Source organism: Marmota monax, unplaced genomic scaffold (assembly GCF_021218885.2).
Source record: "Marmota monax isolate L192 unplaced genomic scaffold, Marmota_monax_Labrador192_F-V1.1 WCK01_AAM20220418_F8-fsc00031, whole genome shotgun sequence".
Taxonomy (NCBI): Eukaryota; Metazoa; Chordata; class Mammalia; order Rodentia; family Sciuridae; genus Marmota; species Marmota monax.
The window spans coordinates 800,380-872,468 of NW_026695197.1; the positions used below are offsets into that span (position 1 = coordinate 800,380).

Genomic DNA, 72,089 nt, shown 5'->3' on the forward strand with positions numbered 1-72,089 from the left:
GATATCCACAAGAAAACTACTCAAAATGAAATTGATAATTTAAACATAGCACCTGAAGTCATATAATAAAGCATAAAGGAAAGCTTCCTTGATATTGACTTTAGTAGGCTTTTTTTTTCTAATACTCCTAAAGTTTAGGCAACAAAAGCAAAAACAGAGAAGTAGGACTACATCAAACCAAAAAGCTTTTGCACAGAAAAAAAATCAAAGAATGAAAGGCAGTCTATGTATGAATTGGTAGGAGACATGTGCAAACTATGTATTCAATAAGGCATTAATATACAAAATTATAAGAGAAATATACAATAATTTAAGAGCAAAAAAGTAAGTAACCCAGTTAAAAACCTTGCACAGGACCTTCATAAGCTCTTTGTCAAAGGAGACATACAAATGGCCAAAATGTATACAAAAAGATGCTCAATATTATAAATCATCAAGGGAAGGCAAATCAGCACCAAAATAAGCTACCACCTCAGATCTCTTTAGATGGCCATTACTCAAAAAATAAGCTAATAAGTATTGGTGAGGGCATAGAGAAAAGGAATCCTTGTATACTGTTGGTGAAAGTGTAAATTGGCTCAGATACTATGGAAAACAGTACAGTGGTTCTTCTAATAATTCACAATGGAACCATTAAATGATCCAGATTATATAATCCCATTTCTGGATACACACCTAGCAGAAATAAAAATGGTATGTCATAGATATATGTGAGCTCCCATGTCAATTGTAGCCTCATTCAAGTAACTGAGATGTGGAAGTATCCTAAGTTGGTGGATAATTTTTTAAAGAAATTGTGGTAATATTTAAATGGAATATTATTTCTCCCTAAAAAGAAAGCAAAGCTACAGTTTATGGCAAAATAGATGAACTTATAGGACATTATGGTAACTGAAATAAACCAAAGGGAGGGGAAGCATTACATGATCTCACTTATATGTGGAAAAACAAAAAAAGAAATTAAATATATAGAAATAGACAGTAGAACAATCATTACAGAAGAGGGAGGAAATGGGGGAGAAGTAGGTCAAAGGGTACAAACTTGTGGTTGTGCAGGATGAAGTCTAGAGAGCTATTGTATGGGCTGGAGCTAATAACATATTATAGTATACTGAAAATTTGCTGAGAGAGTAGAATTTAAGTGTTCTTACCACACACAAAATTAGATAAACATAGAATGTATAGATAGGCTTATTTCTTTAGCTTAGTATTAATTCACTAAGTATATGTATTTCAAAACAGCAGGTTGTACAGCCTTAAATAAATAAATTTGTAAAAGAAAGTTAAAGTCAAGCCAGATTATGGAAAATACTCTTTATAAATGCAGTTATCACACTTGTGTCAAGAATAGAAAAAGAAATCATTGGCCTAAAAGAGAAATAATAAAATAATCCCATTTAAAATGAGTGTAGTCTTGAAAATAAATTCTGTATAAGAAAATATACAAGTGACCAAGAAGTACATTGAAACACTCTTTAAATCATTAGTCATCAAGCAAATTCAAATTAAAGCTACAATGAGACATGACTACATGGAAAACACTAGATGATGATGGCCATGTGAAGCAACTCATAATTTTCTATAGAGGTTTACAATGGTAGAGTCACTTCTGAAAATGACTTGAGAACTAATATTAAACGTAGACATGCACCTTCCCCTATACTTCAGAAATTCCATTTCTTTCAATACTGAAACTCCTGAGATGAATTAAAAAAATTAAAAAAGAAAAACTTATAATGGTATTTTCACAGCATTTGAAAACAGCTCTAATGTGTAGCAACAAAACAATGAATGATTGAATATGATATGTCATAAAGCAGAATGCTACATAGGAATGGTGAAGGCTAAAGCTAGATTCATTGGGTTGAGAAATGAACGGGAGCACATGCAAACATTGTGTAAATTTTATCTTTCACAAAATTCAGTGTCAGTGGGACATTGTTGTTTCCTAGGGGGCATTTTGGAAGTATTTCTGCATGGGTGATTTTACAATAGTTGTAAGTACTTCTGATATTTAGTAGAGAAGTGAGTAAGGGAAGCTAGATCTGAGGACAGTACTCCATAACAAAGATGTGTTCCTATATCATGGCCACCTTCTGAAATATCCACTGGATAATCATATATTTTTTTTAAAAAAATTGAAAAGTAGGTCTAGGAGTGCTTTTTTTGTTGTTGTTGGGTTTGTTTTGGTCTCACACCAACACCATCAATGTATAATAAAAATCTCTTTACATGGTTTTATATATATATATATATATATATCACTATAATTTGGGGGAAAGCAAACTTTATGAAAATCAACAGAAGATTTACTTTGTTTACCAAGAGGTATTTGCTATTTCAGAAAACTACACCAATAGAAAAACTGGTGTTAGGACCACCAATGCAGCACATGTGTATCAGCTTGCTTTTATAGCTAGTTCATGAAAGAGTCTTCTCCATACAATCATAAGTACCTTATCATTTCTTTGTGTTTTCTATGTAGTTCCACCCAAGCATTTTCAAACTGAAATGTCTATTATTTAATTAAATTTCTTATTTATATTACATTTAGGGCTTTCTGTTGATTTTTAAAGATATATTTTAGGTAGTTTATTGTCTATGCTTTTCACATTTCATTTCCAGAGAGAAATTCGAGTGTTAAAATACTTGTAATAAAAGGAAGGTGTGAAGTCTGCTCCTTTCTGCTATCACTGTTTTAGAAACTTGTGAAAAAGAAAGTGATAGTAATTAAAGGTAAATTTTTAAATAATCTTAATTTAATGTTCAAACTGGAAAGTTGAGACAATCTCAAATATATTTCTAGAGATAGGAAAAGGTAGCCATAGAAAAGATGGAAAGGTACATATGGACAATGTGAGCGGCTCTAACACCATGGGATTAAACCAGATGTTAGAAATATGGTTAATCCTTCATATCTATCAGATATGCCTAATAATACATCAGAGCCTTAGCATATATTTCTGAGCAATTTGCTGCCAATTTATATTACAACTTTTTCCCCATTTGAATCTAATCTCCCTAAAGAAACATGGGCTTTAATCACATACCTTGCCAATCACTCTTTACGTTGTTGACACCTGTTATATGCTTTTATATTTTACTATCTCTTTGAATATAGAGACTTATAGGTGATGAATACAGAATGGTGTTGAGACAGAGAAAGGCCTGAAGGGGATAGAAATCACAGCAACCTTCCTGTCCATGCAGCTGTCTTCTCTTTATTTCTATCCCTGACTTTGAAACTTCAGACCATGAGACAATGGATGAGAGTGAGAACCCAGCAGAACATAATGGATGACTTGACTTTAAACTTTGAGAAAACGTCAGGCGTTAAAGAACAGTTGTACCTTGTGGGATAAATTGCTTTGGCAGTAGAGGGCAAGTACTTCATGTGCCTGATCAGCTAGTTACTACGCCTTGTGATACAGTCTTAGCATGCCTTGATTCTTCTGTAAACCAAGGCTTTAGAGCTCATCACACTTGTATCCTAATGGTAACAGCAGGAAGCTCTTCTTATCTCTGGTTTGCAGGTGAGGAAACCAAGTGGGAAGTTATGTGACTTGGGTCAGATCAGTCCATAAATCAACAGGTAGAAAACAAACATTGGATCACCGAAGTTTTAATCGTACAGCCCAAAAGACACATCACCAAATCATGCAGAAATATAATAATTGAAGAGAAATATCCCTGAATTTATTCTTCTAGATGTGTTCAATTGAAGTCAGGTTAAATGAATAGCAGACACTATAGAAACTTATATCTTGAATATTTATATCATAATATTAAAGAAATGGAATGCAATATTTCGGAAGCACCTTCTCAATTTTGTGCAAGTTATTCTTGATGTACTACTGAAATTTTTAAGAAAATGTGAATTCCATTTCTAAATCTAACACTAAATCATCTGATGTCACTTTAATCATTTTAATTATTTAGCTTTCATCGGTGAATGGATATATGTAGAGAGATACAGTGAATATATATATACACATACATATATGTGCCGATGCATTTTAAACATTGTTTAGAGTGTATTTTACAAGAATTACTCATGAGTAGTTATGTATCACCTATTATCACCATGATTTTTAAAGGTAGAACAAAAGACAAGGCAGTTAAACATTCCCAGGAAAATAAACCACAACTTTCTATGACAAGATGATGTTCAGTATTTTACTGAGTCTATTAGATATCCATTCATATTGTAAGACTTAAAAGTTTTAAACTATGGAAATTGTCATTAACTCCATTCATTGTTAGGTTGGCACATGCCTGTAACCCCAGCAGGCAAAGGTAGGAGGGTTGCAAGGTCCAAGCCAGCCTCAGTAACTTAACAAGACCCTAGGCATCTTAGTGAGACCCTGTCTCAAAATAAAAAATAGAAGGGATTTAGGATGTGGCATATTGGTAAAGCATTCCAGGGTTCAATCCTCAGTACCAAAAAAAAAGTTGTCATCCTTCTCATCAGCAATATTATTATTATTATTATTATTATTATTATTATTCTTTATTGGTTTTATTTTTAAAATACACGACAGCAGAATGCATCACAATTCTTATCACACATGTAGAACAATTTTTCATATCTCTGTATATAAAGTATGTTCACACCAATTCATGTCTTCATACATGTACTTTGGATAATGATGTCCATCACATTCTTCCATCATTGCTAACCCCCAACAATATTATTATTATTGTTCCCTGGCATTTTTTTACATTTCTTTCTGTTTTTAAGGGAATATCGTGCTCCCAACATTCTTTATTTGTTCTTTTATGGGTGCTGAGGATCGAACCCAATGCCTCACACATGCTAGGCAAACACTCTACCACTGAGCTACATTGCCAGCACTTTTCTTTCTTTCTTTTTATTTTTTTACCTATAGTTCAGGTCTCAGTCTAATCTTTGTATTCTAGAATTGCAAGCTCCATGAAAAAAGATTTTTTTCCTTTACTTTTTTCCCTTTTGTGTTCCCCCAAAAGTGGTCTGCACATAGTGTGTACTTAATAACTATTGAATGTATAAAAATAATATAAGAAATTATGAGAAAGAGATTAGTTTAATGAAGACTTTTCTGGGCTCATATATTCGAGAGAAGTTATAAGCCAACTATGTATTGAGATGCTTATTGAATATTTACACTGGCCTTAGAAACTATTTCTGCCAAATCAGTCACTGAAAAAGATATGGTGTGATATTCACTCTGTTCTCAAGGAGATACAATTCTGTATACAAAACAAATAAACCATTGAAGCAGTCTGATTGTCAAAATTTGTCAGCCAGACAGTAAGCATACTGGTTGAGGAATGAATGGGTCTTTTATTGGAGTAAGAATCAACTTCCAAGGAATAGAAAAAAAGAAGAATAGAAGAAAACAAGGAAAAATTCTGCCATGTAAAGTTTTGGAGCTAATCTATTTAGACCTTTATCCTAATTTAGTGTTTTAACAACTAGCTATTGATAAATACAATTTTGTATAGGCACAATCTATCCAATACAGAAAATATCATTTAAAATAATTCTAGCAAGTATTGAACCGAAATGGCAATACATTTTTTAATAAATTCTATTAAGCAATTTCCCCCCAAAATCCAAGATAAGGTTATCAGTCCTAGAATTGAATGCAGTTCCTCTCTTGTGTTCTTAGGACCATATCCTGTGTAGAAGCACAGCATATTATTATTAGGTGTACAATAAGTCCTTCCTACATAAATGAATTAGAAGAACCAAAAAAAAAAAAAAGTTAGGGATTTTCCCCCAGTTACTATACACAAATGCCATTATATTATTGTATTTAGCTTTAACTGCTAAAATATTTGCATTATTTCAATCCATATGTTTGTTGTAATTATAAGCATCAATTACACTCAATATATTACCTAAAAAAATTAAACCCTGACATTCATCTATTTAGCCAATGTATGAGTAACTATGGCTACATGACATTACCTCTGCCTTCAAAAAGCTTTTAGAGAAAAATAGCACTTTAATATAGGCAATTATTTCTCGTATAACAAGATAAATAAAGATGCTGTAGATACTCAACCACTTCTTTGGGAGTTAGAGTATGATTCAACATAGACGCTACTTAAGCTATACATAAAACAACCTCCAAATCCCAAGGCTTACCTATAACATTATGTTTCTCATGCAAGGTGCCCTGTAGTTTTTTGTAGGTGCTTTGTTCCATATGGTCATTCAGACATTCAGATATCCATTCTGTGAGGTACTGACCACCTGCTGTTCTACATAGGGAAAAGACAGAGGCTGGAGAATTAACTCAAGTTCTTTTACTACCTCAGTTTCCATGTTTCATATATCATGCACTTCACATTCCACTGTCAAGAAATATACAGATGCTGAGAAGTATATTTTCTCATATACTCATGAAAGAAAAAAGAGAGTTGGATGACTTTCAACATAGTAAACTTTCCTGGTTAAGACATGTCAGAGGTGAGAGCTGAAAATTGAGCTATTAGTTCAAGTCAATTATGGTCAATCCATTCCAGGTAGTTATCTCTGTTCTTTCCCAATGTGTTAACACAGATTTCAATATAGGAATCTATATTTCTATATTGCCCGAAACAGGCACTCTATGAATGTTGTGATTCCCCAGAATTTATAAATTGAAACATGATCACCAGTGTAATACTATTAGGAGATAGAATATTTGAGAGGTGAATAGGTCATGATCATGGAACTCTCCCTAATGGGATTAGTTCTTTACAAAAGAGGTTCCAGAGAGCTGTGTAGCTCCTTCCCCCAACTTAAGATACTTAAAAAATACCATCCTTGAATCAGAGAAAGAGTCCTCTCCAGATATAAAATGGCAGATACATTGTTCTTGGTCTTCTTAGTCCCCAGAACTATCATAAGTAAATTTCTGTTGCTTATAAATTTCCCATTTTATGGTATTTTGTTTAAGCAGCCCAAACAGGCTAAGATAGGCATTAATCCTTGGAGTAAAAATGTTGACATTTGAGTTGACTAAATACCTTAGCCATATGTTGAAAGTTAACTAATGAGTGTTAATGGATTAGCTCACCAAAGAAAGCTAAGACTAAGCCAGCAGGCCAGAAACCATTAGGAAGCAAATTGGTCTCCCTGGAAGAATCTGAAAAAGCCTCAAGAATTTTGACTTTGAATCCATATTCTGCTGCATAAATCAAGAATTAGGAATATGGAGGACTTCTAAATTCAAGTTATTAAGTAAATCTGTAAACAGGTTTGGTGGAAAGACTTTATAATGGATTATTTAGAAAGGCCAGACTTTTCTTCACCTACTTAGCCATGAAATTTTATTCCTAGGAGTAGTTGAAACAAAGTGTCTCTGAACACTAGGTCACCAGAGCCAGAAGGTGTACTGAAAAATGGAAACTAAGTATAAATTCATGTAAGGAATCCTGAATGCTCCCTTTTTTTCATAGCCTCCTTTTTTGTGTGTCTTAGAATCCTGGTATTCCGTTTCAGCCAGGAGATTTGGAAAATTCTCTTTGGGAAAGAAAAATTTATATTCATCACATTTTGAAGTTTCTCAATGAAATTTTAGAGTAGGATTATGTCAACGCAAAATATTACAGTGGCCTGATAATACATATGAACTAACATTTAAGGGTCATTATATATCATAGGATAATATCCAAATGAAAGAAAAATACCAATAAAATAATAAATGTCCTTTGTAAGAAGCAGGAAAAAGAGTTGATACAGAGACAAGTTAATCCACTATTATAAGAGGAAGAAAGGAAGAGAGGAAGGAAAAGGGAGAACAGTTAGATAATTTCTTTGGAATGAAAAACACTAGAGCTGATTGGAGGGATTTCCAATACTGGTTAAGATGCAGAAATAAAGAAAAGATTAATCCTCCTGCTTTGAACTACCAAAACAAGGGCAAAATATATGGAAAAAAATAGATGACAATACAATGTACATCAGGCAATGAAAGACAATGATCCCCAAATTGCCAAATGAGAGGAACCCCATCATAAACCTGGCTACTGCCTTGAGGGGATTCTGTGGCAGATGGAAAAGGAACTGAGGTAGACCCCAGAAGACTCCCTGAGTGGGAGAAAGGAACTGAGGGTCTGGGGAGAACAATCCAGTGAGATTCAAGGGGAGGGTATCTACAAGGGTGCACCTCAAGTGTTCATCTAAGTACTGCTTGACACATAGGCCTTCAGTAGCAATCTGAAACTAGGAAAGAATCACCTGAAAAAGTTAGATGTAACAGTACTGGGCATGGTGCCTGTTCCCACCATAGGGAAAAGTTCAAGTTTGGTCATGGACTCAGGACTCAGAAGCGTCTTGCAGTAGTGAGTGGTAGTTAGTCCCCATACTTAGTTCTGGTCTAATTAACAACTGCTTAAAAACAAGAAACAGAATGATTAATTAAACTAGAGAGGGTTTGGGAGTATAGCTCAGTGCTTGGTTAGGATGATCAAGGCCCTGAATTTGGTCCCTGATATCTCAAAATAAGTAAATAAACACATAAATAGTAACTAAACCACATCCCAGAACAAAGACTAAGACTACTTACAGCAATGAAAACAACCAGCATCCTACCAGGTAACAGTCACACGGGATGCAACCAATAAAAAATTAACAGACATGAAAAGAAAGAGGAAAGAAAGACTTATAATGCAAAGAAAAATAAACCAAAATGGACCCAAAACTAACTTGCACATTAGAACTAACAGGCAAGAGTGTTAAGGTTTTTATTATAAATGTATTCCACATGTTTGAAAAGTTAAGGACACACAGATAGATACAGAAAAGTTCCAGAACAAATCCCCCAAAATGAAAACTAAAATATTTGAGATGAAAAATACACTTGAAATTAATAGATTATACATGGCAGAAGCAGAGATCAGAAAATCCAAAATCTGAAGATAGACCAATAGAAACTATCTAAAATTAAGCACAGAAGAAAAAATGAAAAAAAATATTGTATAAGGAATAAGAGGCAGGACAACTTATAGTGACTCAAAACTCATCTAATTAGAATTTCTGAAAGGAGCAAGGAAGAACACAACACATTTGAAGAAATAGTAGATGAACATTTTCCAAGTTTTGTACATACTAAAAACTCACAAATCCACAAATCTCAATAAATCCTAAGCCATAGACATATTTTTTTTTTAAATAAGTATCCCATCCAAATCAAACATCTCAAAAGCAATGATAATTTTTTTTTAAAAAGTGACCTGGGCCAGGTATGGTGGCACAGGCTTGTACTCCCATGTTGAGGGCCACAGCCTAGTCGGGATGATGCATGGCATTTTTGCCAGAAGTAGTGGTTGAGAGGTGACGCCAGCGAGCCATTAAGATGATGACTTTTGAGTTCTCACGGAGTTCCCGTTGAGTTCTGGTTGAGCTCTAGTGGGGATTCCTGAAGAGTTCGCATTGGTTGGTGAAGTTCTGGTGGTGAGATTTCCGGTTGGTGGTGTTCCTGGAAGGGACATGGCATTCAGGGGAGTTCGGATAATAAAGGAGTTCCTGTTTTGAACCTACAAGTGCCTCGTGGCGGCTCGGTTATTTTGTGCCCAGCCAGACTGTGGCACTCCCAGTGGTTTGGAAGGCTGAAGCAAAAGGATTTTGAGTTCAAAGCCAGCCTCAACAATTTAAAAAGGCCCCAAGCAACTCAGTGTGTGTGTGTGTGTGTGTGTGTGTATGTATACACATATTTATTGTTGAATGTAATGCAGGCAAGAAGATATTAGAGGAACATCTTTAAAATACTGAAAAACAAAAATCCTGTGATACTAATTGTTTTCGGAGAGAAATTAATTTATCATATATTAACACCTGGTATGAAGCAAGGCTTGTATTTCTGACTTTAACATCTGAAGTTATAAGGCATGAAATTTTGTTCTCAATGTCCAGACAGAAATTATTTCTACTTAAATCCTTTAACCCTAATTACCCATCACTTTGGGGAGTTAGAGAAAAGGTATTTTCAGCCAGGCAAGGTCTCAGGATATTGACCATCTATGCTTCTATTCTGGAGAACTTACTGGTGTCTTCATTGTACTATAATTCAAATATATAATTTCCCCTCAAAACGTAGGTAGGGAAGGTACCCAGGAAACAAATGATTTAATGTGGAGGAAGAAGAGAATTCCAATGTTAGTAGGAAGTTTAGAGATATGTAGAACAAATCTAGAAAACTATAAATTGAGAGCCCAAATAGGGGAAAAAAAAAAAAAAATATATATATATATATATATATATATATATATATATATATACTGATTAACTTCTAAGTTAAGAAAAATTATATTGTAGATTTGAGAGTTAAGAGAAAAAATCAAGCAAAAAAGGTAGTTAATAACTCCAGTGAAAACAGCTATAAAAGCATGGTTATTATTATATGCCTAATATAGTACCTTGCTTAGCTGTAAGATTTAGAGTCATGATCTGGAGACTAATTATTAATTTATGGAAATTATTATATAATTATACTGGAAATATGTAAGTGATTATGTATGTGCATTCATTATTGTCATTGTGTGATATAAAATGAATGTTAAGATTCATGCTAAAGATTTGAATTTTAGGGCTGGGGATATGGCTCAAGTGGTAGCGTGCTCGCCAGGCATACGTGAGGCACTGGGCTCGATCCTCAACACCACATAAAAATAAATAAGTGAAATAAAGGTATTATATTCAACTACAACTAAAAAAAATATTTAAAAAAGATTTAAATTTTAATTTTTCTAGACATAAATAGCATTAAATTACAAATAAAATAACACCAGAAGAAGGCGGGGAGAAAAGAAAAACCTTTCATATTTTAATACCAATAACAACATTTTTCCTGCTCGTTTTTTTTCCTGTTTTTTTTTTTTTTTTGAAAATGGGTACCATATTTTCATTTTGCACTTTGCTCAGAGGATCAAGATTTGAGGGGACCTAGGAGTTATGAAAAGCGGAAATTTTTGTTTCTAACACAATCCCATTTGAATTGTAGAATGAGAAATACATGTTGTTTTGCTAGAAACAAAGTATTTATATTACAATAATTGCATTAAAATGTCCATTAGTCAGAAGAAGGAAGAGCTTCCTTAGTAAAAGAGTCATGGGTGAAAATGATGTGAGGTGATGGATATGGTGAATTTTGAAGAATAAATAGGGAAAAGTAGATAATATATCTTGAAGATTCTTGAACTTGGGCTTTATTCCTCAAGCAATGGGGAGATATTGAAGAGTGGTCAAACAGATCAGATTTTACCTAGAGCAGATTTAATTAGACAGGATGACCAACACATTACAGGACAGGTACACTTTTTGATATTAGGCCTTAAGTCAAATTTTGATTCATGACAATGACTAAAAAATGAGAGCACAATGAATTTTACCACAATGAAAATATTGTGGATCATAACAGAACATTATTTCTTTGAAAATAAATGCTTAAAGGAATGCATTTTTAAAGGTGATTATTTTTATTTTCCCCACATAACATATTATTTTATTCTAGGCACAGAAAAGCATTCAGATCATTCTCCTATGTCATACCAGGATGTATTTTAAGTTCACCTACAGAAAAGGATTTTATTTCAAGAGTGTCAGTGTATTAGGATCTTAAACAGGTCCTCGCCTAAATGTCATATCTTTGCTTGTGGGAGTGTGGTGGGGGGAACTGAGCAGAGAGTTATTTAACTATATTGAGTTAGTCATCCAGAATTAGATACCAAATTTCTAGAGCTGATTAATAGCTATATGGGCAAAGAAAAATCTGAATTTCCTTTAGGGGAACAGGAGCTGATGGTGAAAATTATCAACAAGCTGCTAAATAACAGAAGAAAAAAACTTCAAATGTCCCTAATGCTCTATCAATAATGTGCTAAAAAATGTACTTAAAATGTTAAACCATTGTTACAATTTGAAAGCATGAAAATTGTATAAGCTGCAAACAGAAAATGGAAGAGATAACATAGAATCACAAATTTGTGGATTCTCCCTCTTTTAATAACTGACAAAAACTCTTTGATCAAGTGGATTCTGTTGACAGAGACTTTTTTTGGAGCAGATGGAAGCTCTTATCTGCAAGCTATGAAACAGAAAAACTGTTCATAAAGATTGCTTTGAATGTTAGTTTCCCTGTATTATGCAAGTTTAGGGATTTGAAACCCACAAAACTATGTGAGATAAAAGATACAATGCAATATGCACACTAGCACATGGCGATTTATTACCATTATTACCATTAAATAGCACATTCTTGTAAAACATTGCTCCCTGTTCAGAAGTGAAGCCAACTGGTTTGATGCTTTTCTTTTTCCTAATAACAATTATTTTGTACAACATGAATTTCTCTTAAAACAACACATATAACTAGTTTAACCTGGGACTTTTCCCTGTTAATTCAGCCAGAGTTCTTGAAACACACATACATACATACATTCGTTTTAATACCAGTAGACTGGCTAAAAAAAAAAAAAAAATAGAAAAAAAACACCTTTATGGTTAAAAAAAAAAAAAGATGACCAAATGCAAAACTGTCAGTAGCTTGTTAAAATTCATGCATGTTTAGGAAAACCTAATTATACCAGATTTTAACCATGTTTTGAAGGGGGAGTTCTTTCTTTGCATTCATTAACTTAATGGGCACAGCAAAAAGTTTATGTGGTCTTTTACTTTTGGACTTTTAATAATAGTAAAATAATGTAATAGAATTTCAAAATTTCCAAGTTCTTTTAGAAAGAAAATGCAGATTATTTGTGTAAAAGGTGCTGAGAGCCACGGCCGAGTCTGTATGGCCCCTGGCATTTTGCCAACAGTATTGATTGACAGGCGAGGCATTACTATCCGCCTCTGCCGCAACTTTTGAGTTCTCGCACTATTTTGGAGTTCTCATGGGGATTTCCGGGGATTCCCCGAGAGTTCCCATTGGTTGGGGAAGTGCAGGAGGAGGGATTTCCGGGAGAGATATTTCCGGCTGGGGGTTCCTGGACAAGCCTCCTGGCGCGTTCGGGAGGATTCCCCGGGAGCTGTGTGAAGTGTTTTCCTGCAGTTTAAAAATAAAGTTTGTTCCTGCTTCAGTGGCTCTGATTTGTGCCCAGCCAGACTGCGGCATTTGGCGGCCCGTTCGGGGAACGTCTGAAGCTTCGGGGTAAGTGAAATTGCTTGCCCCTAAGGGAAGGCGAGAGAATGGGCGACCATTTTAAAAAACAATGTGTTCTTGTTTTGATTTGTTTTGTGTTTGTTTCAAGCTGCCTATCCCTAGAATTTTCTCAGGCAGATTGGGAAAAATGGTTGGCTCAAGGTTTGAAGTTGTTCGCCCCTGAGGAAGAGACAGAAATAGACCACAAATGCACATGTCAAGAAAATAGGAAAATTGATACAACGATTTTTTGTTCCGTTTTTGTTTCATTCTGTTTCGGTTTTGTTTTGTGTTATCTTACTGGGTTGCGTTATCTTTATAACAGATTAGAAATTAGTGAAAAACAAACTGAAAGAGTGTTAAGTAAATTGTTAGAGGTTCAGACCATGGAGAAAGACATTTTAGATCAAGCAAAAGAGAAGGTCTCTCAAGCTAGTCAGACAGAGGAAGAAAATTTAAAGGAAGAAAGCTTAGAGGAGAAACAGCTATTAGGGAAAAAGCTACAACAGGAGGCTGCTACTAACACCGTTCTATCACCAGAGGGCGTAATTCAACCAACAGCTCCCCCTATGGAGATAGCTGAGTGGCCCTCAAACCCCGTAGTTGATAGATGGGATCCTGAGACAGGACCTCAAAGATTAGCATGCCCTGTACTTGAGCAGGCAGGAGGGCAGCGAATTCACCGTGCTTTAGATTTCAAAACAGTGAAGCAGTTAAAGGAGGCTGTAACAACCTATGGTCCTCAAGCACCGTTCACTGTAAGCATGGTCGAATCCATTACCAACTTGGACATGACGCCAGCAGATTGGGCTAGTATGTGTAAATCTGTGCTAAATGGAGGACAATATTTGTTATGGAAGGTTGCCAATGAGGAATTTTGCAGGGAGACAGCTAGACGAAATGCAGCAGCCGGTTACCCTCAAAGAAATCTAGATATGTTGTTAGGAAAAGGACCTTATGAGGGTCAACGGCAACAAATTGAATATGATCCTGGCGTATACGCACAAATTGCTGTAGATGCGGTTAGGGCATGGAAAACTTTACAGGGGCATGGAGGTTTACAAGGTCAATTATCTAAGGTAATACAAGGAACTAATGAACCTTACGCTGAATTTGTAGATAGGCTTATTCAAGCAGCTTCCAGAATTTTTGGGGATACAGAACAGGCAATGCCATTTATAAAACAACTGGCTTATGACCAAGCAAATCGTTGTTGCAGAGAGGTCATTAGACCATGGAGACATGAAGATTTAAACACATATATTAAATTATGTAGAGACATTAATGAACAAGGGCAAGTCTTAGCAGCAGTACAACAGGCTTTAGATGCCAGGCCAAAAACATGCTATAATTGTGATCAAACAGGACATTTTAAAAGGAGTTGCCCCATAGGAGGAGGGTTTAACAAAGCTAGATATCAAACGAATAGAATACCGGGTATTTGCCCACGATGCCGTAGAGGGAAACATTGGGCTAATGAATGCCGTTCTCAAACCACCATAGAGGGTATTCCGTTATCAAAAAACAGACAAGGACCAAGTGTTTACCCACGATATCATGGAGAAAGGCATCGAGCTCCATTGCCAAAAAACGGACAGGGGGGCCCAATGCTCCGGGGCCCACGACCACAAATGTACGGGGCACTGGAGGAACCCAGAAACACCATGGAGGAACCCAGCAACACCATCAGGGTAGTGCCCAGGACACATTATCCATCAGATCTCTCATCAGACGAACCAGAGGAAGCGCAGGGTTGGACATCTGCGCCTCCGCCAGAGCAGTACTAACTCCAGAGATGGGAGTTCAAATCATTCCCACAGGAGTAAAAGGACCTCTTCCCCAAGGAACAGTAGGCTTATTGTTAGGACGCAGTTCTTCTACGCTAAAAGGACTTATGATAAGTCCCGGGGTAATTGATCCCGATTATGAAGGTGAAATAAAAATTATAGCTAGCTCTCCAAAGGGTATATCAGTAATTTCACCAGGAGATAGAATAGCACAGTTATTAATAATACCCAGCCTACATGATAAATTTTCCAGTAGTACTATAGAAAGAGGTTCCAGGGGATTAGGCTCCACAGGTGTAGATTGGGCTATGCTGTCTTTAAATTTAGATTCTCGTCCCATGCTGAAACTAAATATTCAAGGACATGAATTTAATGGACTACTGGATACAGGTGCAGACCTTAGCATCATATCTCGTCAAGAATGGCCAAAACATTGGCCGTTACAACAAGCCACTCAAACGCTTCGAGGCCTAGGAGTGGCGACTAATCCCCATAGAAGTGCAATGGTATTAGATTGGAAGGATCCTGAAGGATGTGAAGGAACTATACAGCCATATGTATTAGATCATCTTCCTATAAATTTATGGGGACGAGATGTCCTAGATCAATTAGGTTTGACATTAACAAATAACATCAATCCAAATGCTCCCACTATTAGGGCTAGACAAGGTTTCAGGAAAGAAAAAAGATTAGGAGAACAAGGCATAGCAGCACCAATTCAAATAGATCAGGGAATAAATAGACATGGACTGGGTTTTCAGAAGGGGTCACTGAGGCAATAAAAATTACTTGGAAATCAGATAGACCAGTATGGGTTCCTCAGTGGCCCCTGACTAAAGAAAAGATACAAGCAGCCCATGACCTGGTCAAACAACAATTAGCGGAAGGACATATACAACCTTCCGTATCCCCTTACAATACTCCCATTTTTGTCATTAAAAAGAAATCTGGTAAATGGAGATTATTGCAAGATTTAAGAGCCATTAATAATGAGATGGTTATTATGGGACCTGCTCAATCAGGGATTCCTCAATTGTCTGCTTTGCCAAAAACCTGGTACGTTTTAGCTATAGATATTAAAGATTGTTTTTTTTCAATTCCAATTCATCCTGAGGATAGTCCACATTTTGCATTTACTATCCCTGCACTGAATCATGAAGGTCCTGATCAGAGATATGAATGGAAAGTACTCCCTCAAGGGATGGCTAACAGCCCAACTATGTGTCAAATTTATGTTAACAAAGCAATCCAGCCACTTAGAAATCAAAATCCTAAACTACAAATATTTCACTATATGGATGATGTATTGTTAGCACCCAAAGATAAAAACACATTGCTAGAATGTTATGCCACACTTACAAATTTATTAAAAAATTATAATCTAGAGATAGCAATAGATAAAGTACAATTAAATTTTCCAATTAATTATTTAGGAGTTCTATTATCCTCAACCATGGTCCGTCCACCAAAAATTCAAATACGAGTAGATCAACTCAAATCACTTAACGAAATTCAAAAGTTATTAGGAGACATAAATTGGATAAGGCCTTATCTAGGCATACTAACAGGAGAGTTGGGACCTTTATTTGATATCCTAAAAGGTCCATCAGATCCAAATTCACCCGCATGTTAATGCCTGAAGCAAGAAAGGCATTAAAATTATTGAAACATATATGGAAAATATGCATTTGGATAGAATTGATATAACGTTGCCTTTATTATTTATTGTAATACCAACAAAAAATATTCCTACAGGAGTATTTTGGCAAGAAGGTCCATTATTGTGGATACATTTATCTTATTCTCCTAACACTATTCTTACTAGGTATCCGGAGGCTGTAGGACAATTAATACTCAAAGGAATAAAAGCAACAAAGGGAGTGTTTGGAATTTCTCCCAATAAAATTATTACTCCATATACTATGGATCAAATTGATGAGTTCGCTAATGAGTTAAATACTTGGGCAATAATCATGTGTAAATCTAATGTTTCATTTGATAATCACTTACCATCTAATCCTTTGTGGTCTTTTTGGTCTTCACATCCTGTAGTTTTTTCCAAAAATGACAAGAAAAACCCCTATCATGAATGCTTCAAATGTATTCACTGATGGGTCAAATAATGGTACAGCAGCAGTAGTTACCCCTGATCAAACTTTTACATTTTTAGTACCCAAACAATCAGCTCAAAAGGTAGAGCTTAATGCAGTTTTACAAGCTTTTGTGATGTTTAAAGATTCTGTATTTAATTTATTCTCTGACAGTCAGTATGTAGTTAATGCTATAGTATCCCTTGAAGATGCTGGCAGGATTTCCACTTCCTCTACTGTTTTCTCTTTGTTTTCTGCTATACAAAGTCTAATCTGGGACAGAAAAGATCCATTCTTTATAGGACATATCAGAACACATACAGGATTGCTTGGAGCCCTTAGTTTGGGCAAAAATTTATCAGATAAAAGTACACATGACATACATATTTTCTCTACACTAGAAGAAGCTACACATTTTCATAAAAGGTTCCATGTCAATGCTAATACTTTACAAAAGCATTTTAAAATAACTAAGGAACAAGCCAGACAAATAATAAAACAATGTCAAAATTGTGTGACCTTTTTACCACAAGTTAATCTTGGAGTCAATCCTAGAGGACTGATACCTAACCATATTTGGCAGATGGACGTCACACACTTGCCAGAATTTGGAAAATTAAAATATTTGCATGTTACAGTTGATACTTCTTCCGGATTTTTGATGGGCTCCCTTCATGCCGGAGAAAAAACTAAAGATGTTATAGCTCATTGCTTACAAAATTTTGCCACTGTGGGCGTTCCAAAACAGTTAAAAACAGATAATGGTCCTGGTTATACTTCTACCTCTTTTAAACAATTTTGCTCATCATTTGGCATTACTCATATAACAGGAACCCCATACAATCCTCAGGGACAAGGCATAGTTGAAAGAGCTCATCAAACTATTAAAATGTACTTATTAAAGCAAAAACAGGGAATTGGAAAGGGGTATATATCACCCAAAGATAAACTTAAAATAACGCTTTTTACTCTAAACTTTTTAAATTTGCATTCATCAGGGCTTAATGCTGCGGAAAGGCATATGTGTTCAAAAAATGTACATAAGCCTAAGGTACTTTGGAAGGATATTCTAACAGGACAATGGAAAGGTCCTGACCCAGTGATTGTCTGGAGTCGGGGTTCTGTTTGTGTTTTTCCACAGGGAGAACAGCAGCCGATTTGGATTCCAGAGAGATTAACTAAAACAATTTCTACAGGCCAAAAGGTGATTTGACTCAAATCCATAACAGCTGATATCCAGAGCTCCAGTTTGGCTATTCTTACATCTGTGACAGTGATTAACCAGGTTGCTTTTTTCAATATTTATTTTATTATTTGCCTTTTCCCACATCATAAAGTTCTATTTTATTTTTGAGCTCATACAGACCTAGGTTAATGTTTTTCTGATCAGTTTTATTTTTTGACTGTGGAGTTTTTAAGCATTGCAATGGAGATTTCACCTAGGTAAAGCTACAAGGCCTTTACTATTGTCTTATGTGTTGTATGTTATGTGTGCACACTTCTGTTTTGTGTTGTATGTCTGTATGTGCGTATGTCCATATATCATATATGAGGAGCGCTCATGAATAAATGGATCCGAATTTTTTTATTCACGTGATTTTAATGGTTTAATTTAGATTGGGTAAACAGCTGTTGAAAATTGTTTTAATATGTGAACAAGTAAGGAGGTTAACAGATCTGTTTGTTTACTTTCACCTTTCCTTCTCATTATATTTAATAATTCTGTTCAGGATAATGTAAATTGTTCAAAAAATTGTTTTCTTAGTGCCTGTTGGAATGTTACATAATTTTTTCCTTAGCATCATTGCCAGAATTCCTATCTTCATCCCAGTGCCGGTGAAGACAAAGATAAAACCAAACTACAGCTTCTTTGATAGTTATCACAACAAACTGTAAAAACTGATGCATCAATGAATAATAACTCAACAAGTAATGCTCAGTTAAGGAGTTGATTTACTTTGGGAGGAAATGGACATATTGACAGATTCCTCTGCTTTGAATTGCTTGCAGACCTTGCCTGGACTATGTATCACTTGTATGCATTGTGAACTATCTGTTGGTACAGCAAATTGTGGTAGTGCTGGAGTATTTTTGCTGATGGTGTCACCGGTGGTACAATTTTTCAAAGGAGCCCTCAATTGGCTTAGTGTCATGGCATTTTGCATCCTCCTCCCTTCTACTAGTGATGGTCTAAAATTTTGGGGCCAACAGAGGTGAGGCAAAGAACCTCACCCCCCCACTGGTGCAAAGGCCTATCCACAAGTATGGCTGTATGCTGGACTGGTAGTCAGTGACGGGTATGATCCAATTGCAGTGGTACCAACCTAAGACAGGAGGCTGACGCCTAGAGGTCAGTTCATCCGATGACGGGTAAGGACCATATGTTGAATTGGACTGCCTAACAGGCACGGTCCCTAAGCCACATTGCTTGTTGTTTAATTAAACAAAAAGGGGGAGATGCTGAGAGCCACGGCCGAGTCTGTATGGCCCCTGGCATTTTGCCAACAGTATTGATTGACAGGCGAGGCATTACTATCCGCCTCTGCCGCAACTTTTGAGTTCTCGCACTATTTTGGAGTTCTCATGGGGATTTCCGGGGATTCCCCGAGAGTTCCCATTGGTTGGGGAAGTGCAGGAGGAGGGATTTCCGGGAGAGATATTTCCGGCTGGGGGTTCCTGGACAAGCCTCCTGGCGCGTTCGGGAGGATTCCCCGGGAGCTGTGTGAAGTGTTTTCCTGCAGTTTAAAAATAAAGTTTGTTCCTGCTTCAGTGGCTCTGATTTGTGCCCAGCCAGACTGCGGCAAAAAGGAATCTTTATAGTTAGGCCAAATTTCCCCTTACAAAATTCTCCAGTGAATGCCTAAAACCATGGTTAGTAACAAATCTTTTTTTGTTTGTTTATTTTTGCAATCTTATATATACTTTGCCTTTTTCCTACAGATTCATCCTTATGATAAAGTTTAATTTATAAATTAGGCATAGTAAGATATTAACAATAATTAACAAAATGGAACATCTGTAATAACATTATAAAAGTTATGTGAACGTAGTACTGTTATCTCAAAATGTCTGATTGTGATATCCTAACCTTTTGTGCTGTCCTGATGTGAAATGGATTATGTATGTGAAGAATTGAAGTGTGATGAATGACAAAGGAACTGTGACCTGGCCTTAGGCAACTTCATAAGGTTTATGAACACAAGCACCCTGGTGCTGGGATCTTTGATCTGATCACTGATGTTTGGGAAGTGTACACAAGTTGGAACACCTGGGATGATTTATGTCTTAGGTGAGTTGGAGTGTGATGGAACAAGATTCTGTCCAGAATGTCACACAATTTAAAACTTATAATTGTTTATTTCTGAAAATTTCCACTTAATATTTTCAGACTGTAGTTGACCATGCTTAATGGACAACACAAAGCAACTGCAAAAAAAAAAAGGAGGATTATTGTGATAAATATTTTACAATCAACCATTTTATAGCAGAGAGTCTAGTTAGGAGTCAGTAGCCACAGTAATTTTGGAGTGTAAATTCCTTAACAATCCCATATTGGAATTACTTTATTTTCTGTCATATGCAGCACAGGTCTTAATATCTTGCTGTGAAAGTAAGGTGCAGGGGTGATATGAATTGAGACCGACTTTTGTGCTCAATGTTAACATTTAAGTGTTTGCTCAGAAAAATCCTAATTAAAATGAACAGCAACACACTATATAAGATATCTAGACATGATTATTAGAATTATATGCATTATTTATAAAGGGCATTGTGTTGTTTAATTCTTTTTTTAAAACTTTTTATAAAACATAATAAATCCTCAGAGAAATAAAGGAAACTACTCAAAGAGATTGTAAAGCCCTGCAGTTTTCATGGCTCTGCTAGGGGCAGAGGTAGCAGGAGACTGTGAGATGTTGAAGTGCTTGTGTTAAGTATTTAGTTGGCTTTTTGTCTGGGTAATTCTCAAATGATTATGGAATATCTTGGGATCTCTCATCTTTTTATTTCCTTCTATGATTTCATGGATCTTTCCTTATTTCACTCAAGGATTTAGTTGTATGGACACTGATGTTTAAGAAAAGGTGTTTTCTGTGCATCATGGATATACCATCCACTGGGGAACCATTAATTAAAGTAGCAGGTAAGTGCTACAAATGGCTTGACAGTGGGGAGCAAATACTGATGGATTGCTTGGTGACTATATCTTACTGGGGGAAAACCTAGGCTTGCAGAATCATTCAGAATCCACTTCTGCACATCTCTCCTCCTCTCCAGCTATGGTTTCATGTCTTGTCTTTAAATCTTGTCTTTAAAGCTTCCATTTCACTTTGGTTTATGATTAAATCTCTTAGGAAAGTCATTTATTTTACTTCCAGTGATAGATGGCTTGTGGAAAGAAACTGGACCACATTAATACCTCTACTCTTTCATGTACTAAGAGAATCTTATAATCTACAACAAAATGTCACAAATATCCAAGGGACATTATAATATCGGCTGCAAAAACACTTCTATAACTAAAGTTTACTATAAGAAAATACATTAAAACATTAATATTTCATCTTATTGACAAGCACACAAAAACATGAAATATACGTTGATGTGTATTGTTATATGTTTTTGGCAACTTAAGTAGGTACAGTGCTAAAATTTTACTGGTGACAATCACATTTTGTTGAGGCATGGAGCCTGTCATCAAGAATATGCTGACCACATAAAGCATTATATGTAGGTTTCCATGCTGTCATGAGATCTAAAGAGAGAAATATTTGCCCCTATTTTTCCACATCATTAGTGTTGAGTATTGGGTTATTTTGTTTTGTTTTGATTTTTGTGTCTTTTAAACACAGATGACTTCCATTTATTTCAGAAAAACATTAGCTTTCATTGTAACTAAAATTTGTCATTTGTAACCTGGTGCTTTTAAGAATTGAAAACTCCTAGGATGTTCAATAATAAGAGTTAAACATTAATCTATAGCAAGAACTTCCGATACATAAATTCATTTCAACTTCACATTATCATGGAAGAACTATTGTTATTCCTATCACCTAGATGAGAAACTGCAGCAAAAAGAACTTTGCTAAATGTTCTGAGGTGGGAGCTAGGATTCAAACCAGATGACCTGAGCTGAACCTTCTGCTTTCAAAGCCTCCTTGGCAGCCTCTACCTTTCCATCAGGTACTGGAGCTACCTCTCCTGATGACTCACTCTGTTCCTGGTCTTGTGTTAACAGGGAGGGCTTACTTAAATATTTTTTGCTCACTGTTTATTTAAAGAGGGTCTTTTGAGCCAGTTGGTTTTGTTTTTCTGTCTGTCCTACTAGGTATTCTAGTGGTGGGGATATATGACAGGTGGGAGGAATGGACATTCAGGGTTTCTGAAATTGTATCTTCTCTATCACTCAAATATAGTAGTGATTTAGATATATATTTTATTAGTTGATGTGAGAATATGGAAAATAATTTTGAAAGATGTGTTTAAGAGAACAAAGAGATCTTAATTTATATGTAGACTTTCAAAGAGAATGTTGAAGCAAGAACTTTGCTAGAATAATATCCAGATGAAATCAAGGGATGCTAAACATTTAATCAGACAGAACCATCTTGTGATTATTATTTTTCATGACCAGAAATTTGATTTCTGCAGATTCTAAAACATACAAGGAGGAGCTGGGGATATGGCTCAAGCGGTAGCACGCTCGCCTGGCATGCGTGCGGCCCGGGTTCGATCCTCAGCACCACATACAAACAAAGATGTTGTGTCTGCCGAAAACTAAAAAATAAAAATATTAAAATTCTCTCTCTCTCACTTAAAAAATTAAAACATACAAGGAACTACTGTATTAATTAAGAAGCTAACAAACTAACTTACAATAAGAATTTTAGTTAAACAGATGGACTGAATCTGTCATATTTAGTGATCAGTGCAGTCTTTCCCTGTTTACCAATTTATGTTTGAAGACAAACTGAAGATCGAAAAAAGAGTCAGGAGATTTGGAACACATCCCCAAGCCAATGTAATTATGTTATCAAACTATTTTGACTACCTCAGGGCTTATTGCTGAAAAGGGAGAATTCAGTTATAATGAGTAATTTTTTTTGTTATCTTTCTTCTCCACCTTGTAATATTTAGTGATTGAGGGGTCACAAACTTGTGGATGAAAAGATTTTTATTTTTTAACTAAGTAATCTATACTTTTATAAATCTCATGAATATTTGAGAAGTCATGAATATGCATACATATACAGGTATATTTCAGGAAATATTATTCATATCAGTTTTGCTGTGCTTAAGTCCTTCAGAGGACATGAAAACTTCTCCAATGAATTTGTGAGAAAATTCTTTCTATATATGGGAAATGTTACATTCTATTTTATTGTCAGGCTAGACAATAAAAGGGATATGGATTGAAAGGAGTTTAGAGAACTCCTTTTTATTTTCTAATTATTTCCATTTTTCCTTACCATTTCAATGTTGCTAAAATTGTCATTCAATGACTATTAGAAAATTATGAAAGACTTCAAAATGTTCCTAGATTTAGAGCTCATGTAATTTCAAAAATGCAACTGACAATTTCTTTGAGGTTTCATTACTCTTCCAATTCACAGATAATAACATTTGTTCCCACCTTTGGAGACCCAGTTACCCATCATCAGTCATCTGGGTCTATCAAAACAGTCAATCTGAGTAATGGGAAAATGTAAAAATCCTGGTGTCAGATAAGAGCTCTTTCTACTTGAAATCTATGGAATTTTTTGTTAACAAATCATAGCAACTTCAACTGTGCATTCAGCATACACTGGAGAAAGGTATTTTGTGCTTGACCTTGTTTCCCAAATTAGGTGGAAAATAGAGTTTTTGAGGTTAAGCTATGTTTAGCACAAACTTTCTAGGAAAAAAAAAAAGCTAATGCTTTCCTAATGCTTTTTCTATTGTTGTTTTTTGAGATGGAGCCTTGTTGTATCACTCCAGATTACCTTCACACTTAAAAATTTGTGCTAGGATTATGGACACATGCCACATTTCTAGATTCTACCATCTCATTTGTTTATTTGCTTTTTTTATACTGTATTCTTTTTTGTTACTGGGGATTGAACCCAGGAGTGCTTTAGTACTGAGCACTCCAGTCCTTTTATTTTTGAGACACAGTCTTGCTAAATTGCTAAGGCTGGCCTGGAACTGATGATTCTCCTGCCTCATTTTCCCATGTATCTGGGATTGTATCTGTGTAGCACTGTACCAGGCTGACCATCTTACTTTTTAATCTGCAACAATTGCATTTTAAAAATCTATTCTTGAAAAGGGGTAGAGTAAAATGTTATAATCTTATCCTACAACTATCTGTTATATTTTGGATCTTAAATGTCCCTCAAAGATCCTTGTGCTAGAGATTTTGTTGACAGCATGTGGCATTTTGATAGGTGATGAAACCTTCAGGATGTGGAGTCTAGTGGAAGGAATTTAGGTCATTGTAAGTGGGAAAATGGAAACCCTTTTTCACTGGGCTTTCTTGTCGCTATGATATGAGCAGCTTTCTCTGCCATGGTCCCTCACCTTGTAGTAGTATCTACCACAGGTCCAAAGGCAACAGGGTTAAGCACCATCCAATGAAACCTCAGAAGCCATGAACCAAAATAGTCTTTTCATCCTTTTAAGTTAATTATGAGAGGTATCTTTTCACATTTGTGGATACCTGAGTAACCCAGCATGTGTCCTGTAAATTAGTATTTAGCAAATAGAAAACAATTCTTTTCTAGTTCATCCATGCTTGTCAATTGTTACCAAAACATAGGATTAGATGATCTTCTGAAGCACCCTTGTGTATTTGTTCTAGAATTGATTCCTGATAAGTAAGGTAAATTTTAAAGTAAACAAATTTTCTGTGAATATAAAGAGGAAAGAACTGAAGAGAGAAAAGATTCAAACTAACTGAATTTTAGATTTTAAAGACCAAAATAAAAAATTAGGAAAAATAAATTCAATTAAAACCAATAGCTATTGTTACACGTGACAAAACAGGGCTCATAAGTGCTCTGAAAGAATTCATATATATTGGCTCATGGCTAGTAATTATTAAATAGATAAGATTTTCAATTACTCTCAGTTTTTTTATGACAAAAAATTCTCTAGTTTTGAAACTAATTTGGATTCATTTACAATTTCCATATAAATTCTTGTGGAGTCTTTTGAAATTTACAAAAAAAAAAAAAAAAAAGAAAACAATCAGTGAGGGAAGTCAAAGCTAAAACCAATTGAAACAATATAACTATAAGAAGAAGAATTTCAGTCTGATAATCATAGATGTAGAGATCATTTAATAAAATTTCTACCAAGGGCTAAAAGAATAACTGAGGAATAGATCTCATGAAGAGGATGTTTTTGAATCATTTAAGTAAGATTTATTTTGAAAGCAAAAAGAAAGTAGTTGGTGCGAGAACTTCATGATGATGAGGTTCTCAGCAAGAATAGAGAATAAAGAGAACTGAGCAGAGTTTTAAGCAGTTCAGCCCCCATTTACAAGTTTTGAAGGGATTTTTAATTATTTAACATGTCTTTTTAATGATAATTTAAAACAGGACCCATGTTGAGAGTGTAAGAAATGTGCTATGTGACTCATCAAACACAAAGAATGTGGCTGCCAGTATTAAGCAGCATAGAGTTTAATGCCCTGTTCCCAGGGCTAACCCTTCTACTTCTCAGAGGTCCTGGGAAACTGGAACTTTCTTCTCATGATAGCATTTGCTTTCTCCTTTTCAGTTTCCTCTTTTCTTTAAGTTAGCCATCTTTGAGGCTCATAGACTCTATTCAGTAGATTATTGATTGTACCCCAACTGGGTGCTAGTCACTGATGTCAAAGGATGTGGAAACCACTATCCCTGTTATTGAAGAACTCACACATTGAACACATTTCAAACAAAAGCAAGAAGCAACCCTCAGACCCTAATCACCGGTGACTTATGATATCAAGTACTTTTTCACATGCTCACTGGCCATTTATAGTTTCTTTCATGAATTGGCTGTTCAAGAATTTTGACCCATTTTACTGGGCATTTTGTCATTTTATTATTGACAACATATTGTGACCACAAATTCTGTGTCGTTTATTTGTGTCACAAATATTTCTCCCTTCTTTGGATAATCAAGAATATTTTCACATTTCTCTTGATATTCTTTATTGACATTTTAGTTATGTTCCTTTGTGTAACTGTTTTTTAACAGTTGCTCTACATCCAATTTTAACTATGTCCTTTCAAAGTGATTTCACCATTTTGTGAAAAATATGTGAAATGTATGCTATTGTATTTTTAATATTACCACTGTATCCTCTGTGTTCTTAATTGTTGCATAGTACTCATCAATATTATCAACTCACAGAACATTATCAGTTTTTTCTTAGTAAATTTTTTAAAAAAAATGTTTAAACACACACACACACACACATCCACACTTGTAAAATAACTTTTTGTAGGCTCCTATATAAATCAGCATATTCATGTTCTTTGACCTATCCTCTGGAATTGGGGTTCTATCTATTGTCACATGCCTTTAAGATTAAAATTTTCAACTTGTACCCTAGGACTAATGGGAACTTTTTTTTCAGTTTACATATTTTTAATAATGGAATAATTTATGTATAATAAATTTCCTCCATTTTAGTGTAGGTATTTGAACATTCCTCATTTTCTACTGGCCTTTAGTGCGAGTATTGAGTGAATGTAAGCAAAAGCTGAGCTGGGTTCAGGTTTTCTTATTGCTTCTGTTATCCTCAGTTTAATCACTGTCTTCAAATAAATCCAGTTCTGTCTGTGTTGATGACAGGGCTGTTGTCAGGTGTATTTTTATTTTTCACCATTTTGGTCCCTCCCTTAGCTTGAAGTCTTCCCATTGCACCTGGGCCTCAGAATTGACCTACCTACACTGTCTTCTCCTCTAAAGGGCATGTGCAGAGGTGTAGGGAGGACTGGGTTGTTTTGTTGTTCTTTTGAAGTTTTAGTCTACAATCCCAGGTCTTGCAGATGAGGCTTTCTTAGGGTATAGGCTGGTTTGTTTTCCTTCTCTTCTCAGACATGCTGTTTTATTTTTCTCTTTCTCATCTCCAGCTGTGCATCTTCCCCTGGGCTCTAGGAGAAATGGTATTTGCTGCTCTTTTACCAGAAGCTCAAGGCTTTTATTCTCTGAGGAGAAAGAAGAAAGGTTTGTTCCTTTTTTCATAGGAGCTGTATTCCTTAGCCCAAGTCTGCAACACCAGGGACCTCACTGTTCTTATAAAGTAGCAACCATCTCATCTCTGCTGGTTTTACCACCTCAACTTTATATGAATTTATATTTTACTTTATGTATTTGTTTATCTATCAATCACTTTTTCTGGCTCATCCATAAGATGATGGATAGCCACATTAAAGAAGAGAATAAATCTGGTTTTTAACTTTCATATCTACATGCTCAGTAAAGGATCTAAATCATAGTTGCAATTTAGAAAATATACTCAAATGAAACAATTATTGTCTATTTTTGAGGGGGATGCATTTTATGTTTTCTGTAACTTTTTTAAATTTCAAATTTACTGAAAAGTTGAAATAATACTATAAGAAGAACACATATACCCATTTAAAAAAATGAATCAATTAATTGTACATTGCCTTAGGCTTTACTGTTTCTTTCTCTCTGTGTGTGTGTACGTGTGTGTGTCTCTGTGTTATAAACATTTATCCATTTTATCCTATTCAATCCTTAACTATACCACTACATAATAAAAAGGGGTTTTTAATTGCATAGTTCTGGCAGAATTATCAAAATGAGGGAATTTAAAACTTTAAATTGATGATTCAAATTGTTTTAAATTTCATTTAAAACTATTATCTATTCTGTAGTTCATATTCAAATTTTGTCAAGTTCTCTCTACAGTCTTTGATAGATTTCCTCTTTCCTGGTTTAGCATTCAATTAAAGATCAAGCATTGTCTTTATTTATCATTTAGTTTTAGTTTCCTCTTAAACTGTATGAGATCTTCAACTTTTCTTTATCTTAAGTAAATGTTATTTTGAAAGGGCACTTCCATTTATTTATAAAATATACTCAGATTGAGTTGTACAATGCTTTGGCAAAATTAGATTTATATCATGAATTTTAGCATGCAGAAGTGGTGTTGAATCCTTCTCAGTGCATCATATCAAACAAAATAAAATGCCTATTCATGGCAATAAGTATTCTGAGTTGGTCTTTCTTTCAGGGCACTTGCAAATTCTTATATTAAAAAGGGCCAAATGAAAAGAGATTGGAAATCTGTGTTCAGCTGTTGTATACCATATGGGAGGTATTAACATTAGAGTTCAAGACCTACCAAGGGAAAGTGGATGAAGTAAATTTCCCAAACTCACTTGGAGTCCTGGAAAGTAGATATTCACTACATAGAATGAGACTTATGAAGTCTGAAACTAAGGGTTCAGTCACCTTAATTCTCTTCCACTGTCACTACATCAAGAAAGAGAATTTCATTATAAAACTGGAGTAAAAAAAAAGCAAAAAATTTCTTATCTGAAAAATATGACATATATTTTCATGTTTTATATGTAAAATTGAATATGAAATAGAATAATAAAGCACTTGAATAATCTACTAAATGACAAGAGGAGAAAAAAATTTAAAAGAGTAATAAGATATCAAAACTAAATACAAATAAACAATAATAACAAAAGACACAAGAACTAAAAACTATAGTGAAAAGTTGAAGACTATCTAACAAGAATAAAAATAAACTAGAAATATATTATGACATAATTTAAAAAGCAAAGAGATTATCGGAAAAGGAATGAAAATGAAAGTTATGCTATGAAAATACTTGTTAAAGAAAGCTGGCATATTTAAACAAACACCAAACTAATTGTAAAATATACATAAATGCAAAATATTTAAAAGAAATAAATAGTAATATCTATAATAATAAAATAATGATTAAAACAGGAAACTATAATCATTAAAATTTATATGCAACTAATAACACATTGTGAAATATATAAAGCACAAATGGAAGAGATAAAAGAGAAACTAACAAATCTACAATATGGGAGACATTATTACAATTCTGTCATTTTCTGGATTAAATAAAACACCAATAGATGAATGATGAAATCAAAAGTTTTCACATAATTTATATGTATAAATTTTTACATGCAATATTTACAAAATACACATTATGTATAAGTACAAAAGAACTTTTTATCAAAATCGTTAGTATGCTTCACTAAGCAAGTCATAGTATCAAAGAATTAAAATCAGATATGTGTTCTTATTAGAATGAAATTAAGTATTAATCAATACATAAAATAAACATTCTAAATATTTATTGATTAATAAATATATTTATGCCTAAGCTATAAATCAAGAAAGAAATCACAATGAACTTTTTAAATATATTAAAGTGAATGGTGATAAAAATGTTAATGTCAAAGTGTGGGAGATGCAGGGATGTTTGGGAGAGTTGTATAACAATAGATGTGGTGTTAGAAACCAGGAAGATTGCAAATCTATGATGTGCACATTAAGAAGTTATTTTTAATCATTATAATGTATCACAAATCTTTGAAATAAAAAACATAATATGAAATGCAGGAAATCGACAGAGTCAAACAATGACTCATTGACATGCCTAATAAAAATTGATGAACACCTTGAAAATATGACAAAGAAAGGAGAACAAATATTAGCAAATATTACCAAACAGGAAATGACAAAAGAGAGACATTAAAAACATGAAAGACATAAAAATATATAACATGCCATAGATTTGACAATTTAGGCATTAATGGACAAATTCTTAGAACAAAAGTTATCCAAGATTGCTTGCAAAGAAAGAAAACTTAAAAATTTTTGTTTTAACTATTAAAGACATTGAATTTGTAATTGAAAAATATCCCCCAACAAAATCTTAGGCCTAGATGATGGCTGAAGTAATGTTTTACAAGCATTTATGGAATATATAAAACAATATTATACAAACTTGTCCAGATAATGAAAAAAGATGAAGTATTACCCACCTTATATTTCAAGGTTACTATTTTTAATATTGAATGAGAATTTTCATGAACAGAAAAGATAATCCTAATATCAAATTCTTAGGAAATAACATTCAGCAATATATATGAAAATCAGAAATCAGACTGAGGTGAAATTATATTAAGAAGGCAGGGCATTTTAATAATTAAAAAATTAGTTTAATTTGCCACAAATTTGGAACAAAGAGAAAATGCATTTAAATATATTCCTAGATACAGAACAAAATTTTGATAATTATCCAACATGATTTGTAATTTAAAATTACCTGACACTTGCTGGTGGTCTCTTAACTTATAAAGCATATAAGAATAACAAATAATAACAAATACATACATTATAATAAATAATAAATTTAAATGTACACAAGATAAAAAATTACACATAATTATAATAATAAAACTTGAAGTATGTTCAAAAAATTAACTCATGAAATTTAATGATGCAACTTTGAAAACTTTCTACTTGAGATATTTGTAACCACTCAAAATACTTCTGTTTGCTCAAGGCCATAGCTGGAAAAATAATGCCAATAAATAAAGAGGTAGAAAGATGATATATATTAAATGAATAGAAATGAAATTTCATTTTATGTGTATTGTGACTTTCTCCCAAATAGTACAGTATGGAAAGCAGGAACATAGAGTCTAACTTTATCATGCAAAATTTTGGCAAGTACAACCTCAGCCAGATAATCAAGGTCAATATCAATACTCATAAATCGTATGTTCTCTATGTACCATTGATTTAATGTGATAAAAAATGGGACGCATCTTCTGTGGTCTTTTAACAGATGTATCCTCTGCAAAATTTTTATCTTTGTTTTGATCATGAAGAAATTATCAAATTCCAGTGGAGAGGCATTCTACAAATATTCCCCAAAATTGTTAGCTTATTTAAAACAAGGAAAATCAGAAAAAAAGTGATGCAGCCCAGTCTAAGGGACCCCAGAACAAATTTTATAAAATTATGTCAAAAATAAAGATATCCTGATAAACTATGGATTTACATTAGTAATAGTGTATCAATATTGGTTCATTAATTGAGACAAGTGTACCCTGGTAAAGTAAGATATCAATAGAAGGATTGATGCAGAATATATATGAACCCTGTGTGCTATTTTTACATATTTTACTGTATATCTAAAATTGTTCTAAAATAAAAAATTGCAATATATGTGAACCTCATTATGTATATGTAAATATATATACCTATGTACAAATATGTATATGATTGTACACACACAAAAATGTCACAAAACAGTTTTATTCTCAAAGGAAACTCTGTTTCTTCCAGAATAAGTATTCCAAATCCAGCCAATCCAGATGTAAGTATATGATGTAAAACATTCTGAAGACTCATACCACAAACCCCAAAGGTGTATGTTAGACTTGGTAAATATACATGACACATCATGAAAAAAATATTGTTTTTCAGGAGAAAGCAAAATTAATTTTTCATCACAAGCTGGAGAGTTACAAGTGGAATGCAGTCTTTAGTTAGAAACAAAACCGTTTTATATCATATTCATAAGAGTTGGTTTTTAAATGGGTTGCAGTAACAGATTTCATTGTTCCTCCTTTGGGAGTCTATTTATAACATTATTTATATGTCAACTTGATGGTGCTCTTTCATCATAAAGCCTACTTAATTTAAAGTTAATTGGGTCATAAAACAAAAATACAAACCAAAGGGAAAAGCTTAGGGGTGAAGTTATTTCTAGCAGGTGTTGGTAGAGAAAACTGTTGGCTGTAGAAAGTTCAAGCACAAATTGAAACAAGACCTTTTTTTGACATTTATAAAACATAAATGTTACATAGATTGCAATGAAATTTTAATGAAGATATGTAGAAGTGCTTCAAAGATTAACAAACTTATATTACTTTGAATAATGAATAATACTTATGTACTTAGCCATTGTAGTGTGTTTTGCTCTGTATTCTAAATTTTTAATTTTTATTCTTTCTAACTATAAATCAAAAGGTGAAACATGCATAGAGCTGTCCAATATTAATATATAACCATTACCAAAAATACACTTTTTCCTAAATAAAATTATAGGACATTATATTTATGAATACTTTAAGACCAAAAAAATTACCTGTATGGTATGTTAGGAAAGAAAACCCCGTGACCCCTTATCATGTTTCTGAAGTTTCTGTTTTTCTCTCCACAAGTGAGAAATTTTCAAGGGAGCATTCTGGTTCCCTTCATTTCTCTCAAATGAGAAGTGCAACATCATTAATTCAAGTTTATTAGCTGCAAAGCATGCTTATTGACATTCTTGGCATTCAATTCCACTTTCTCTTATAAAAATAAAACTTGCATTTTCCTATCTTGATGTTTAGATGGGAATCACCTAATTTCAAAGGTGGACCACTATTAAATCTCACTTTCACAGTTTTTAGCCAAAGGTTGGAGATGAAAATCAGATCTAAACAATCGTTTCCTCATAACCACAGTAATTAATTTAGTGATGGGTATGGAAATTTGTTCTCTGAGGAAAATATGGCATTGTGAGATATATCCTGTTGTGTGATCTCTTCATCTGTATCCAAATCTTTTTCTGCCATCTCTCTATTCCTTTTATACTCTCTGACTATAGATAAGAACTCAACTAACTCAGAGTTTTGGTGGCTATGTTGCTAGTACAAAAGAAGATAGCTATAAGAAAAAGAAACCCATAAAATATGAATGTAGATAAGGAAATTGGTTACATTCTTGTGACATGAAAACCTATGGAGGTATAGCTCCAGAGCCCATCTGACTACTGACTTCGCAGACCCCTTATTAGGGGACTTAGAGGAGGTGGTTGATGTCATGTATAGTATTAATAATAGACATTTCTAGCTCCACATCAGTTTGTGGAGCACATTGAGCTTTTACTCATGCATATCATGCTGTATTTCTATCTTACCCTCTCTTGGCTCAGGCTGAATAGGTTTGATTCTGTCTCTGCATTTATGTGGTGACATTTCATGGGCAAGGTCTATTTGGTGAGAAAGGATATTTACTATTTCTCTCCTTCTCTCTATAATTTTTAACAAATTGATTTACAGTGAGCTTGGTGTATGAAAGTCTGTACTGTGCACACAACTCTACACACAGATGTATGCACAATTTTTAAATTTATTTTTAATTGACAAATAAAAATGTATGTATTTATGGAATACAATGTGATTTTTGATGCTTGACTACATAGTGAAATAATTAAATCAAGATAATAAATACATCCATCAACTTACATATTTCTTTTTCATGGAGAGAATATTTAAAGTCTATTTTCCAAGTAATTTTTAAGTATAGATTAATATTATTATTATTGTCTCACCATAACAAACAATAGATTTTTGAAATTTTTTTTCCCGGCTCAACTGAAACTTTTTACCCTTTGGATATATATCCAGTATGGGATTACTGAGTCACAAGGTAGTTTCTTAATTTTAATATTTTGAGAAATGTTGAAAGCATTTTCAATAATGACTACAGTAACGTACATTGCCATTGTGTGTACGCATTCCCCTTTCTCCACATGCTTTCCAACATTTTCTTTCTTTCATCTTCTTGTTAAAAGACATTCTAATAGGTGTGAGTGGGTACCTCACGGACAAATATAAATTTAGGTAGAAAGTAGGAGACTCTCATTTTAGCTTCAGTTCCCACCCACAATCTTGGATCCAACATTTATCAGGCCTTCCTCTACTTTGAGATTTATAATTTCCTTTCCCATTCCTACATGGTATTTTTTTCAGATTATCTACAATGTAAGTTCAAACAATCAATAAATAGATGAATGCATGATGTATTATCTGTGGATTTTGGTGTTGTCATGGAACTGATGTGAGTGGCTAACTAGACTTGTGGTTGCATTGCTGCAATTCATCTTCCCCTGGATGGGTGATGGAAAATAAATGAGTGATCCTGCATTGTTTTGTAACAATTTAGCATACTAAGTGTCAACTGTTAGAAAGACACAGTGCTCCAGACTGTGAATATTGCCCTGTCCTCATGACTATTCCAGATCGATTCAAAGAAGTTACATAACGTGGTTAACAACAATGGGGACTTTTCATAGCTGGCTTTCCAGAACAACCTGGGTTTCTGTATTACTTGGAACAACCACAATAAAGACATGAGTGATATTTTAGTGCCTAATGACTGGTCCTTGTTCCCCAAATGTTATCAATGAAACTCTTGAAAATCTTTCACCTTCTTAAATTTCTCACTACAGTTGCCCTGGTTGTAACTCTCCTCATTTCTTCCCTAAATTGCCATCAGAGTTTCCTCAAAATTTTCATGGCTGTAGGTTCCAATTTCACCACCATCTACCTACTGCTTGTGTTACTTGGAGCACAGTATAAAACATTTATGAGTACTATTCCCACAAATGTAAATCATATATCATACATCCAACATAGAATAAGGGCCAGAAGTAAATGTGTCAGAACATGTGGAAATGCCAATGAAAACAATTGGCACTCAACAAATGCTATTTTAACATTTTTTCCCCTTCTTTATACAAAAATTCTAATGTCTGATGAAAGCTTATCTCACCCAGGATACATTAGTGAATATATGTAACCTATCAAATAAAACCCAAACTTTTAGGCTGACACTCATGATTCACCATTAACTCAACCTTTTAAAACTTTGTTTCCCACACCAAAACCCCTCATCACACCCAGCACTTGCAGGGTTATTCATTCAGAGGTGTGCCTAGATCTGACTGAAATTCTGTTGTCCACTTCCTGTCAAAATATCACTTACTCATTAAAGTTTACCTTATGTTTTCCTTTTCTGTAAAGCTTTCTTTAATCTCTAGATTGATATTGCAATTCCTAGATCCCCATAAAACCTGGATTTGGGGAAAACCTTCATTTTTTATTTAGATTCTGCCTGCACTTCTCGAATATAACGCCACATCTCTTCCTTACAATGTACCTAATTGTTTCTTAACTAAAATTTGCTGAATTTAGTCATGGAAAATAAGCTTCAAAGAGTATGAAAATTGTCTGAATAAATTTTCAGCAGTCATAATTAGATAGGAATAAGATATTGGGAAACTGGGGAAAAAATCCCAGGTGCAGATTGAGGTGTAAGGTGTTGGGGAATTCAACTGAGATCTCAGGTTAAAATATGATATTCATTTGTCATTAGTCAGATGTATGCAGATCTCCTTTCATACAAAAATATCTGGAAGAGGATTTAAATATTTTTAAGTGTTTGAGAATTTGGGAAAGTCTTTTGTACATTTGTGGAACAGTTGAGTACACCATGTTTAGGGCCACAGAGAAGTGGAGGCCACATTTACCTGACATCTGCTTTTTCCGAGAATTAGTTGTATAGGCACATGGAACAGTCTATTTATTCATTAAAATTATAAGTATAAACACACTTTAAAATGCTCTGCTGTACCTACTTCAAAGATTGAAAACTCTGTTGCATATTCCTCTACTGTACCTGCATTTTAGTAAGTAAACAGCTGCCTTATGATTCTTTTTGCTTTCTTGATGAGGAATGAGCAGTACTGCCAGGGACAGGAGAGAAAGAAAGTGACCCAGTTAACCCCCTTGTCAACAGACACTTAAGTAAATGGTTGAATGATATATTCTCCAAGGAAGAGACCTGATCCATAAATGCTGTTAGGAGGATATTCTTAGTTAAAAGATTAATTAGCTCCAGAAACTGTAGAGCACAGATTCCTGTAGAAGGTTGGGTAAGCCATATAATTCTCTAGATTATAAAAATGGATTCTTTTCATAATTTAATGATCTCTGCTATATGAGGAAAGCACACAAAAATTATTTAGACACCCCATTTATTATTCTGAGCCAGAGGTGCATATCCAATGCAAGAAAAATATTTTGTGAAACATTTTAAGATATCTTCTGAAGTAGTCTGGCATACTATTGGAAATGAAAATCTTGATATTTGTATTTCATCAAAGAAGTATGGCAATGAGTTGATATGTAAATTGCACAAGTAGAAGTGAGCTATGCATTTTTAAAGTGGCTAAGTAATACTGACTAGTTACAGGCGTAAACCAAGGTTTAGGGCAGAGCTACTGATTTGGTCTGAAAATGACATTTAGGACCGTTTCTACAAAATTTTATTTTTATATTACACATTCATCTATTTTTTTGGTCAGAGCATTCAAAAAGTCCATTTTGGTGCCCACAAGTACTCTTTGAGCCTTTCTATGTTTTGCTGTTTAATTTAGAAAAAGTATATACTGCCAATATTACCTTCTTCTAAATGAAACTTATGATCTGGTTAATGTTTCTTTATCTGGCTAATGTTTCTTTCTCCTTATACAATGTTTCCAGATTTTATCTTACTAAGAATTCTAGGGGCAATGTCTATATAATAGTGGAAATATAATTTTCCTCAAAAATATAATTAACTAGCATGAATAGCACATATAAGAGTTAGAACTATAGATAATAACTTTCCACTAATTTAGTTGAAGTATTTCATGCAGATCATCACATCCTAATGAGTACACCCACTTATAGTAAAAAAAAAAAAATTGGTGCTTTCATCAAAGATATATATCAACCCACTTGAATTAGACATCTTTTATATAATTCAAGAGTTTCTTAAATAGTTAATCTTAACTGGCCTGGGAGAACAATTAACTCAATATTTATGTTGAAACTAGAAAAATAAAAGACTACTCTCTACCAAATAGAAAATGAGAGCAGGTGAATCAGTGAAATCATATATTTTGCATCTACATAGATATTTTTTATTTGAAAAATAGAACTTCACGTAATTGTAGGAATTCAAGCTCTGAAATGCACTCTCAATATTGAATCTTGTGAAAACGAAAGCATGGTTTAGGTTGATTTGAAAACAGACATAAAAAAATACACTGTGACTTCTGCTTTAGGCCAAGGTATAGAAACACAGTTAGGATATATCTGCACACCAGAGCAACTAAGAAAGTGGCACACAATATGTAAAATAATGTTTATTTAGGCACTCAACACGAGGCCCTAAATGATGATCCTTGAGAGATTGGATCCAGCCAAGTTGAGCCCTCTAATTGGAGTTCTCTGATTGCCACAGCTGATTGTCCTAAATTTCTGGGAAATATGCAAGGAGAGTTTAGGCAAGCAGAATCTAGTGGGCTCCCTGAGTTAAGGAGATAAAGCTGTGGGTCAGAAGATCAAAGAGACTAGAGTTTGCAAGAGAGAGTACTGGAGAAGAGAAAGTTGCAGGGAAAAAACTCCAGAGACCTGTGGAGGATCTGCCTTCAGTACCTAGCTATGTACTGATCAGTGTATATGTGTAAGAAAACTACCAGACACTAGGGAAAGAATCACTTAAAATGCTTAGAGGGAATAGCATCTGTTTCTGCGAGAGCTGGGGAAAATGAGTATTGCCACCAGCCAGATTGAAAAACCTCATAACTTATTGGTCACTGGGGATGGTCCTCAGAAGTGTTTGGCTTCAATAGTGGGACATAAACAGCAACAGAACAAATGTTACTTCTGGTCTTAATTAACTATATGCCATTAAATTTCATACATACAGATGCAGAACATTTAACAAAATATTAGCCAATCTAATCCAGCAATATTTGAAAAGGTAATATATTTTGACTACATTGGGTCTCAACAGACCTTCCCCCCACCCCCCACCCCCCCAAAAAAAACTCATGAGTTAAAGGTTTGGTTGCCTTACTGGAAGGTGGTGGAACTTTGAGGAGGTGGGGTCTACTGGATGGACATTGGGTCATTGGAGGTATGCTCTAAGCAGATATTGGGATCACTCTGCCGCTCAGTCTCTGCCATGTTTTTCTGCCTCACCATAGGCCTAAAAACAATAGAGCCAACTGATTATGGACTGAAACCTCCAAAGCCATAAGCAAATAAATCTTTCTTCCTTTAAGTTTTTTTTTTTTTTTTTTTTTAGGTATTTTGTCATAGCACCAGAAAACTGGTCAACAGTGATCAAATAGAATTAACTTGAGAAAGTAGGACTGGCTCAACATTCAAATGTAAATTCAACCTATCAACTGAAGGAAGAAGAAGAAAAAAAAAACTACAGATATTATCACGATAGATAAAGACAAATTATTGATAAAATCCAATGCATATTACTGAATAAAATTCTTAGTAAACTGGAGATAGATGTAAACTTCCTCAACTGAAAAACTACATCTACAAAAACTCTATATCTGGCATTACATTTAATAGTGACAAGAGAATCTGTTACTCTAAGATGAGCAAGGAGGCAAGATTATTTGTTCTTACTATTCCTATTGAATTTCACCCTGAGTCCTAGTCAATATGATGTTGTAAGACAAAGAATTAAAGTGGTAAATAGATCTGAATGGAAGAAATATGGTTGTCATTATCCACATATGACATGCATGTTCACATGGAAAATCCACGGAATCTATAAAAACAATCAGAACTAATAGGTGAGTCGAACATAGTTGCAAGATGTCAATAGTAAATAAAGATTTATTATATTTCTACATACTAGTTGTGAAAAATTAAAATACAAAAATTAAGTACACGTGCACAAAAGAATAAATGCAACAATCTTGAGACTTATCCTTAGAAAAGTCTGCTTGCAAGTATGGCCTTTATTTAAATTTTGGAGAGCTGAATTTCAGGAAGGTTCCCCTCAGTCTTTGATAAAAATGGGTCAAAGAGCCAAACCTCCTCATGAAAGCAATATGATTTGTGGTGAATACCTGCAGAACTTTGGTACACACTAGGCAGAGTGCCTACAAGACCCACTCCCAATAAGAGCCTTAGGTATTTGATCTCTACTAAGCTTTCCTGAAAGAACATTTCATACCTGGTCTCAGGACTTCTTGGTGGAGGGATTAAGCATATTCTGTGTGATTCCATCAGGAGAAGGTTTTCTTTAGACTTACCCCATGTGCCTTTTCCTTGCCTACATCTTAGTAAGCTCTCTGTCATTGTGAACAAAATACCTGACAAGAACAACTTAGAAGAGTAAAAATTTATCTTGGGATCACTGTTTCTGAGGGTCAGTGCAAGGTCAACTGACCCCATTGCTCTGGGCCCAAGGTGAGACAGTACCTCATGGTAGAGGACATAGAGGAAGAAAACTACTTAAATCATGGAATCCAGGAAAGAGGGAGGGAGGGAAGGAGGGACAAAAGGAAAAAGAGGGAAGAGAAGAGAAGGGAAGAGAAGGGAAGAGAAGAGAAGAGAAGAGAAGAGAAGAGAAGAGAAGAGAAGAGAAAGGAGCCAGAGATAAGATTCAAAATCCACAAAGACATATCCTCAGTGACCTACTTCCTTCAGCCACATCCTACCTACCTATGGTGACTACTCAGTACAGTAGTGCTTTCAAATTAGCAATCCATCAAATGGATAGGTCCACTGATTAGGTTACTGCTCTCAAAATCTAATGATTTTATTCCTGAATATTCCTACAATGTCTAATATGAGCTTTTAGAAGACACCCCATATTGAAACCATTACATGTTGATTTTCTTTATATCTTTTTGTTGTAATAAATCTTAGTCATGAGTACAACTATATGTTCTGTCCTGTGAATCTTCTTTACCAATCATTGAACCTGGGGATGACCTTGGAGATATCTTCCTCCTTAGCGTTATTTACAATAGAACCAAAAATTATGAGATACTTAGAGATAAGTCTAACAAAATAGGTGTAAAAGTTTCTTTTGATGACACATATAAAATATTGATGTGAGAAATGAAACAATACATAAATAGAGATAATACTGCAGACATGAGTGGAAGGACTCAATATTTTTTAGATGTCAATTCTCCCTCAATTGACTGTTGCAAAACCAATAAAAAATTGAACAGTATTTTTGGTAGAAATCAACAACCTAATTTTAAAATTCCGTAGAATTTAGAATCACTGAAGTGATTTTTGAAATGAAGAACAGAAATAGAATCGTGTATAATATAGTAGAAAAGGAAGAGCCATAGTGAAAGAGATCATAGTTTAGAACTAGATCCACATACATATTATAAATTGCTTTTCAAAAAATGCTAAGGTTATACATGAGGGAATAGAAAATCAGAAAAGCAGACTATTCATAAGGGGAAACAGGAATTTCATATCTTGTTTCTTATCATACAGAAGAACTGACTCTACATTAGCCTAAATTCTAAGCAGAACATCTAAAATATAAAACTCTTTGAGAAAAGAATAGAAAGAAAAATATAGATTATCTTGGAATACACAAAAATTCTTAGATCTGATAATAAAAGCATGATTCATGAGAAAACAGAAATTTGACTTTTCAAGATTAAAAAACAAAATCCCCTTCATCAGAGATTTTCAAAATGAAAACAGGAGTTTTGTAGAGAAAATATTTTATATATGAAAAAGGACTTGTATGTAGTATATTTAAGGAATTCTGACAATTCAAAGATAAAAAGAAAAATTTCCTCTTCAAAAAATGTGGGCAAATGAGTTTAATAGGTTTTTCACAAAAGAATATATGAAAATGGCCAATAGGTACATGCAAAGATATTCAGTGTCATTAATCTTCAGGAAAATGCAAATTAAAACCAAATTAAATGCTGCTATCTACCTATTACAATGACTTAAGTTAAAATAGCTTACATTAGCACATAAGGCTAAGATCTGAAATGACTGGATTGCATATGCTGCTGGTAGCAATATAAAATGATATAACCACTTTGGGATACTATTTGACTGTTTTTTAAAATGCGTTTGCTTATGGTATGATTCAACTTGCCATTCCTTAATACTACCAAAAAGAAATGAGAATATATAAAAGTCACAAGGACACAAATTAGCAATCCATCAAATGGATAGGTCCACTGATTAGGTTACTGCTCTCAAAATCTAATGATTTTATTCCTGAATATTCCTACAATGTCTAATATGAGTCACAAGGACTTTTATAGCGTTTTATTCAGTATAGTACAAAACTGAATATACTTAAAATGCCTATCAACAAAATAATAGATATAGTTGATTAACAAAAAAATTGTGTATCTATGCATAAAATGAGTACATGTTATTTGATTTTGTTGATACATGTTGCACACCATTCCATAGTGACCATTTGCAGAATGGTGATTGTGTTCTGATGTGTAAGGAGCTTTGCATTTCAAAGGGGTATGAAGAATCCTTCTGGAGTGTGGAAATGTTCTATATCTTGTTTATGGTGATGATTTTAGAACTATACACAGTTTACAAGCCTGATGAAGTTGTGCCATTAATTTATTTTTTTTATTAATTTTTTATTGGCATGTTATAATTATTCACTATCGTGGGATTCATTGTTACACATTCATACATGCACATAACAGAATTCAGTCAATTTAATTCCCCAGAACCTCTTTTTCTGCCCTCCTCCCTTCCTCTGTCTCCTTCCTCTACTCATTTCCCAATAGTTTCATTCAAATTATTCCTAGTGAGATAAATAGAGAAAATGACTGAATGCATGCTATCACAGGAAGAAGCATGAAGAAGGTAGAATTCTTTATTCAGGTGTAGGTATAAAGGAAGGCTGAAGAAATACCACACACACCAAAATGTAGAAACACTGAACTCCTTCCTTTTTTATTTCATTTTTGTCCCAAAGACAATTCTCTGAAGGATAAAATAAGCAACTTTAGGAGAAAATGGAATATTTAAGTATATGAAATAATAAGATAACATTTAAAAGTTTAAAATAATTTCATCTTCAGTCTCAGATACAATAGATCAAGATAGACTTGAAATAATTTGAAAATACAACTGGAAGTTTTACATTCTTAATCCTGGAGACTATTTTGGGCAAAGGAAGTAGGAGAAGATAAAAAAAACAAAAACAATTTTTAAAAATGGACAACCTGAAGCTATTAACTAGGAAAGTAACTAAGATTCTGGAACTAGGGGGGAAGGTGATCTCTGCAAAAGGCTGACCAATTAATGAATAAAGTACACTGAAGTGATTATTTGTAGACGGTTTTAGAAAAACAGGTACAGGGATCTTTGTCAGTATGCTTCCACCCAGAACAAGTTGTTTAATACTAACTTCACTTTTTAATAATAGTTTGTCGCGACCCCTCGCCGGCAAGGGAAAACACGACACAGGATTCTTCTTTCAGCAGTTTATTCAGGCCTTGTTTCATGTATCATCTTCTAGCGACCCCCCGCCGAGCGCCCAAGCATAGCCTAATAAAGCTTACTCAAGTCCAATCAAAAGCTGCCACGCGGGGTTTTCTCATAGGGTGTTGAGGGACAGCGCGCCAACTTTCCCTAATAAGGAGTTGTTTACCAAGATCCACAAAGGAGACCGGCGCCATCTTCTAATGGCGGCAACGGTCTACAAACACGGCTCACCACAATAGTTAGTTATTATTAAATATAATTTAATATATTATTAAATATATTATTAAATATATTTGTTCACACACAAATAATCCGGTATCTGAGGTTATACATTTCAATAATATCACAATTCTTGAATACAGAAAATTGATATGGATATAATAAATAGTGTTATTTTAGAAATATTAATGACATGAGTACTTTAGGTCAAGAAAGACAATTCAGCTTCCCATTTTATGTTATATTGTTTGGTTGTTCTCAAGGTAAGATTCAAAAAACATTGAAAAAGATCTGTATGATATAATGGCTATATGGTGAATAGTCACGGTTTTTGAGGTTTTATCTATGTAGTTTCTAATATACTCTATTTACAAGCACCTTGCTGAAAATAATTTCCATTTGATTTTATACCACCTTCCTAATTTCTAAAGATAATGATATTAGAATTTGTAATAGGTGAATAATTTTGATATAGATTCTTTTATAGTAGGTTAATGTGAATCCTGAAATATTTAATTTCTTAATTATCATAATAACATTTTGATACCATTTGGAATTACTCTGTTTTAAAATTCAGAGTATCATCTTTGGGCTTCCCTGATGTAATAAGATGATAAGAAGAATATTAAAATAGCAATATACACTATTATATACAGAGTTTACTATGATTACTTTTTATAATAAAGAATCATTATATAGTAAATTCATATTTTACTATAGTAATCATTATTAATTTTTCAAATTAAATTGTGCTTGAAAAATTTAAATTAAGAAGAGGAAATAATTTGATTATTATTGAAAATATAAATTTTATAGCATATTTTACTAAGAATAAAAATACAAAACTTATAGTATATTTAATTAAGAATAAAAATGCAAAAATCCAGGGCTGGGATTGTGGCTCAGCAGTAGAGTGCTCACCTAGCATGGGCAGGACCCGGGTTTGATCCTCAGCACCACATAAAAATAAAGGCATTGTGTTGTGTCCATCTACATCTAAAAAAATAAATATTTCAAAAAATTGTAGTTGAACACAATACTTTTTTAAAAATGCAAAAATCCCAGCAAATCTTATAATGATATAACAACCTAAATCAATGTCTTTTTTTATATAATAGATTTCGCTTATTCTTAAATTTGAAAATGAAAAGCAAAGTGAGAACCTTACTCTATCTTTTGTTAGAAAGTACAATGTATTTAAATAAATTCTAATTCCATTATAGGGGTTCAATATGGGCATCATCAAGTTTTGCTAGTGTTTCTGAAAGGCACTGGTACTGAAATCAATGAAAACAACCAAAATAGAATATGTAAATAATAGCCATAAACATCCGGTTATTCTTTACAGAACATGAGTGCTCTGATGAGTATTTTCTGTCCTGATGAGACTGCAGTCTGCTGGTGATACGGTTCCTGCTTTGATCTTTAATTATGACTACAATATCATTTCTCATATGTATCTTTCTATGATTATAAGAAATAAGATATATGAGGGGCCATTTATCTATAGCATGACTCTGATAACATTCCTGCCTGTTGCCACAGAAACCCAGATCATAGTCATATGTTTCTGTAAAAATAGGAAATACAAAGACATTAAGACTTTCAGCTCCACTATTTAATTCTTGTTTTGTTTGGACACAAAGTCTGACCTTCACTTGATTTGACTGCATTATTTGCATCACATCTCAGGTAGTACATCTTGATTCTTGTTTTGCTCCATAAAATGGGTGTCTTGGCAATTTTCACATCAATAAATGGCACTGAGCAGAGCAAAGGAGTTTAACAAATGTGTTGAATTTTCTTTTAAATATGTATGCTGGGCATATTCTTGTAATTCTAATGGCCATATCATTATATTGTAAAAATTATGCTGACTCTGTCTCTGATATATTAACTGCATAATTATTCAAAGCTATCAGCCTAGCTGTTAATTTTTTTTTCTAAAAAAAACTCTTCATTGAAAATACCTTCAAATAGATTAAACTCATTTTTATTCCCCCTGGCAATGGTATGTTAGGTAGGTCACAATAACTGGATAACCTTTTCTGATTCATTTTAATGTATCTCACATAAGCAAAAAGGAAAAAAAGAAAAAAGAAAAACGAGGTCCGTGTTATGCTTTGCCTAGTATTTTAAAGAAGTTTGTATTCTTCAGCAAGTCTTGTTACTACTGTCTATTGTTTGAAGGCTAAGGCAGAAGTCTTTCAACGAAATAAAATTTGTTTACATGAATACTTTCATTTGCTTTGTTTCTAGTGATATATCAGCTACTACAAATTAGCAATTAAGAAGCTACAAAACAGTAGGTTTATATCATTATTTCTTTTGATTATACTGAAAAAATTTGTTCATCCTGCAGTTTTACTTAAGAAACTGTGTGACCTAAAACTAAAATTGAACTAAATTATACTGAATTTTTTCATGTGCCTGAGTTTTCCTATAAGAAAAAATAGAATTTGTTTATATTTTTGTTTATTTCTTATAATCTTATTCACCTACTTTGCTACAAACTGCTCTGGTTATCTTTTCATCTGTATAGATTTTTTAAATTGTCATACAATTACATACAATAAAATACACACATATTAAGTGTATAGTATAAATTTTGACAAAAGTATTTAACCAATATGCAATCATAATATTGAACTTTGTTACACACTTAAAATTCCTTTCTTCCCCTTTCCAGTTCTCATCCACTTTCCTTCCATAGACTCAGCCATTATTCTGATTTCTTGCTTCAAAGATTAGTTTTGCCTGTTCTATAATTCCAATAAATGGAATTATGTAACATGCATTGTTTTGTGTCCTCTTTCATTAGCTCAATATGTTTTTTGAGATTTTCACATATATCGTATGGTATCTTCCATGTTGTATAGCATAACTTTGAGTAAGTATATCACATTATGTTATTCAATCCTCTGTTAATATAAATTTGTATTGTTTCTCTCTCTCTCTCTCTCTCTCTCTCTCTCTCTCTCTCTCTCTCTCTCTCTTTTCCCCCTTGTTCCTCCCACTACAAATACTACATCCTTGTGAAATATTTTTACAGTGAATATAAGTCTGGTTTGGAAATTAAATAACTGGGGATGTGAGCTCCCTATTGATTTATAACATCTCTAGTTCCAAATCACAAATGTGACCTGCTCTGTCAAAATAGATCTGGGTCATTTAGATGTGTTCCTTATCAATTGACACCATGTTAAACTTTGTCAATAGAGGGCGCCAGAGACATATTGCAGGAGACTGGGGGTCGCTTGCAAGTTGCTGTATGCCTCTCCACAGGCTTGTACAAGGTGGACCTTGTTAGCCTCTGTGGCTTCTGCAACACTTGAAATTTCTTCAACCCATGAGTCCTGCCTGGCATGGTAAACAGCAGCACCCAGTCATCACCATCTTTCCTTGGTAGCCCACTTACCTGGGAAGTTTTGTGAGACAGTGTCTTTGATAAAGCATCTTTCCAAGAACCACTTTCTCCAACACTCTGGTTCCCTATCTCCACCCAAAGGGTAGTAGCTGCATCTTATATGTGCTGTTCATTTATCCATTAGAGTTCACTTGACTTTTAAATCTCTAAATCCTTGCTGTACTTAATTATGTTTATATTAAACTTCACCTGTCCAAATTTGCTCACTGTTTCTCAGCTCTGATTGAACCAGAGCTGGTAACGAAGTTGGATTGCTGGTTTTTATGGCCAGTGCAAGTATAATTTTGTTAGAAATTGCCAAGCAGTTTCCCAACTGGCTGTATCATTTAACACTCTCACAAAAATAATAGGCATTTTCTAGACACCCCATATCATCTCAAGCATTAGATACCACATAGTTTTAAAAAATGTAGTCATGCTTACTGTTTATTATAGTAGTTGTGGTGGCTTTGATTTGCAGTTGCCTGAAATCAATAATATTAAAACATCTTTTTACGTGTTGTTGATTATTTATATGATGCAGTTTGTGAAGTGCCTTTTCAAATCTGTCACCCAATTTAAAAAAAATGGTTATCTTAAATTATCAGTTTACAGGAATCTATCCTTATATAGGTCCACTGTCAGATAAATGTATTGTAAGTATTCTTTCTTACTCTGTGTCTAATTTTTCAATTTCTTTACTTTCTTTTGAGGAACCAACCTTTTTTGATATTAATGAATTCCAATTTTAAAATATTTAAATTTTAGTATTACCTGTAATTAAATTAATTAATCCACCTCCAATTACTGTTTGTATATAGACTAAGTAAAGGTCAAAGTTAGTTTTTCCCCAACATTGCTTTCTAATTGACCCAGAACTCTATAATGAAAAGATTTCCCTTCTCCACTGAGTTGCATTGAGTCACTTTAATTCATTTTCTTCCCTTATTATTATTGGCTATAAAGAGACCATGCAATGTTGAAAAGCAGTCATGGAACCAGATGTGCTTCTCTGACCCCAATCTTAGTGTAAATGTTTTCCATATTTGACCAATAAGTGTTTTCTTTTTATAGCTTTGGTTAATGGTATACATTAGAGTACACACAACAAAATGTACAACTGATAAATTTTGACATGTGTACATGTGTAAAGTCCTCACCCCAATCAAACTGGTAAACATATCCATCTCCCTCAAACATTTCTCTGTGTGTTCCATTCTTCCTAGCCCTCCTGCCGTTTATTTCCAAGCACCAACCACCACTGCAGATTAGTTTGTTTACCACCCTCCCTGGAATTTAACATAAATGGAATAATCCTACATGTGTTCTTTATTATCTGGCTTCTGCCACTCAACATAATAATTCATAGAACATTTCACACATTGCATGAATTAATGGTTCAAACTGGTTTGTGGCTGAGTGATATTCCATTGTTTAGTTTTATAACTTTTTTCATTTATTAACTTACATTTTGATGGCTATATGAGTGGTTTCCAGTTTCTGATTATAATAAAACTGCTATGAATATTCATGTGTAGGTTTTGTGTGTATTTTTGCTTTCATTTCTCTTAAGCAAATGTCTGGTAGTTAAATGGTTAAGCCATAAATTAGTTATTTATTGAACTTGTTAAAAAGTCCCCAAATATTTTTCCAAAGTGGTTACACATTTTATTTCCCATTTGCAATGTATAAGAATTCCATTTGCTTCACATATTGCAAGCATCCTAAGATCACTGCAAATCTCAGTGGTTTTAATAGATGTGCACCAGTGGTACATAGGGTTATGAATTCATATTTCTTTAATGACTAGTATTGTCAAACTTTTTATATGGTAATTTTCACTCACGTGTTGTCTTTGGTAAATTGTAAGATCTTTTGCCCATTTTTAAAAACAATGTTAATTTCCCCACTATTGCTTTTTCTGAGCTCCTCCGTATCTTTAACCACATGTGTAATTTGCAAACATGTTCCCCATTTTGTGGCTTGTATATTTAACTATTTTAACAGTCTCTTTTGAAGAGCAGAAGTTCTTAATGAATTACAACTCATCTTGTTGCTTTGCATATTGTTTTTCTTGGTGTCATATCAAAGATATCTATTTTTAGTCAGCTTTTCTGTTGCTGTGACCCAAAAAAAACCCTGAGGAGAACAACATAGAAAATGAGTTTATTTTGGCTCATGATTTCAAAGGTTTAGCCCATGGATGGCAGATTCCATAGCTCTGGGCCTAAGGTGAGGGGGAATCTCACAGGGGAAAGGTATGGCAGAGGAAAACAGCACAAAGGCATGAGATGTGATATTGCAGCTGACCCACCTTCTCCAGCCACACCCTACCTGCATATGGTTACCACTTAGTGAATAATGCACTGACTAGGTTATATCTCTCATGATCTAATCATTTCACCTCTGAAAATTCTTGCATTTTCTCACACATGAGGGACAATTCATATCTAAACCATAACAAAATCTTTGCTCCAATAAAAAATGATATAATTATATGTTTTATTGGGAGTAAGATTTGCATTAGTCAATTTTTCTAAATATTGGGGAATCTGGATTTTCAATTTTTCCAGCAGCATTTGTTGAAAAGTCTACCTTGCTGGCCACAGTGGTGCATGCCTATAATCCAAGTGGCTCAGGAAGCTGAGGCAGGAAGACTATAAGTTTAAAGCTAGCCTCACCAACTTCAAGAGGCCCTAAGCAACTTAGTGAAACCCTGTCTCTAAATAAAATATGAAATTGGGATGAAGGTATAAATAATATTAAAAAAGTGTTCAATGGTTAGGTACCCCTGGGTTCAATCCTCAGTAAAAGGAAGGAAGGAAGGAAGGAAGGAAGAAAAACTACCTTGTCTTATTAGAATACCTTTGCTTCTTTATCAAAAATCATTGGACCATTTATGTGGGGTTCTATTTATAGATCCTAAATCAACTCAAGAGATGCAAAAACTGTCATTCAATAGAAATTAATATTCCATTATGATTTTAAAAGATCAGCAAATATGATTAGAAAGAATCTCACCTAATTTGATCAAGGAAATTCACGAAAGTCTATAATATAAATTATGTATAATGGTGAAATTTAAAAAATCGTATTATATTATTGAAAAAATACATTAAAATAGATATCTAATCAGCACAGTAAAACTAGAAAAATTTATATGGAAAATAAAGGAAAAAAAATCTCAGTTTTCAGAGGATGTAAGAAGAGGATGTATGAATGCTCTCCCCACACACAAAAAATGTAAAATATGTTTAACTGGAAAGGTAAAAATTAAACACTACAAAATAGAATTTCATCATCAGATTGGCAAGAATAAAATAAACTGGTGAGAAATATAAAATATTGTTGAGGATGGGAAGCAACAAAAACCCTGCTGGTAGGAAAATAAATTAATACAATCACTTTGAAAAATATGCTAACACCATCTAGCAAAGGTGAAGCTGTATTGTGCTATGGTCCAGCAACTGATCCCAGGCCTTTGCTCTGGAAAAACCTTCTACATGTGCACCAGAGGACCTGCGTGAGAAGATTCATGGCAGCTTTGACTGTCAAAAGAAAATAGAACAAAAGAGAAACCTTGAAAAATATGTCATCAACAGGGGATAGATAAATACATTTTACAGTAAATCTATAATAAATGTTACACTGTAATGAAAATAAGTGACAGATATATATATATATATATATATATATATATATATATATATATATATATATATGTCAAGATGGGTGACTCCCAGGAATATAATGCATAGCAAAATCCTTAGCACATTTAGCTAGTACTATTTACATAAATCTCAAAGAAGTAGAAAATGAAATACATTACTGAATAAAAGGACATGTAAACTCCACAAAGTAAAAATAAAGGAGTGAAAATCATAAAAGTCAGTATGGCATTTTCCTTGAGTGGGAAGGGAAGGAGTTTAATCACATACAAATTTCATTTTTTTTTTTGGCTGTGGAATATAATAATGTTCACTCCACTTGTATTCCTTTCACTCTAAACATTCCTTATAAATCTCCTTGAGTATATAATATATATTGAGTGTGTGTGTGTGTGTGTGTGTGTATGTATATATATATATATATATATATATATATATATATATATATATATACAAACACATATATAAATATATAAGATATATATGGTCTATAATATATATATATATATATACATATAATATAATATAAAACTTTGAAACCTAGATTTAATATATTTCATGAATAATTAAAATGAAGAAAGTGGAATAATACTTTCAACTTTTCAAGGAAAATTAAATATATGTTGCTCTTATTACCTACACAAAGCTTCAAGTAAATGTGAGTGAAATAAATATTCTCTGAATGAAAAGGCTTTAGAAATTTTGTCCTAAATGTTTTGTTTTTGAAATTAGCAATGTTAAACTATTTCAGCAGGAAGACATGACCAACACAGGGAAGGCTGAGGTGCAGGAATGAAGAGTATATATTGGATGATTTTTCCATTGTCATAACAGAATACCTGGGTGCATGTAGATTGTACCATTGTTAATTTCTAGGATTTGATATTGTACCACCATTATGTAGGATGCTATAGCACTGGCCACACAGGACTGCCCTATACATTTCTTTAATTTCTTTGAAACTTCTTTTGTTTATAATTACTTTAAATTAAAAATTAAAAGAAAATAACTGCCCCTTCCCCAAATTTAAGACAATACATTTCAACCATAGTAACATCTCTTAAGAAAAATAGGTTTTGAAGAAAACATTTTTAAACAAATTGATAATAGTTATCAAAAAATAAAACTATAACAAAAATCATATCAACTTTGAAATTTTAAAGTTGGTTATTATTGATGTTCTTTGGATATCTTTGATTATCTATCATCTCTTTGTCTACCATAGTATCTTGCCAATTAAGTGTTACATATTTTTTAGGGGATGATAGAAATGTATGTAAGGAACTCATGTAACTCAAGAGTGGAAAATTTAGCAAAGCACCTATAAAATGAGCGAAGGATCTGAGCAGGCATTTTTCCAAAGAGAACTTACAAAATACCAACAGGTCTATGCGAGGGTGTTCAGCATCACTAATCATCAAGAAAATGCAAATCAACACAATTATATCATGTAACACCTATTAGGATGTCTACTGACAAAATGTCAGTAGACAATAGGTGTGGGCAAGGATACACAGGAAAGGCAAAACTTACAGCGGGAATGTAATGAATTGGCACCACCATTGTGGAGAGCCGTAGGAGGTTCCTCAAAAATTCAGAAAAACTAGGAGCTGCAGTTGTGGCTCAGTGGTAGAGCGCTTGCCTTGCACATGCGAGGCACTGGGTTCCATCCTCAGCAACAAATAAACAAATGAAGCTACTGTGTCCACCTACAACAACAACAAAAATTTAAATTTAAAAAACCTTTTATTGTATTATCTAGCAATTCTATATTTAGGTAGACATCCAAAGGAAATAAAACCACTATATTGGAAAGATATTTGCACTCCCATATTCATTGCAGCATTATTTGTAATAGCCAAGATATAGAAATAATCTTCAGTGTCTGCTAAAAGACAAATGGATAAAGTAAATGTGTATATGTATATATGTGTGAGTGTGTTTATATATAAATATATATATAGAAGGAAACCCTGCCTTTTATAACAAAATAATAAAACTGGAGGATATCATGATAAGTTAAATTAGCCAGACACAAGAAGAAATATACTGCATAATATCATTTATTTGTGGTATCTAAAAATGTCAGACTGACACAAAGAATAGAAGAGTGGTTACCAGGGTATATGTGTGCTAGGGGGAGATAAAGCAATGTTGGTCAAAGGGTAAAAATTTGTAGCTGAGAAATGAATAAATTCTGAAGGCCTAATGTACTAACATGGCTACTGTAGTTAATAATGTATTGTATATTTGAGATTTGCTAGGAGCACAGATTGTGTGTTTATGCCACAAAAAAGATAAATATGTAATGTGGATATGTTAATTGGTTTGGTTGTGGCAATCATTTCACAACATATATGTTTATCAAGACATTACAGTGTACACCATAAATATATACAATTGTCATTTGTTAATTATACTTTACTAAAACTTAAAAAAAATTGTATGGATATATAAAGTTACTACATAATTGTCCTGAGGCTTCCAGACTCTCGATTTAGTGGTCATCTTCATTCCCCAAGCAGGAGACACACAGAAGGAAAAAAAACACTTTCACTCAAATGAGATCCACAGTTCACCCACTGGAGGTGCTGTTTTGACCTTGAGGCCCACTATCCCCTGTGGTATTCCTCTCTGCAGTGAGGTTATAAGTCATCAGGGTTTTGCGGGGAGAAGTTTGCAATTCACAGATGGCAATATTTTGAACATTCATCACCGAATAGAAGTAACAGAAGTAGCAGTCATCCATTCCCCATGGTTCAGTCCAGTGTGCTCTGTGAGGACAGACACATGTCGTCAATCCAGGAGGCACTTCTTCAGGGCTACTTGGCAGCACAAGAACAGTGTATCCTCCATAGGTCTTTACTCAGAAGGGCTCCGGGCTCGCAGTGCTATTACCATATTCTTTATAATCTCATCCTTGAATTTGATTTTTGAAAGTGAGGTTCACTAAGACAGTGAAGCCTGAGCAAGGACCTTGGAGACTCATCTCTCCTGATTTTTCACCTCCTGCCACCTCCCTGGGAAAGATTTTCTGTGATGCACTGTCTTGCTCTTGTGTCCACCTGATCTAATCTACCCTTCCTGGCTCCTCTCTTTCCCAGACAAGAATTAGGGGTATGCTCACCTGCCATCAAAGCCCTCCACTCCTGGGGGAAGCCCAGGGACAGGTGTGTCAAGAGAAAAAAAGGTAAGGAAGCTCTGCCTTTGGACTCTTGGAGATAGCGCAAGAAGGCGACCCTCCAAACCAGCCTGGCAGCCTCACAGGAGATATGGCTCTTACTCTGCAAATTCCCAGGATACTATATCCCCACAGCAGAGGTTGCAATCTACTGGGGGCCACCAGTGGGAAGGCAGATTGATTTCTCTGCCCCTGGTGGGGTCTTGAAATTTTATTTTGAATTGAATCCTACAAGGTATGTAACACAGATGGTCCATCATATCCTCCCAGACATATATTAGATGGAGGAGGAGGAAATCCTGCAAACTCTGTGGGGAGGAGATGGGATATCCAGAGATGCCCTCTCTACAGGTGAGGAGGCTAGTGACCTGGAGTTCCATTAGACGAGCTACCATCTGTGGATCACAAGCTTTACCAGGCACCTTTTCGAACCAGGGCATAGGAATTTCTTAAAGGAAGTACAATTATCCTCATTTTGTTCATGACCAAATAGAAAGGTTAAATAATTCTTCAAGATCATTCAGCTAGTAAATGGAAATTTCTTAGAAAAAGCTTTCTAGGGAAGGAAATGTTGGAGCTGAGCAGTGTTTTGATGAGACTCACAGGGAGGATAAGTATGATAAAAGGTAAAGGATATGACATTGGTGTGCCCCATGGCAGGACCTGTGGGTATTTTCTCTCAATGAGTGTGATTTGAGCTCAGGTGCTGATTTTGTAAGAGAAAGTAGAGAGAACAGAAAGATAACAGAGAGAACATTGGTCATGCCAGGTGAAGAGAATTGTCTGGAATTTAGTGGGTGGTTTTTGCTGAGGACTAAGATGAACAGACTTTTTTATTTTAATAAAAATCACTCCTTGGGGTGGAAAAGGTCTTGCTAAAGAATTACTTAATAGCCAAAGAAATACAAAATGTAAAGACTTAGATGGATGCAGAAGTGGTTTTGTGACAGAAAGCAAGAGAATGTTGCAAAGGTCAAGGTGTACAGCAAGACAAAGAGGGGTCCCTGGGGCCAAGGTTGGGGAGAAAAGGACAGAAGGTTCCCACTAGCACCCAGTGTCTCAGAACAGACCAAAAAGCAGTAGGAGTTTATGGTGAACTTTCCAACTTTAGTTTCATTAGGGTATTTGATGTATAAGTTTCATTTTGTGATTTGGGTAGCTATAGGATTTGAATAGTGGCCACAGTAAATAGAATGAATGAACTTTAATCTGAAAGTAAGAGACAGAGGAAAGTGACATTGAAGACAAAAGAAGTTAAATGCAAGGACTTTTGTTGTTCTTTTCTAAGACAGAATTTCCTGCCTCATATTCCTAAACCACATTTCTAGAAAGTCTCTGCTGAGGCACTTACTGCTTTTGCTACATTAATGGTAAATACAAGTACTTAGCTATGACTGTAACCTCAACGAAATGAAGAGCTACTGGAAGTCAAGGATTCCATTTTATTCATTATTTTATTTCCATTGCATGTCATTTCTAGATGCATAAGTAAAGCACTTTAATAAAATTTTATTCCTCAGTATGTAGCATTTCATCTTTCAAGTGATTCTCAAACACTTTGTCCTGAACATTGAATCTTGTCAGCAATAAAACGTAAAATCTCCCCAGTTTCTCTCTGTTGAAAGGCAGCATAATACAAAGCACAGAGCAGAGGTGCTCAGTGTGGTCCCCAAATCAGCAGCATCCACATCCTGGGGGACATTGCTGAAATGCAAATCCTTTGGCCTCACCCAGGCCCACTGAAGACCAAGTTTGGACCTGGGGCTCAGTAGCCTGTGTATTTATAAGCCCTAGAAGGGATTCTGATTTGTCCTAACATTTGAGAAACACTGATACAAAGAAATAAGAAGACCCTTGAATTTAACCATATATGTTTTCACATTTTGCTTTTGTCAAGTATAAGTCAAAGGCAGTCAGTATGTTACTAATAACTCCAGAATGCAGCTTCCTGAGGCAAGGGAGAGGGGATGACCTGGAGGAATTAGAATGAGAACAGAGTGATACAGTAGGTAAAAGCATTTAACTCACTTCCTGAATTAATGTCACTATGAAACAAAGGCTAAATTCCTACTTCACATACAATGTGTTACTCTTATGGAATTATGGTCTCATGGAGAAACCTAGAAACAACTGAGTAAAAACGTGGGTGATGGGAATCTTCATAGGCTGAGCCTTTATTTTCACTTGGCTGTGGTCCTGAGTATTGTCATCTAGTGTCATCAAAATTTTAAAAAAGCCTGCATCACTTCAAAGTCTGTTTTATTTTTAGCACCGCTCCAGTTACCTTTGTGCCAAGAATGAGTTCATTAATTGCAAAAACAAAACAAAAGATTTCTATAAAGACTTCCAGCTTTTCGCTTCACCACCCTAAATCCTTTTTTCAGTTTTAAATGAGAGGGAGAATAAAACAACCATACTGTGGTGAATGCTTTAATAGCAAAATTCTAAAAAAAAAAAAAAAAAAAAAAAAAAGGAAGATTTCTCATATTAGGGGAAAATAAAGGCAGGATGCTTGTTTGCCCTGTAAATGCTTTTTATCATCTGGCAGGAACGGAGAGATAAAAGGATCAATCACAGGCAAAGGCATGCATTTTTCAGAGCTTTGTCTCTTCCTATTGTTCAGCTTTAGCAAAGGTATTAAAACAGCTTCCTATAAACAGTACTTATTCACACTGCTCACACTTTCATATAGCTTTACCCCCATCCTCTTTCTTTAAATGCAAGGTCAGCTCTGCTCTGTTATGAAGGAAACTGTTTTGAAATCACACCTCTCCTTTCTGTCCTGCCTCAAATATATATCTCTGAGCTCTGTTCTTCAATTGACATGCATTTAAAAACAATTCTATCTTGGATTGATCAGCTGATCCAGTGACAGGGACTACAGCTTGCTCTTGCCATTGTTTTTCTTTGTTGCTACTGGGCTTTTGTTTGAGTCTTGCAACATCAGCTCTGACTGCAATAATTGATTGAGCTATGCCACAGGGCCCAAAATAACAAAGGAAGAAAAATATGAACAGTTAGTGAAAGAAGCCCCAGGAAAAGACATAAATAAATGTAGTAGACCCGAATACTGCAGTGCTGGTGGAGCCTAACCAGGGCAAGATCAACCAGGTCACTGTATCTTTTTTTGAATGTTCCAGAGGTGAATTCAAGGAGAGACACTGTGTTCTAAGAAGGATGTTAAGCCTTCAAATGATCATTTTCTAAACTCAGGGGACAAACACATCCAGATATAATTCTGTACCTAAATGGCCTTCACACTTTGAGCTGTTTAGATAATATGGTAATGAATATTTTAGAGAAATCTACGTAGATAATAGTCATCAAGCCAATAAATACAGACTGGCTACATCTCTGCTAATATTTGCATATAAATCCATTGGAATGAAATGTTCAGACCTCAGCATTTAACCATTGCCATGAATTTGAACAGGATCTAATAAAATCCTTACACTTTTTTTTTTTTGCAAGGTTTGTATATACATAAGGAAATAGCAGCCTTTTAAAATCTCAGGATTGGAAAGAACATTAGAGGTCAGATAATCCAGCTATGCCCTAATGAGCTATTGGGCAAAGCACCATTATAAAGATCAGTTTGTTGTAAACTCACATGCAATTGGTACTTTGGCCAGAAGTTGGGCATGTGAGCACTTTGATGACAATCCATGTAGCCAATTCCTGACAGAATTATTCAATCAGTGAAAAAGATCATTTGGAGCTAGGTGCCTTTTGCAAGAGGGAATATTATTTACATTGTATTAAATGAACATATTTCCTTAAAATGTCCTTGTTGACATTTAAGTGGACTGACTTTGTTCTCTTTTCTTCCTCCCTCCTTACCTTCCCTCCTTCCTGTTAAAAGATATAAATCAGTTAAAAGTAATTACAGAATGAATCTCAGGAATTGTTAACATACCTATCAAAGCTGATTACTGAAGAATGAGGCTAAAGGGGGGGGGGGGTAGACTGTTCTTTGTGAAGAAATTAGCATAATTTGTATGTAGGTACAGTAAGCCCTGAGTTAGAAAAGAGGATCTGAATACTGCTCTGAAATATCTACCCTGGGAGAATTCTCAGAAGATAGAATGAGTTACGGACTTTTACAATCAGTCATATTTCAGTTTTTAAAACTGTTTACTGGGCATTACTGTAAAGTAATGCTTTCTGGTTTCCTCAGGTCTGTGGAAAATGCTTACATTACATTTCATATTAAGTGGGGTAAATTAAAATAAAACAAGACACCTGTGATTCAACTCTGGATTGACAGAATAGTTAAAAAAAAAGATAAATAAAAATGCTTAAGATGAAGATTTCAGCAGAAACAGAAATTAGTAGCTAACATTCACTGAAAAAGAGGGGAAAAATGGTTATTTTTTCCCCCCTATATTCTACAGAGAGGAATGATTGTTTTCCTCATGTTCTAAAATGAGGAAATGGAAGCACAAAGAAGTTAAGTCACTGCCCTCAAGGTATAACATAAAAATAATAAGTAATATAAATGAGCTACAAAGTCAGAAAGTGAGACATAAAACACAGAAAATAGTTAGAAAATAGATGATAGATGGATCAATGGATGACTTGTAAATATTTTACCATATCAAATGACTGACTTTTTATGCCTTTGAAACTATCATTAATATGTGCTATAGATACATAATGTGTCTTTTTTGTGTTTATTTATTTTTATTTACTTGTAGTGGGGCTCAAACCCAAGGTCTTACATATGCCAGGCAAAATCTCTAAAATAAGCCCCACTGGCAGCTCCCTAGAATGTGTTTTGGCACACAGCTGTGGAGGGAGCTCCTCTGTAATGTAACAATTCTTATACTATTCTTACACTACTCACATTTGAAGTGGTGGTTTCATGATCCACAATCTTTACTGCTCTGACATGCTGAATAATTATTAATGCAGTGGAAGAAGTGCTAATGAACTGAAGACATTTCGTTCGTTGATATGAACTCAAAGTGATGCTAGTAGACTATGGTGTTTCTTCAATCTCTAGTCTATGCAATTCCAAATACTTCCATTCTAATCATAGATGTGCCAAACTGCTTTTGTCCTAGTGTTAAAGGAATACTATGTTTTTAATGTCAAATTTCTGATCATAGAGGGAATATGAAAACTACAAAGGTGTTCACTTACTGATCATAGTGGCTCTCAGAAGTGTCTCAGTCAACTAAAGCAAAAAGTTCATCCACTGACTTTTTCATAGGTTTGTTTTTAACATTTATTTTTGTTTATTCCTAGGTACTATGCATACTGAAAGACTTACCTTTGTGCAATTTTTAGGCAATTTTCTAAAGTACTAGAAAGAGTTTATTTTTAAAATCTCAAAAAAAGTCAACAAATATGATTTAGCTTTAAAGAAATTTTATAAAGATAAAAAGGATACAAACTGGCATAGTCAACATAGTTCCATCATTGAAAAACTAAATGCATTTTACTGCTACCTTCAGCTGAAATGGAATTATAGTTACTAGATTTCATCCTCTTTCTTAAAACAACTGAACGAGTGGGGGAAAAAATGACACAACAATTGTCTCTTGTCATTGGATGTTAGACAATGAAGGATGGTAATGTCTTGACAAGCAGGACACAATGTCATGCTTATGATTTCCCCAGCATGATGCCTATGTTTGTGTGTGGGGGGGGGGGCGGAGATGAGGGTAGGGAGATAACTGGACACTGTCTCTCTGAGGTGAAAAGAATAAATAGAGAACTCATGGAAGCCATGGAGGCTAGACTTCAAAGGACAGACTGTGGGAGAGAGAAAGTTGATCAGAAGAAATCTGGAGACTTGCAGAGGATTTCCTCAGGTGTTCAGTTGAGCACTGATGAGCTTCTGCATGCCAGGAAACACCTGAAATAGAAAAGAGCCACATAGAAGGAATATGGGAACCCTGACAAAGCTCACACAAAGCTAAGAAGAGTGCCAACTCCCCAAAACCAGATGGAGACCTGTAAATCCCTGGTTACCCACCTTCCCCCAAAATAAGTATTTTGTCTTCTAGGAAGTTATTAGGGTCTAATAAGAACCAAAAGGATCAGACTATTTTAAAATTAACTGTATACTAGAGCAATGCTCAAAAAAAATTTTGAGTAATAAAAAAATAACCATCAGGGTAAAATTTGCATTAGTTGGTAGTCATTTAAAAAATTACCAGGCATGCAAAAAAATGGCATTTAAAGAATAGTTTATGTGTACACTATATTGAAAAATCTAGAGGATATATTAGACATGTGAAATGAAGACATGGAAATAGAAGTGTCCCAAGTCAAATGTTTAGAAGTGAAAGTATAAGATGATAAAATTCACTGGGTGAGATTAATGGCAGAACATAAATTTCAGAACAAAAATTGGCAACTTGAAGAAAGTGACAGAAACAATCAACAATGAAATATACTCAAGAATTAAACAACAAAAAATAAAAAGAATCTGTGAACTGTGACAAATATGTGTGTCATTGAGTCCAGATGTAAAAAAATGATAAGTAGAAAAAAATATTTAAATATATAATAGTTCACAATTTTCCAATATTAATGGAAAACTATACATTTTTGTACTATAAAGTTAAATGAACCCTAACTACAGGAAACATGAAGAATAACATATTAGTCATATCATCATCAAATGGCTTCAGACTAGTTATAAAGAAGAAATCTTTAGAACACATGGAAAAATAAAAGAACATATATAGGAACAGAGATAAGAATGTGAGAAGATTAAAATAAAAACTGTAGGAGTTCTGTGTTTGAGATTGGGTCTCTGATAAACTTCATGATTGTGGCATGCTTGGTGGATAGGAAGTTTCTGTGCAAAGGTGCAGAATGCCTGGCTACTGGGAAACTTCTGTGTTAAAGACATAGAATGTCTGGCCATTGTGGCAATGCTCTTCATGAGGGTTTGGACCTTGATCTTAGGCACATAGCTCCTAGGAATAGAAGAATTTGTTTGAGAGGTAATTACAATGTTTCATAAAGCTCCCCGTGCTCCTGGAGATGCCACCTAATAGTAACTTCAGACAATGGACTTTCTTGAGAACTGCACAAAGCTCCTAACATTGCATTTTGTAACTGTGAAATGTGACTTGCAGCATAAGCAACTTTACTGATACTCTAAACAATACTGTGGTTATGGTACTAATGACCTAATGTAACCTATTGTTATAAATAAACGTGTCCCCTTGGACAAAGAGCCACTCGGCCACCTTCCCTGACTTTGCACCTTGTTTCTGTGAATCCTTTCTTTGAGATTCTTTACAAAAAACAATTCAAGCAAGATGTAGAGCACAATCTTTACCGAGATACAAAACAAAATCAATGTAAAATACTTTATCCATCAAAATATCTTTCAAAGCTGAAAGTGATTTTAGAAATATAAAAAAAAATAAACGAATTCATCCCAAGCATATTTGCAAGAAATATTAAGTTTTTTAAACATAAGAAAAATGATAGTGAATTAAAACCAAGATTTACAAAATGAAAGGTGAGCTGTAGAAATAGTAATTTGCATTGGTAAATAGATTTTTTTTCTTCTTTAAGCTTCTTGAAAACATTGCTGGATGTTTTAAACAATAGTAATTGCAAACTGTTGTTGAGATTATAACACATGTGGAAGTAAAATAATGACACAACAATGACACAAAAGCTGGGAGTAGAAAAATGGAAACATGCTGTTCTCAAGTTACTATATCCATATGGCCTAACATCAGTGTAGGTCACATTCTGATAAGTTAGAGGTGAGCACATTAAATCCCATAATATCAACTAAACTACTGCGGTTCATGAGCCAATGATGGTGATAAAATTGAATCCTCAAAATTACAGAGTCCAATGGGAAGAAGGAAAAAGGTAGACAGAATAGATGGAATACATTTTTAATAGAAAAAGAAATGTTTCAGTTATGCAAGATGAATTCATTCTAGAGGTCTAGTACACAACATGGCACCTATAATTAATGATGATGTATTCTGTACCCGAAATTTTTTGAGAGTACATTTTCGTGTGTCCTTGCTTCTGGAACAGCAGGGAGAGGAGCATGAGGGAGCATGAGGGAGCATTTGAAGATGAAGAACACCACATCTATTACCTTGATAGTGGTGATGGTCTCATGTGTGTATATGCATGTATTCAAACGCATTGAATTGTATACATTGAATATGTGAAGGTTTTGTGTATCATTGATACCTCAGTAAAACTTGAACTTGAGGTAGAATTGCAATGGGGAAAAAGTGAAGAGGGGAAATAAGAAGAAGAGATTTGTCTTAGCAGTGTACAACCAACTATCTGGTGAGAAAGAGAAAAGAATGATCTCCAGAATCAGGTCAGCAAGTTGGTACAGTCCTAGGTAGAGCAGAGGTGGAGTACCTGATTTCCTCCACCACCATGAACCCCTCAACTATGAGACCTTTCAGTGGTAAGGTTCCGGTGTTCAGGAAATAGACATTTCCTTTTCCATCTTGAGTATTTGGCACTGAAATTTGAAGAATTGTTGGTTTTTATTTAGACGAGAGGGAATCATGTTCCTGTTGGAGAGAAGGGGAACAGAAAGGAAAGAGGGGAAACAAAGCCTTGTGATTAAAAGGACAAGATCTGTGATCTTGAAAATGCTTATCTTTATGTATCTAAAGTTCCATTTTGTTAAAGAGCAGCTGATAGTCCAGGACATAACTGCGAAGAGTAAATAACATACAGGTGAAATACTTAGTATAATGTCACATAATAAATAGTACTTAAGTAGTGAGTATTATTTTGAGGCTTCATAAAGGAGACTTCTTCAAATAAGAATATATTCTGCTTTGCTCTGGGTTCTCCAAATTTGTCAATCAAGTCTTATGACAGCTGGTATGACAACCTAACTGAACTGGATTTAGTTAGAGTGGAAGAGTCAACCATTATGGTAATTTTTTTTTCCTTAAAACTCATGAAAAAAAATCTACCTAAGGAGAAAACATGGATCTTCCATTAGGTATCACAAAATTATCAGAATGTGAAGCAAGGATGCTTGTCAATGATGTCTCTTTTCTCTCTTGGAGCTCTGTGATAAAAGATTATCCATACAGAATGTGCTTTTTCACAGACTAAGACAAATTTAGGTGAAAAAAAAAACTGGCTTCTCTTTTATGATAATTATACTATATATTTGCATCAATTGTAAAGTAAAAAGTTGCATCAAAAGCTAATATGAGAAAAGAAACAAAATTGATTTTAAATTAAAACAATGAAAAAATGGTAGATTTTAACCCAATTATATAAAAATGTTAATAAATTATATTATTCTGAATATTCATTTAATGTTTTGTATTGGATAGAAATGAAAGACCTGTGTCTCTATTTGCAAATTACAATGAACTCTCTGTTCAAACATGAAAACACAAATAGGTGAAAATTAAAAGGAACATAAAACATGTGCCATGCTAAACCTAGTGAAAAGATTATTGGATGTCTGTCTGTAATCTAAGAAGATAAATTTAAGAATAAGAATATTCCAGAACTACAAGAAAATCATTTCATAAGAGGACATAAGGATTTGTTTATGCCTCAAGTAAGAGAACTTCAAAGTATAAAATGAAAATTGATAGAATGGCAGGAAAAATTATTCAAATTTGCAAATGCTGTCAAAGTTTTAATAGGCAAATAATAAGAGCAATAAAAGATACTAAATAAAAAGACTATGTAACACTGTAAACCAACTTGTCCTAGTGAATATTATAGAACATTCTACCCAAGAAGAGAATATGCATCATTTGAAATTCCTCTATAATTCCTACTTCTACCAAAGTAGGCCAAGTTCAGGGCCATAAAATTAATGTCAATAGATTTTTAAAAATTCTAATCATACTAAAATTCCCTAACCATACTAGAATTAAATTATAAACCAACAGAAGAAGATCTCTAGGAAATTGTCAAATATTTGGAAATTCAGTAACACTTTTCTTTAAAATGCATGAGTTAAATAACAACTAAAAGAGAATATAAAAGTTATTTTGGCAGTTAAATTAAAAATATAGCACAACAAATTTGTGTTATTCAGTTAAAGCAGCTCTTAAGGGGAAATGTATAGCTAAACACCTACTAAACTTGCAAAAAAAAGGTTTAAAATTAATGGTCTCAGCTTCTACCTTGTAAATGAGAAAAAGAAGAGTAAACTAAACCCATGTATCCATTTGAAAAAAAAATAAAGCTACGATAAAATATAATGAAATTAAAACGCCAAGGTGCGCGCGCGCACGCGCGTGCACACACACACACACACACACTTTGCATATAAATACACATACACATACCCACATATATAGAGATAGGAAAAATTAAAACCTGGTTATTTGAGAGGATCAATATAAATCAGTAACTTTTTGGACATTGTATCTATAGTTAAAGACCTTTTGAAAAAAAAGCAAAAAACAAAGGAAAAAATCTGGTTCAGATTATTATAAAGTTGAATTTCACTAAAAAAATGGCAGGTCTAAATATATTTTCTAAAAAATATTGAAGATGAAGAAACTCAATAACATACATTGTATGAGGGCTCTATTTCTCTGATAACAAAATCATATGGAGACGTTTGAAAAAAGGGAATATGTAGATCAATAATCTTCATCAACATGCAACAAAAAAGTTTTAATAAAATGTTAGTTAATAATATTGAACAGTATATAAAATATATTAAGACAAAATGGAGTTTATAGCAATGAAACAAATTTCGTTTATCATTAGAAATAAATCAATGTGATTTACTATGTTCACAAATTAAATTTTAAAAGACATAAACACATGATAATCTCAACACAGGCAGAAAAATCATTTTACAGAAACAAAAATTACATTTAATTAAATATAGGAAAATCTTTCATGATAAGAAAATTAAGAACTTGATAATAAACATTTTTCAATTTGATAAAGGTTGTCTCCAAGCAAACAATCAAGAATAAAAACATGCACCACCAAGAAACAAACAAATGATAAAAACACCTACAGCCAACCACACACTTAATGAGGAAACATTAACTGCTTTCCTTCTAAAATTAGAAATAAGATATGTTCACTTTTTCACACGATTTCAACTGAAGCAACGTTTTTACTGAACACGTTTTACTGAAGCTTCTATTTGAGAAAGTAAAGCAAAAAAGAAAGGAAGGAAGGAAGGAAGGAAGGATGGAAGGAAGGGTGGGTATTTGCATGAGAAAGAAAGAACTCAAATTACTTTTATTTGCCCAGAAGATTGTCACTTATGGAGAAAAGTTACATAGATTGCACAAATATGCTTCAAGAATGAATAAGTTAGTTTACTATGATTGCAGGATACAAGATAAATATACAATGAAATTGCATTTAAGTTAGGCACAAATAGACATTGAAATAAAACAAAATAGCATACATAATAGTAAATCATATATGGTTACAAATATACAAAAAGTCAATAATGAAAAATTACCAACAAAAGACATTTAACTTACCTTTTACAGAAACACATGCCATTGAAGTGTGTTAAGTAATGCTCAATATCTTTTGTCATTTGGGAAATTTAAATATTAGAAGCACAAGATTACAGACATTCCCATTAGAATTTCAAAAAGTTAAAAATTAACAAAATCTGACAAAACACAATCATTAATTTTTATGAGTTGGCAAGGAGAAAGGGAAGGGAATAAATTTCAGGTATGTTAGGAAGCTTTTAGGTGTGATGGATTTGATTTTTATCTTGACCTTACTATGCTTTCGTGGATATATCCATATGTTGATACTTAAGTTGACTACTAAACATATCCAGAGTGAATTAGTAGATATTTTCTAGCTAACCCTGATTTAGTATGCTCATTACAACTTTTACATTGAGAGACCAAGAACATATCTTATTACCTCAAGAAGAATGATAAATTTATAAATCAGGAAAATCATACCTGAACATATATATATATATATATATATATATATATATATATATATAATATATTTATGTTTTGATATATGTTTGAGTATAACCATTGGTTGTAAATAACAGCCCCCTTTTAGCTCTCTTTCCCCCTGCCATTTGAAAGATGCTCTCATGGGCGTGTACTTATGTCAAAATTTATCCACTTGTACACTCTAATCATGTCTATATATATGGATTTTCTCTTTTCTACTTATGCACAATTAATGAATTTTTGTTTGTGTCACATTTCATCAGTTTCTTTAAAGTTTGGAATTCTAATAGGTATGCAATGGTATCTTAATTTGTTTTTCCCAATTTACAAAGGATGTTGAGACTTACTTCACATACTTTATGTGTGTGTGTGTTTGTGTATAATATATGTATTTTATATAGGTTTATGTATATGTATATATATGAATTAGGTTCAAAAATTGAACATTAAAATTAAATAGCAAATTGCTTCCCTGGTAAAGGTAGAAAATTCACACAAACATACATATTCATGTGACATAACTTTATAATTTTCAAAATGGGTCAAAACATAAACACACATATTTATGTGACACAAATTTATTGTTTTCAAAGTGTTTTGAAACATGACACCTATTTAACAAAGTTGTTTTGAAAATTAAATGAGTTAATGCAATTAAGATATTTAGAATATTATCCAGCCCAAGGTAATTATTTAAATGCTATATATTCCTCCTGCTCACAATTGGTAGCTTTATGTAATCATAATAATTTTTAAAATGCTATCAATAAATGTTGTAAAGAAATTTTAATCTTCCCCTCTTAATCCAATAATGTCAATTGGGTAAATATTACTCTTAAAATCTGCCTCTCGAGATTAATATTTTAATATTCTAAATGTACCTAAATAATGTGAAGAATATATATTTTACATTTTCCTTCAATGGTAAGTTCTTTTGTATATCTATTCAATTCTTTTGTGATTTGTCTATAATTGTTTATAATTTAAACTTACAAAATAGAAATTTATATATATGCATTTTATATAGGTTTATGTATATGTATATATATATATGAGTTAGGTTCAAAAATTGAACATTAAAATTAAATAACAAATTGCTTTCCACTATGTAAGTTTAAGTTATAAACAATTTTGACACAAATGAAATTGACCTTAGATCCTCTCATGGTAGCAGATCCATCTGGCTAAAATTTTTTTCCTGGTGACACACCTGATCTATTCACAGTGGAGCAAAAGAGGGAAAATAGATCTAGAAAAAATAACTATATCTTTTCAAAATGCTATTTGATTATTTTAAACATTTTTAATGTTTTTATTATCTAATATTGGAAGAGGTCATCTATAAGTAAAACAAAATTTACTTACGATATAGAAAGAATAGGGAGGCAGAAGAATAAACATCTATAGCTGCAAATCACCATGTGACAATTTAAGTATTTATGTTACCATGATGACAGCCTTAGTGCCTATTTAGAATAGTGATGGACATCTAAAAGAAATAAATATTTCTATTTTATTCAATGGGCACAGACTCTCTCTCTTTCTCTCTCTCTCTGTATATAATATACATGTACATATATGTACAGGTAGTGTGTACCTGCATACAAGTTTTGTGTATGTGTATGTATTTCTATAGAAAATCATAAGTAGACATAACTATGAATATTTTGTATATGTATGTAATATTTTACACTGTATTTATATACAATTTCTGATAATTAGCATATGTATGTTCAGGAATGCATCTACATATACATATATATGCTTCCACACATCATAGCTTTATTAATATTGTGCATAAACACAACTAGTAAAACATTATGAATTTACTGTGCATAGGCATGTAAAGAATATGTGAATGTTCTTTCACAATGTGCAAATTATAGATGTTAAAATTGGTTAGGCAGGATTAAAGAAGTAAATGAGAATTGTTAAATGAGGATTTGGTCAATGCAAATTTTGTGAGCTGTACATAAATTTTGTAGACCTAATGATTTTTGAAAACCATTTCCAAGGCTGTTTATGGCTCATGTGGAAATCTAAATGGAATCTTACAGGAACTGGATTAAGGAATTTAGCTCTTGTCAAATATTGCTGGTCTCTGCTTTTTAATTTTTCTTGCCCTCAGAGTTCTCTTGCCTTTAATACATGTTTATACTTTGTAGGCCAGAAGTAGAACTCTCTAGCTAATATTTTTTCTTCCTATTGTGCAAAGAAATCTTCTTTAATGCTTACATGGTTATTTGAGTTTTGCAGTAGAATGCTGTGCACTGCAGTTTTGCTTTGAAATGAATGATCCTCTTTTTTTGTTTGTTTCAAGGTAAACGATTTTCTGCAGTTTTGTTGTGCATCCTTAGGAGTCATCCCATTGCTTAGATGTAGAAGGGGATTTTTTAAAATCACTGCTGTGAACAACTAACTACTTGATCATCAATGTTCCTCTTTTTCTTCTCCTTCCCTTTGTAGTGGTCTTAGTCTGTGCCTGTCCTCCATGGCATATCAGGATTTGACAAACTGGTGCTACTCACAGTGGAAGCAATTTATTCTTTGTTAGAAAAGTGCCCTCTTTCTCAGAAGTCACATAAACATCTTAGGAAGAATGGTTGATTAAATTGGTTCTGCCAGGAGTTATACTTATCTGAACACATACTTTCTTTGTGTAGGATTTGGAAATTCTACCCAAACCCCACATCCTTTCTCTATAGAAGGTAAAATTAGTCTTGATTTCTTCCTGTATGTGCAAGCTTTGTTCTTTGTGCAGTTTCCATAGAAAGAGTGATTTTCAGTATTCTGGTATTATCTTTCAGTATGAAAACTTAGTTATTTTTCAGCATTTCTAAACTTCCAATTGGACCTTTGTCTTCTAGACTGTAAATAGAAAGTTGTATTTCATAAATGGCATTTCACTTCATTGTATCATTTATTCCACTAAGCCATATGCTGTGTATATATTATAGTTAGGGGAAATATTTGGTTAGAGGATGGTAAGAATCAGCTGAAAAATGATGTGCTCACCTGCTGAGAGCCTATTCTAAATGACTTTACTTTTCCTGTAACATGACAGAAAAAAATGACGCTTGGTCTTCTTTAGGACTAGATTTAAAGATGATCAAGGGGATTTTGGAAACCATAGGTTTCTCCAAATACAAGGCAGTGTCTGAACTAAAGGCATACAAAATACTTTGTTGACTGGGGGAATGAAGGGTCAAAAGCAGGGAGAATAACTTTTGGTTATTATAAATACTATGAAAATAAATATATTTTAAGATTATGTGAATGTATAACTTGGAAATGATTATTCTCCTATATTAAGGTTTTATGTATTTATACCTATTTTGGAAATAATTTCATAGAGTATGAAAATTAAGTTTTGTACACTTATTTAGAGATTAACAAATTATAATGGATTTTTAAAAATTATGATTATTTGAACCCTGAAGGTCAATCATTGACATTTAAAAACCAATAGTATAAAAATGTGAAAGGGATATTATTTGAAAGTGTAAAAAGTATTATAATTTTTCCAGGTTACCATTTTTTTGGTATAAATGGAATATGCAATATTTTGAGAATAAACTCTACTTTGAATTCTGAAATTTTATCATGTCCAGGTTAGAAATATGCAATGCAATACTATCCTGTAGGTAGAAGCAGCAAGCTATAACTCTCAGTCAACCACACAATCACAAGGGTAAAACTGTGGATGCCCCAGCTTATGCTGTGTTCCAGCTTACACTGCATTCCTAAGCTATTGTGTTCATTAGATTGAGTATATTAAATGCATTTTTGTCTTCAAATATTTCAATTTTACAATGGGTTTATCAGATGTAACCCCTTCGTATGCACTCATGCACACCTGCTGGGGATCAAACACAGAACCTCACACATGCCAGGCAAGCACTCCATCACTGAAATATGCCCTCTGGCCCCTTTCCTTGGTTTTTAATGTTCCATATGATAAATGTTCTTAGTTCATCATGCTTAGCCAGAAAGTAACTGTAGCCTATCTCATATAAAACAGCCATATTTATAGGACATTTGATTCAACACTGCCAAACTGATAATTTTGCCAAAGACAAAGTTTCCAGTGATGTTGGGGATGCAAATCAAGTCAAGATGGTGCCTGGCACCTTGCCAGGGGGAGTGGTTTGTGAAGCAACGCCAGCGAGCCATTAAGATGATGAGGATTCCTTATTGGCTGACTGCTGTATCTAAATGATGTTAATTAAGTTAAGCTGTGTGTAATTAGTTAAGTATATATACCTCTGCTTTCCGGCAGAGAAGCGGCTCCTGCTACCTTGGGTGCCTGCTACTTTGAGTTCTCCCTCAGTTCCCGCTGAGTTCACTTGCAATAAAGTAGTTCCCTTTTCAACCTTCAAGTTGCTTGTCACCTCTTGGTTATTTAGCTCAGCCAGACTATGGCACAGTGATAACAAAATAAATTCTGGTTGCAGCCAAATCATTTTTGTTTTGCCCTGTGCAGACGTCTATAATATTTTTTTTTTGGATGAATGCTTTCTTTCAAATTGGCAATTTTGCTTTTCCTTTCTGAAAATTTCTTTGGAATACAAATGAATTAGATTTTTTTTGGGGGGGGCACATGTGAGGAAAAATGTCTGCATTATCTATCACTTGGTATTCCCCACCAGTCCTTCATGTTGTATTAACTATGTTTTTGCACATTGGAAATAAATCCTTCTAAATCTAGCTGCCTTTCATGCCTCCATTATTGATTTCCTATTTGTTTCAGTTATATATAATCATGGAGCACTGAGCAGCCGCTTTTAGTCAATAAGATGTTGGTAATGTTGTATTGCAAACTATAAGGGTGCTATAGGTTTCACTAGTTACAAATATAGCTATTGCTAAAAACTAGCAATAGCATATTTATAAAAAGCTCTGTAAAATAGCAACATCTTTTTTCCATATAGCAATACTCAGGCAAAAATCATATTTCTGTCTGTAAATATTAGTAGATGAAACACTCAATAGCTAACCTTGCTAAAATAAACTAGGAAAAGAAAAAATAAATGCATTTTTCTATAGAAGAAAGAGAAGCACAATATACCTTCACTTTTCTAATTTTACCTTGTTCTACTGAAGGCAGATTTAAAGTTAGGTAGTCAGTGTAGTTAGATAAATCGGGTCTAATACCGAGTGAAATCTAAAATGGAGGCCATGCTGAGAATGATTCCAGGAAACGCAGGACAACTCATGGAATGTTAATGAAGTCCTGAAAAGGCCCTAGGCCAAAGTCCACCTCAAAGAAATGTTAATGAACAGCCCCCAGCAAAAAGGTGCTGACTCAGAAGTCCTTCCTGACCATATTACTTCTTTGGCCTACCTGTGTCCCACCCCTCCGGCCTTCCAACCTACATTCCATCACCAAAACTATAAAAAGGGGAAACAACCACACTTCCACGGATTCCACCTCTTGGGTCCCCTTCTTCCTCTGGGAGAAGTCTTTTCTGCTGTCCTTTAATAAACTTCTAATTTCTACTCTGACCTTGCCTCGGCGTGCTTCTTTGGTGTTATTCTTCAACATTGGGGAAGCAAGAACTCGTCACCGGTCAACCGGGGTTACACTACTAAATCTCAAGTTTTTGCTTTGAATTTTGTCAACACTATTTTAATAACTCTGCTGATATTTCAGATACAAGTTTGCGATTACCTCCTTATTTAAGTATAGATAGCACATCATTGGTAAAACATTTACATGGATGGTGATCATTTATATATATATATATATATATATATATATATATATATATATATATTATTTTTTTTTTTTTTGCAAGGAATTTCTTTTTGTAACCAAATTAGAAAAGTATATTCCTCTGGTCTATGATTTAAATGTAGCTTATTTCAGGATAAACTACCTCTAGTACTCATTAGATTGTGAACTTTAGGAAATTTATGAAAGTATATTTTCACTAATCTTAAGTTCCATGATAAATGGAGTCTGTATTTGAGAAAAATCAAGACATTTTAATTTAATTTTGTTTTAAATTTGCAGTGCTGTGGATACAGTGCAATGTCTCACACATTCTAGACAAGTATATACCACTGAGCAACATCCCTAGCCCAACACTTCCATTTATAATTTATATTCCTTAAAGGTCATGCCTTTTCATTAAGCTACTTATTTTGAGATAATAGTAGTATACATTTGTTTTAGTCAGCTTTTTTTTTTCTGCTGTGACCAAAACGTGTGCCAAGAACAATTTTAGAGGAGGAAAAGTTTATTTGGCACTCATGGTTTCAGAGATCTCAAATGGCCAACTTTATTATTCTGGGTCAGATGTGAGGAAGAATAACAAGGCAGAAGGTTATGGCAGAAAAAAGCAGTTCAGGACATCCCACCAGGAAGCAGAGTAAGAAAAAGTGTATTCATCAGGGACAAAATATATGTCCTAAAGGCATGCCCCAGTGACCTACCTCCACCAGTCATACCCCACCTGTATTTAGTTACCACCCAGTTATTCCCTACTGGGGGATTAATTCACCAATTTGGTTAAGACTCTCATTATCCATTATTTCACCTCTAAACCTTGCATTGTCTTGCACATGAGCATTTTCAGGACTCCTCACATCTAAACAATAGCAATATGCAATTATAAAGCCAATCCATAATAGATCTTATCTATCCTTTACCCACTTACCACCTATAGTAACATCTTGTCAGACTGTGGTACAGTATCACAACCTGAATATTGACATTTGTTTCAATCAGTTTTTCCAGGCTGTAACCAAAAAAAAAAAAATCCTGACAAGAACAATTTAGTAAAGGAAAAGTGTATTTGGAGATCATGATTTTAAAACCCTAAATATAACTTCACCTTTAGAACTTTTGAGGTCTTGGTCCATAGAGAGACATTTCTATTGCTCTGGGCCCAAGGAGAGGCAGAGCATCATGGCAGAAAAGTATGGTGGAGGAAAGCAGCTCAGGACATGGCCATCAGGAAGCAGAAAGCAGTTCCACTTTCTAGGGATAAAATATATTCCCCAAATGCCTCCCTGCAATGACTCACTTGCTCCAGTCATACTCTACCTGCCTAGTTACCACCCAGTTAATGCATTCAAGTGGATTAATGATGCACTGATTATTTTAAGGCTCTCATAACATAATCATTTCACCTTTAAAGTTTCTTGCATTATCTCACATGAGTTTTGGGGGACCACGTAATATATAAACCACAACATGATGCAGTTAAGATACAGAATATTTCTCTAGGCACAGTGATCTTTCCTGTGACTTTTACATAGCTATAACCATCCCCTCACCTTATCCACTGACAACCACTAATCTGTTGTCCATCTCTATAAATCTGTCATTTCGAAAACATTATATAAATGGAACTCCACAGTGTAGGATAACTTTTAGAATGGTTTCTGTTTTTTTTTTTCCCTCAGCATAAATCTTTTGACATTTATTCAGATTCTTGAATGAGCATAAATTTTTATTTTTCTGGGATAAATGCCCAGGATGCAATCGCTGAGTCATATGATATTTGCATGCTTAATTTTTAAGCAACTGCTAAATTCTTTTTCAAAGAAATTGTGCCATTT

General features: G+C 33.9%; 1 long non-coding RNA gene across 1 annotated transcript; it reads left to right on the forward strand.

Moving 5' to 3' along the window:
- Positions 1-20,044: 20,044 nt before the first annotated feature.
- LOC131423577 (uncharacterized) lies at positions 20,045-39,547 on the forward strand. The gene is made up of 4 exons (XR_009225306.1): positions 20,045-20,275; positions 21,034-21,127; positions 27,090-27,183; positions 37,960-39,547. It is a non-coding gene; the product is annotated as an uncharacterized LOC131423577 (long non-coding RNA).
- The last annotated feature ends 32,542 nt before the right edge of the window (positions 39,548-72,089 follow it).